General features: G+C 30.6%; 5 protein-coding genes across 6 annotated transcripts; 2 read left to right on the top strand and 3 right to left on the bottom strand.

Moving 5' to 3' along the window:
- Nucleotides 1-5,682: 5,682 nt before the first annotated feature.
- LOC105773450 (jacalin-related lectin 3) lies at nucleotides 5,683-11,185 on the bottom strand. Of its 2 annotated transcripts, none has more exons than XM_012595374.2 (7): nucleotides 10,986-11,185; nucleotides 10,688-10,897; nucleotides 9,717-10,181; nucleotides 8,442-8,666; nucleotides 7,144-7,512; nucleotides 6,828-7,046; nucleotides 5,683-6,161 (listed from the first exon to the last, which is right to left on the bottom strand). In XM_012595374.2, the coding sequence occupies exons 1-7, from the start codon at nucleotides 10,986-10,988 to the stop codon at nucleotides 5,865-5,867; spliced, it is 1,788 nt and encodes a 595-aa protein (XP_012450828.1). In that variant the 5' UTR covers nucleotides 10,989-11,185; the 3' UTR covers nucleotides 5,683-5,864. The 2 variants fall into 2 exon arrangements, with proteins under 2 accessions (XP_012450828.1, XP_012450827.1); XM_012595373.2 differs by having other exon boundaries at nucleotides 8,442-8,678; nucleotides 10,986-11,184.
- A 4,231-nt stretch (nucleotides 11,186-15,416) lies between these two features.
- LOC105773449 (beta-galactosidase 5) lies at nucleotides 15,417-19,782 on the top strand. Its single transcript, XM_012595372.2, has 18 exons — nucleotides 15,417-15,764; nucleotides 15,861-15,956; nucleotides 16,042-16,154; nucleotides 16,245-16,311; nucleotides 16,416-16,508; nucleotides 17,019-17,162; nucleotides 17,233-17,321; nucleotides 17,399-17,504; nucleotides 17,586-17,673; nucleotides 17,745-17,863; nucleotides 17,954-18,115; nucleotides 18,200-18,378; nucleotides 18,476-18,585; nucleotides 18,658-18,767; nucleotides 18,842-18,949; nucleotides 19,035-19,148; nucleotides 19,231-19,433; nucleotides 19,518-19,782. The coding sequence occupies exons 1-18, from the start codon at nucleotides 15,594-15,596 to the stop codon at nucleotides 19,648-19,650; spliced, it is 2,205 nt and encodes a 734-aa protein (XP_012450826.1). The 5' UTR covers nucleotides 15,417-15,593; the 3' UTR covers nucleotides 19,651-19,782.
- A 1,736-nt stretch (nucleotides 19,783-21,518) lies between these two features.
- LOC105774064 (uncharacterized) lies at nucleotides 21,519-22,636 on the top strand. The gene has a single exon (XM_012596393.2). It carries the CDS (start codon nucleotides 21,594-21,596, stop codon nucleotides 22,455-22,457), a length of 864 nt encoding a protein of 287 aa, XP_012451847.1. The 5' UTR covers nucleotides 21,519-21,593; the 3' UTR covers nucleotides 22,458-22,636.
- Nucleotides 22,637-24,949: 2,313 nt separating this feature from the next.
- LOC105774225 (purple acid phosphatase) lies at nucleotides 24,950-27,774 on the bottom strand. The gene is made up of 8 exons (XM_012596627.2): nucleotides 27,503-27,774; nucleotides 27,223-27,423; nucleotides 26,716-26,827; nucleotides 26,406-26,635; nucleotides 26,195-26,333; nucleotides 25,635-25,855; nucleotides 25,443-25,564; nucleotides 24,950-25,354 (listed from the first exon to the last, which is right to left on the bottom strand). The coding sequence occupies exons 1-8, from the start codon at nucleotides 27,680-27,682 to the stop codon at nucleotides 25,156-25,158; spliced, it is 1,404 nt and encodes a 467-aa protein (XP_012452081.1). The 5' UTR covers nucleotides 27,683-27,774; the 3' UTR covers nucleotides 24,950-25,155.
- A 15,812-nt stretch (nucleotides 27,775-43,586) lies between these two features.
- LOC105773856 (protein WALLS ARE THIN 1) lies at nucleotides 43,587-47,492 on the bottom strand. Its single transcript, XM_012596014.2, has 5 exons — nucleotides 47,185-47,492; nucleotides 46,680-46,742; nucleotides 46,073-46,598; nucleotides 44,902-45,053; nucleotides 43,587-44,140 (listed from the first exon to the last, which is right to left on the bottom strand). The coding sequence occupies exons 1-5, from the start codon at nucleotides 47,406-47,408 to the stop codon at nucleotides 43,945-43,947; spliced, it is 1,161 nt and encodes a 386-aa protein (XP_012451468.1). The 5' UTR covers nucleotides 47,409-47,492; the 3' UTR covers nucleotides 43,587-43,944.
- Nucleotides 47,493-66,334: the final 18,842 nt, after the last annotated feature.

The following is a 66,334-nucleotide window of genomic DNA, read 5'->3' as shown; positions in this document are numbered from 1 at the left end:
CAAACATTAAAGGAAGATGATGCTAACATTCTACGATTTTTTGCCTTTGTCTATATACCAAACTCATTTATAGTTGGCATTAATTGTTTCTTTCTAAAGCCTCCAGATTCATGCATATCTTCTTCTTTCTTTCTTTTTTTTCAATTTTCTCCTTTTAGTTTTTATTGAAAAAATAAATGTTGTGAAGCAGGTTATATGGCTACAAATTGCTCGTATTGGTTGACATTTGTTCCCTACTAAGACATGTCCTTAACATATCTATGGAGAAAGACGAAAGAAACCCAAAACCATACTCAAAATTTGAAGTGTTTGAATGTGGTGTGCTAGATCCTGCATGGAAAGAAAAAGAGTTAAATTTGATTTTAGTACTTCTACTATGCTCAAGTTTGTGATTTAGTTATTGTGCTCTAAATTGACAGAATTTTGTCTAGTTAGTGCGGGGTGAAGTCAAAAAAACTATTTTGAGGGAACGGAAATGAATAAAATATTTAAAAGATTAAAATATAATTTTACCATTATAAATTATATAATGAATTTTGCATTTTTAAGGGTGCCAAGACCATTGCTTGCCCCTTCTCTTCGCCTTTGAATTATAATGTCAATGTACGGTGTTGTCACTTGAATTGACTAAAGACGTCGTAATAATAAATTAATAATTTTAAATTAAAATATAAACATTAAATCTTAAATTTAAAAATAATAAGTTTAAAACCAAAAATTGACCTAAAAATGGGTATTTCAAAGGAATAAAATCTAACACAAAATCTTGGTCCATTATTAAGGGGACGATATGGTTGCCACATCATTATCTAGAGAAAGATGGGGACCCTCCTATTTTCATCGTTTTCATGGTTTTTTAATTTGACCCCCTTAGCTACTATTCCTTAGAAACACCATGGAATAAGGCGCCCACCTCTAATTATTTCACTTATATATAGGTCTACCGAATCTCAATTATGGTTTCAAGTGAGTTTTCTATTATCCATTTCGTTATTGTTAATTATGCTTTTGGCAAATTGCAATCCCCAACACCAACATCATTGTCACTTCATTAATTTCTTTACTTAATTATTAGCTAGATTTTGTGGCAAATTTTGTGTCCATTTTCCGGCTTTCTCATGGTCTACATTCAAACATGGTTGTGATTAAATCTAAAATTTCGCTCCAATATATGAAGGTTTAGATAAAAGTGTAAGGTCCGAAAAATAGAGTCAAATTTAGGTTTAACATTTAAGATTCAGTTAGTTCATTTTTGTATTTTTATAATATATTATTTTGTTTTATTTTTATATTATATATTTTATATCACATAAAATTAAATATATAAAATGTAAATATTAAAAACATGTTGAGCTGTTTATGTTTAAAATTTTAATAAAAGAAGAATGTATAAAATTATTAAATATTAATTTAAAAATAATATAAGCAGTATTAAAATGGGTTTGGATTAGCCATTTATAAATATGGGTGGACTTGGATAAATTTGAGGATCATAATTCAAACTAAATTTGAACAAATATAAAATATGTTAATATCATATATTGACTCGACTCGACTCATAAACATATGCTTTCCAACTCCACATTGAAGTTTCTTATTCTCATCTTTCCCACTTCAATTGTCATGTCATCATTTTTCTACTTTAGTTGACACGTCATTACTATATGACTATCAAGGGCTTCAACCAAAAATTTAATCTCAATGACTCGATTGCAATTCATAACTTAAAGTGTTTAATTGAGTGTGATTCATTTTCAATATTTTACGAGTTCCTTTTTAATATTTAATCCAAATTTCATCACATCACCAGATAGATTAAAATATGATGCATCATGTCAAGATTTATTTGGAGTAATAATTAAAATTCTTGTTTGACACCTAAATCACATACGAATTTAAATCTTATCATTTTCCCTAAAAGTAAGACCCATCATTTGGTTTATAAAATTATCAAAAAAAAAAAAACCTCAAAAGAATAAATTTTGGGTAAACTACAAAAATAATCACTTTTTTTTGCCTTAGATTATATTTTAGTTACTTATGTTTGAAATGTTACGTTTAGGTCACTTACATTATTGTTTTGTTACAAAGTGGTCACTCTATCGTTAAACTCCGTTATCTCTTTAATGGCAGTTCTACGTGGTAGTCCAAATGGGTTTAAAATGCAAACTTGGATGTCTAGTTGCTGGGATAAAAATAGGTTTTTAATTAAATAAGTTTAATTTAGACTGTTACGTAGGACATCCAAGTTGGCATTTAATACCCATTTAGACTGCCACCACCGATAGGGAGGTAACGGAACTTAATGGTAGAGTGACCACTTCGTAACAGAGCAATAACGTAAGTGACTAAAACGTAACATTTCAAACATAAGTGACTAAAATGTCATTTAAAGCAAACAAAAATGACTATTTTTATAGTTTACCCATAAATTTTTTATCCATTAAATCCCCAAGATTCCATAACTTGTCTTCTTTAATAGCTAAGGAAAAGATGAGCCCATTAACAACCAAGATCAAAGTCTTTCAATATTTTTCCTTATGTGAAGTCATTTGTTTGTGTACATATATTACTATCTAGACATGAATAAAAAATACTAATGTCTCTTGCTTTTGCCCAAAGCACACACACAAAAAGACAGCTAATCTTCCTCAATCTTTGCCTTCTTACATCACCTTATTAATTACATAATTAGTTTTTAATTACCTATTAATTGTTCTTTCGTCTCAGACTTCATGGTCTTGTTGTCATAAGTATCTTGTTTATTGTGTCAAACCTTAGGAGTACAAATTTTTTTAACGATATTTTTTCATTCACAAAATTCGAAATTGAAACCTTACATAAAGAATATATATTAAATTCCTTATTACTCGATTTGAGAGACATTAGTTTAGAATTTAGTCATGAATGTAGTCCTCTGCCTTTCAAATTTAAAATTTTAGATTCAATTGTTAATGCTATTAAATTTGTTGGTATAACATTTTAAAATTAAAAATAAAATACTCACTTGATAATTGATATAATAAACATGAATTTAACAAAATAACTTTAATAATCAGTTGGATTTGAATTTTAAAATCTAAAAATAGAGAAATTAAATTCTTAATTTACAAATAGTACATAGACTTATGATACATTTTAACCAATTAATTAATTATAGTTAATTTAAGAAGCCGTGCAAGGAAATGTAATATGCAATTTAAAGAACAAAATTTTAATATGTGATTTGTAAATAAAATATTAATATGTGTACTAAATAAAACCAAATTGGATTACAAAATGGGTTGAATCATATATCCTATCATACCACTACAAATTTTCTCACCGGTCCCAATAGAAATTGCATCATGCCTTTGCTTATGCCAATAATATGATTAGAAATAAATTCGAAAGGACTGATTAGATTATATGTGGTTTAAGAAGATTAATTATGTTTGTCAATGTTTATAAGAGTATATCATATGCAAATTATGTTATTTTGTCCATATAAATCCGAGACATTAGCCTTTCAAATCAATAATTAATTAATTGAGTACTTGAGGTTTTTGAATATGAATCCAAGAATGTTGTCAGCAAAAACACAAATCAATTGATGATAAAACCAGCTGGGTTGAAGGTGGATCACATGGAAGATGATAGAAGCTAGAAATTCGGTTTTGGGATCAAAATAAAATTTTAAAAGTTTTATGGTTGAAAGTAAATTTTTTATTTAAAATAGAGCTTAAATTCAATATTTTATAATTACGAGGGATCAAAGTTATTATTACTCCATTTAATTACGGGGCTAAGCCCCTCACTCCCTTTTAGCTAAGCTCCTGATTCATTAAATTAAAATATGGTTTTTAAGTTCATGCATTTTTTATTTTAAGAAATTTAGTTATTCTACTCTTCAGATTTAAAAATATAAGTTCTATTCTTAACACCTCTAAAATTCTTCTTTTAAATTCTATTCATTACAATGTTATTTTTTTGTTACACGGCTACCAAGTAAACATATTCATGAGCTGAGTTACTCGCCCAAGCTAAAGGGCCGCCTGAAATTTGTTAGAGTTTGGACAAAAGTATTTATCTTGAAAAAGAATTAAGTCCATTTAAAATATGGGTCGAGCTCGAAGTTTGAACCTTGAAAACTTGAGCCCGACCCGCCCTATTTTTAAGTTAATAATGCTTTTTTTTTATATATTATGTGATTTATAACACATAAAGAATATTAATATAACGGATTAACTATACATGTACGTTAATTTGATTCTATTCTTCTGTACCCAAGATTGATGCTATTTCATTTCGAGGGTAACTTCTAGATTTGTATTTGATTCATCATATCCTTCTATGCTGTCACAAAATCAGTGGACTTGAATTATTAGGCATATATATAGCAGTTAATGTATTTGATTGGTTCCGGGTTGGGTTAATTCAAGTATTAAAATTGTTGTTTCGAGGTTTTTTTTAGGGAGTTTTATGCTCAACATTCTAAGTTGCTTATTTGGGTCCTTATGAATTTGATTCCATGTTAGGTTGAATAATGATAATTTTCAGATCGAATCAAATTCCATCTAATCTAATTTTTGTTGAATTGATAATTCGAAGCTCACACCCCAATTTGATTCACTAGTTCATAGACTTATTTTAATGTTTATATTTTTATAATTTTGAAAGTTACCTTAAGAGTTCCCTTAAGTATTAATTGAGCTTCGGGGATGCTCGAGTTTGACGTGTAGCCCAACAGGCCTATACCCATAGTTGCAGTTTTTCAGAAGGTCTAATCATGGTTTTGATCCTTTTATTATGCTCAAATTTAGGATATAGTCTATATACTTTAATTTGATATAATTGGGTCTTTCTATTTTTATAATGTCATTAGTTAATCCAACTAATCAATATGATCAATTATTTCGGTTAAAATGTTGACGATTTTTTTTTCTTTTAAAACCTATTTGAAATTAGAGATAAAGTAATATTTAGTCCCCGAATTTGACAATTTTTTCAAACTTGATCCCTAAACTTTTTTTGCTCCATGTTAGTCTTGGAACTTGATAAAAAATTAATTTGGTCTTTGAACTTGGATTACTTTTAAGAGTGATAATGTGGTACTTTGAGATTATGTCACGTCATCACATGAAAATTAAAAAATTATATAAAATCTAAAAATAAAAAAACATTTAAAAAATTCTAAGTAAATTATAATATTTTTAATTAAAAAAGATGATGATTGGCACAATCTCAAAGTGCCACATCATCATACTTAAAAAATCCAAATTCATGGACCAAATTGGGAAAAGCTCCTAAGTTTAAGGGCTAAATGTAAATTTATCCCTTTAAAGTATGTTGACATGGATTATTTTTTGTGCTGAAAGAGTTTCTTAAAAAACTGATATAAATCAATATTTTAATCGAAGAACCTCAAGTTGCTGTCATTGGTCGAGTATTCACCTTCCTCAAGAATTGTTTGGGTTCGAATCGTAGGAACGTGGCCTATTGTGTTTGCAGTGATTTGCTATTACCGGTGGTGTGTGAGTTGTACCAAAATTTAGTAGTGTGAACTATTTGAGCTAACTAATAATATTAGAAAAATATAATGTTTAAATCATGTCAAATTAAATACAAAGACTAGCCGACTAAGGCTTAGCTTGGTTGGCATTGGTATTGTTGCCAGAATAGGAGGATCTGAGTTCAAGCACGTTGAAACACTTTTATCCTTTTATTTAAGGGTTGGAGATAGATTATAAGTAGTTGTAGGCATTATATAAAAATTATTACAAATATTAAATCCCACCTAAGCAAAAACAACAATAATCCATGGTCATTTGCCTACCAATATTATCTTAACCAGTGTACCAAAAAACACCCATATAGATTACAATTCAACTGAAAAATTTGAAGAGAGACCTCTTAGTTGTTCTTTGATTTCCTAGCCAATGCTGCATATGAACTCCAATGGCATCCAAATAAGAGCTGCTCCTCCCATGGAACCCCACTACCTTTCCCTCTGTTATGGTTGAAGTGAAATACGTCCCTTTCTCCTCACCAAATGGACCATACTTGCCTCTGCTGGTGTTAAACGTTAATGACTTTACAACTTTGAGCTGCTCGTCATTGTTAATGGTGCCATAATAGCCGGATATGCAATTCAGTACCTCGTGCGGATCATCCAATTTCACCTGCAAAAAATCAAGGTTTTGGTCTGTTAAAAAATACCAGCTTAGTAGACCTGCCAGCTGAGTTGTTTGGGTTATTTCGAGCTCAAATTGTTTCGGATCCAGGTCATTTTAAGTTAGGGCAATTTAAGTTTGGAGTCAATCTGGTTCGGGTCATTTGAATTATTTTCTTTTTATTATTTCAAGTTCAAGTCATTTGGGTTTGAAGCTCGAGTTTTTCTCCATAAGTCATTATGGATTTAGATTATTTTGGGTTCTGATCACTTTAAGTATAGGCCATTTTGAGTTATTTGTTCGTGTTTGTATAGTTTCAAATTTAGATTATTTCGCGTTCAGGTTAGGTTCAAGCTTAGGTTAATTTGAGTTTAAAATTCGAATTGTTTCTAGTTTAAACCATTTTGAGTTCGGGTTAATCTGGTTTGGATAATTTTGGGTCTGTTATTCAAGTTTATCAGTTGAAGTTTTTAGGTTGGGTTTTTTTCTGTTACTTGCACATGTCATTTCGGGTTCATGTCATTTTGGGTTTGTATCATTTCAAGCTCAAATCATTTCATGTTTGGATTATTCTAAAGTTCTGGTCATTTTTCATGTTTGGGTTAGACAAGTTCGGATTGTATATTTTTTATGACCAAATCAGACTAGGTTGAGAGTGAATTAAAGTTTAATTACCCGATTTGTGGTAGTTCCATCATGACCTCCATGTTTCACAGACCAAACTGATTGTCCATTCCGATCATACTCAACCTGAATTGAGCAAATAGCATCAGATTTCGTTATATAAATTTGTTTAATCCCAGAATATACTCCATCATCCCATGGTCGTCCTCCATCTCCTCCCCAAGGTCCAGGTCCACACGGTGCTGGTTCTTTCACCACACTACAAGCAACCTAAAAATATTCAATCCAAATCATATACATCAGTAAGTACATAATTTTACGCTCTATCAGTGAATCTGGTAACAACATATCAATGAAAACAAAATACCTCTTCAATCGGTCCTCGCTTGGCTAGCACTAGTTTGTTCGACCACGGAGAATTATCAATCTCGGCTATAGTCCTTTCACCTTGGATGATTGCTCGGGACAAAGGTGGCTTTGGTGGTGGTACTTTAGTTTCCATGACGTGCACGCCAAAAGCATCCAAGAATAAACCCTCTTTGCCATGGAATCCAACAATCTTGCCTTCATTGATTTTGTTGGAGAAAGAAGGTCCTTGTTCATCTCCATATGGTCCATGCTTTCCTTTGTTGGTGTAGAATGTAAGTGACTTGATCACATTAGGCCCTATGTACATTAATGGTCCGAACGTTCCCGTTACGTGCGTCAAAATTTCTGACGGATAATCAAACATTATCTGTGGATAATGGAACCGTTAAATATTTATCCAAATTTTGATGGATAATTAGTTTGTATTCTAGTATAACCGTATTGGTTGAAGATCAATTAGTGATTAAGCATAGGCTTTGAAAACATAGAATAGGTATTAACTTTTAGAGTTTGACTTAAATATAAAATTGGTCCTCAAATTATACTTTTTCCACTTCGGTACCTAAAGTTTTTTAAAATCAAAAGTAGTACCTAAACTATCAATTTTGTCTCATTTTATTTCAAAATACGATACCAACCAATAAGAACGTGATGATTACACATTCTTATTGAATATCAGATTTTTGAGTAAATTAAGACGGATTTAATACTTTATGTACCACTTTTGAAAAAAAAAAGCCTTTAAATGCCTAAATGAGAAAAGCAATATAATTTAGGTGCCAGTTTTTTAGTTAAGCATTAAAACCATGAGAAATGTGTAATCTATGGGAGAAGTGTTTTATAGAGAGGAACAAAAGAGTTTACTAAAACACTGGGTTGACAGGTATCTAGGTAATTAATGTTTTGAATATTGGATTGATGATTGAATTAGTCAAACCATCAATTCTCGGTTCAATTGGTTCAACAATCAGCCTAAAACAATTAAAAAAAATTATAAACCAAATCATGTGTTTAAATTGCCAATTTTTTGTCTTGACTACCGATTTTTTACCAATCCTGAGCCATACACTCAAAGGCTGATTCAATTTTGTTGTCTAGATTAATGATATATCGACTGGTCTAGTTCGATTCCAACAACACTATAAACAGTAGGAAACCAAAAAAAATAAATTTGAAAACGTCAAGGAGCACGGAAATTAAATTTATTTCGGGGCTCGAGTTTACCGGTATTTTGAATTCATTGTAATTTTCATTTCTGAATATTGATTTGAATTCTACAAGAGAAGCTAGACTCACCCTTTCAGTTTTGAAACCTCCGGTGCCTCCATGTTTGCTTCCCCAATGTGCTTGTCCATTGCGGTCATAGCAAACCTTTATTGATACAATTCCAACATTGCGTGATAAAGTAATTTGCCTTACACCGGTATAGGTTCCATCATCAAATTTGGTTCCACCATTGCCACCCCATGGTCCATAAGCTATCACTCCTTCCGGTACGTTCGATGGCAGCTTCTCAGGTGTCTGAAATGAAACCTTAAACATGCAAGAAAGAAGAAGAAATTGTATCTTGCCTATAATATAAACGGGATATCAAAAGTAGAGTTTAGACCCGTTAATTGAATAGGTCGGGTTGGTTTCTATTTGAGTCAATCTAGATCGATCAATTTGAGTTTTATAATTCTAGGTTTATTTCGAGTTTTCATCATTTTGAATTCGTGTCCGTTTTAAATTCAAATCATTAGGATTTACCAGTTTTCGAGTTTAGGTTTTACATTTTTATTGTTCATATAGCACAAAAGGAAAATCAAAAGTAGATTTTAATTGGTTTTAAATCGGGTCAATTTGAATAGTACAATCATTTAAAGTTTGGATTATTTCGAATTTGTGTCAATTTTGATTCCAAATCATTCAAGTTTGCCATTCGAATTTTTCAAATCTAGTCTTTTTAGGTTTTATACTTGGGTTAAAATCATTTCAGGTCACCTGTTCAAGTGAGTTTGGGTTCAAGTCAATTGAGTTTGGGTTATTTTGAATTCAAACCATATTGAGTCTGTTTGAATTAGGTAGGTTTAGATTGAATCATATTTGTCAATCATGTTACTAGGTTCGATCCTTGTGTTTGTAAATTCTTTCCCCTTCCCTCAATGTAATGTAATTGTTCATTTGTATAATAATAAAAAAAATTGAATCGTATTTGGATTCAAATTTAGCAAGTCAAGTTTTAGGGTTTAGACCAATCTTCTTTCTTTTTTTATCTTATCATTTTGGGTTTGACACTTGAAATCGGTAATTTCAAATGTTCAAGTCAATTTGACTTTAGGTTAACTTGCGTTAGAATCATTCTAGATTCTAGTTATTCAAGTTTTTCAAGTCTAGTCATTCAAGTTTGGCACTAGGGTTTGAGTCATTTTAGATCACTTGATCAAATCATTTTGAACTCAAACTAAATCGAATTTGAATTATTTCTAATTTAGGTCATTTTGAGTTCAAATTATTTCTAATTTGAATTAAACAAGTTCAAATTGAATCATATTCAAATCTAAATTAACCAAGTCGAGTTTTAATTCTTACCTTGCCTTTGGTTTCTCCATCACTAGATTCTTCAGTACAACTCCTAGAGCCTCGCCTAGATAGCTCCCTTGGCAATGAATTCCCTATCAAATCCCTTTGTCTAACAGCTAAAACAATATCATAGCTTTCTCCAACACTTCCTTGTATCACTGAAAACCCATCTCTCTCACCTCCATTACCAGCAAAACTTTGTGCATGAACAATAGTCTTCGAATGATTCATTTTCAACATAGGCATTGAATAAACCCCAATTGCATCCAAATACCAACCAGACTTGCCATGGAACCCAACAATCTTCCCCCTATTCATTGAAAAACATGTCCCTTGTTCAACACCATAGGGTCCATAAGCTTTCCTATTGCTTTGCAAAGTGAGTGACCTAACCATAATAGGTCCCCTTTCATTAAGGTTACCGTAGTATCCATGGATTGATGTAAGAAACTCATTTGGGTAATCAAGTTTTACCTAAAACAAATTCAAAAATCACAAAAATAAGTATAGGGTTTATAAGGTCAAATTTTGCTATTAGACCTTGTAATTTTTGAATTTTGAAAGTTTTGGTCCTGATGACCAAACGGTTGCAGTTAAATTCTTATATTGGTCTTGTATCATGTATAGTTGTAGATTTAGTCCATATTCTACAACTAGATCATTATTAGTCACTATATTTTTCAAATTTTTAATCTTAATGCAAACAACCGTCAATAAATCTATTAACTGTTTTTTTTTAGTAACATATGGGAATAGCAAGTTGACAAAGCATTACATATGCGAAAATACGTTTGATGCATCAAATTTTGAAAAAAAAAAACTTAACTTATAAATTTAATAGTTACTATTTGGTCAGGACTAAAATTTTAAAATTCTAAAAATTCAGTGACCAAAAATGACCAAATTAAAATTAAGGGACTAAATCCATAACTTGCACATACTACAGGCGCTAATAATAGAATTTAATTCAAAAGGCTAACCTTATCCATCTTAGACCCTCCATCACCTCCATGCTTTCTTGACCAAATAGAGTTCCCTTCATTATCGTATTCGATTTGGATCGAGTCAATTCCAAGTCCATGAACTATCACCAATTGTTTTATGGTGAAGTTCACTCCATCGTCCCAGTATAATCCACCTTGGCCTCCCCATGGACCGTAGGATACCGGTTTTTGATAGCCGTCAAGATTCTAGCAACATGATCATGTAGGAGAATTAAATTAAAGCTGAAAATCAATAGAATTGTAAAACAAATTGTAAAAGGAAATTCATGGTTACCATTAATTCTTCGAGCAAGGAGCAAAAACAGGTGTATTTGAGCGACAAAAATGGGTGTTTTTTGAGTTGAAATATTAATGAAACAGAAATGTAGTTTTCAAATTGTGATGAAGAAGAAGCTTATTCTGTGTTCCACTTTGTAGGGAATCAATGCAAAGAGAAGTGAAGGGAATCCAATTTGATTTGAATTGTATATGGCTTTCATATGGAACAAAATGTAGTTTCCAAACGATCTAGCTGTAGATGACAAATACCCTTTCATATATTCCACTTGCTGAGGCCCAATTTTGTTAAATTCAATCTAAAATATTTTTGCAATCCAATTACATTTCCCCTGTTGGGCTCATACTATGGCACTTCAAGGTTCAAGCATTAAATTAAAGGCAACTAAACAATATTGGAAACATAGTTAACATGTGAGACAAATCGATTGGCCAAAACTCCATGCTTTGTTCGAATATCAATTAGGACATCAGTTTAGGGTAGTTAAAGTGTGTTTCAGTTTGCTAGTATTTATGACTTAACAATAAATGATTATATGAAAAATGTTATTTTTATTATTTGGTCGAATTTGAAGAGAGAAAAAGTACTTCTAAATGGCTTGTAACCTTATCTTTATCGGATTTTTTTTTGTTGGTGTTGGAAGGCATGAATTCGAAATTTAAAAGAGGAAATTTTTATGAATAAAGTCAACTTGAATTTATAGCTAATTTATCTGGTTTTTTTATTTGGGGTTGCAATTATTTAATGTTGTAACTTGTAAAGGTAGATTAGGTTTTAGTCAATAAGTGATCTAGACCAATTATTGAATAAAATCATTCAATAAGTAAAGTTTCAGATAGTAATATTATTATTCGAACTATATTAACAAATATTGTATGTCAATTTATCTCTTTAATATCTTACTCTCTTTTCGAATTTATTAGTTTTACTCCCATATTCTAACCTATGTTGCATCATCAATTAGGACAACAAATTAGAACATTCAGCAAATCGAAAGTTTTTTCAAAATATTTTAATATTCAACTCGAGAAGCTCGTAAATCTAATCAAACTTTAAATATTTTAATATTAGATGATTACTTTATTTTAATACCCACTTAAAACTTAAAATTGTCATTTAATTTTTTAAGAAATTAGGCCAATTGAAACTAATTCAGTTGACACTAATATTATTGTAGGAGATAGCAAATTCAAGTGGACTTAATCGTGCAATATAATTATTATGTGAGTGCAAATTTTAAAATAATTTTAAACCTAAACTCGTATATATAAATTGAATAAATAAGTTTAATTTAATCAAATTGAAATAGCTCAAATTTCTTAAAGTAAAGCTTGAATTTTTACAATATCATTTGATAAAATTCTAGCCGAATTTAAAGCAATCATTTTTTATAATTTAAACTTAATTCGACTCGATAAAATTTTTAACTAACCTAAGGCCCTAAAAGAGGAAAATCCCTAATAATGGAGTAAGGGGGGGGGGGGGGCTAAGTCTATAAGACTACACCTTTACTTCACGTGATCCAAAAATCGTGTTAAGCTGTTAGTTTCAAAAGTGAACAAATTTTGTCGAATATGTTGCTTTCACCGACGTAAACGGGACGGAGATGTAGCAGCACACTATTACTTGCCTTAAAATTGACAAACAAACGGGGCATCAACGGTGCCCCTTTTCCCAATCATTACATTCACTAAATAGGAAAACCGCGGATCCCATGTAGGGATAATAATTTAGATTGATTTAATTTTTGTAGTTAAATTTATGGTTCATTATAAATTCAGAACAAATGTAAATTTTTATTTGAATATCAAATTTGGGTGTTATAAATTTGTATCAGCATTACAGATTTAGATTATGATATTCGATAAATTTATAAATTAATTTTTTTAATATTCGAATATATATATCTGACTCGCTATCATTCCTACTACCGACACCACTCTTCCTCTCTCAACTCCCTTTTTCTTTCGTCATTATTATCGCATTGCATGATTGACTGAAATTTTCAAATAAACAAACTTGGGTTAACGTCGTCAACTTCAATATATTTTCCACGTATCGTTTCTAGACAACTTTTCATAGTGATAATAATCATTATGAGAATAATGGAGATTGTGGTTAAGCCTCATCCATCACAATCATGATTTATATATTAGTTCCTAATAAATTTGTCTGAAATTTTAATTTTAAAATTATCACATTATTTTGTTTAGATCAACTTTAAATTTATGTTGTTTTACTATTTGATTGTTTCCAGCTTCAATAAAATTTTTATTTAAATGATTATCCGAATATTTCAGACCGTTAACCGAAATTGAATTCAAACAGATTAATTGACTCAAATGTTGATTATGTCAAGGTGAGATGAATGTGGTGATCTGGGTTCATAAATATAATTAGATTAAAAGCAAAAGCAAAAGAAAATAAGAGGACCCTTGCATGCAAAATAATGGGGAAAAAGTCAATCATGCAATTCTTTTAACAAAAATAATCATGCAAAAGAAAATTCCACTATATAACTTTAAATTTTATTTAATTTTTTAACCTAATAAAATCCTTATACAAATCACTAAAATCAACATAAAGAAGTCCCAATAATACAAGGGAGTTTACTTTAAAAGTGCTCCACACATTTTAACAATCATCCATTGTCATAGGATTATGTTTACTTCCCAACTTTATTTAAGGCTGGCCTTAATGCATATGCTTACTTATGTTTTATGTAATTTATTAAAAGTTCGGATTATTAGTTTAAGTCTAAATTTTCTTCGATATTCAAGAGAGTTTGAATAATATTAGATTCAGAAAATAAATTTTGGTAGAATTTTTAGATCCATTTAAAATATTAATCGAGTTTGAGTTTAACTCAATATTTAATTATATAATGTTTTGTTTTGTTTTTATATTATATAATTTATATCATTTAAAAATTAAATCTATAATTTAGTTCAATTGGCATCGGTATTATTGTCAATGTAGGAAGATGTGGATTCGAGTGTGCAAACATATTATTTTTTATTTAAAGGTTAAGGAGTGACTATTTATTACAAATATTTTATGTGAAATTTAAGTTGAAGGTATACAATGTGCAAAATAATAAAGAAAATGCTAGTTTCAAGGTATACTATTGAACCTTGAAGTGCAAAGTTATAGTAATAATATATACAAAATTTGTCTTATTTATTAGTCCTATTAGTATACATCACAACGATGAATTCTCGTGATTCTTCGCTTCAAATTCTAAAAATTCAGTCTTTAGGATAATATTAAAATATAACATATAAACTTTAGAGTAACATGCAATTAAATTTGGTAAAATTTTTCTATATACATAAATTATGAATTTATTTTATGTAATTTAATTGGTTCAATTTTAGTGATTATTCTTTTAATTTGGTTACAAAATTAAAATTTTGGTCTTTGACTCAGACGGTAGCATTTAAATTTGTTTAGTTAAAGTTGTAATTTAATACCATGCGTAAAATTGTAGATTTAGTTCATACTTTTCAATTTGATTATTTTTAATCCATATATTTTTGGATCTTAAAATTTTAATCTTGACGTAATCGATAGTCATTAAATTTATGAACTAGCTTTTTAGTAATCGACATTGCATTACACGTGTAATATTATATTTATCACTTGATTTTGAAAATAGTATAACTAGATTTAATGAATCTAACAATCGCTCTTTTGGCTATGATTGAAAATTTAAAGTTCAAAAAGTGTTGTAGACTAAAAATACCTAATAAAAGTATAGGAACTAAATACACAACTTATACATAGCACATAAATTAATAGTAAAACTTAACCATCAAATTTTTCTTCACTTATTTGTATAGAGTGCAATACTACTAAGGTTTCAAGTTTGATTTCAGATGAAAAATAATATTGAAAGAAATTTTAAGTAAAAGTGTTATGGAATTCTTTATATTAGGCATCAAGTTGTATTTCGTCTCTAATTTACTAAAATAAGTAAATTAATCTTTGTACGCAAAGAATAAATCGATCTTTTTATTAAAATTTCATCTAATTCTATTGTTAAAACTAGTGTAGCTAATGAAATAATCAAATAGTTACATATGACGTGTCACTTATACCTCATGTTGACCGTACATGAACAAACTTTTAACAATAGAAATAGATGAAATTTTAAAAGACCATTTTGCTATTTAATCTAATATATAGAGACTATTTTACTATTTTTTAACAAAAGAACAAAATACAATCTAACTCTTAATATACTTACGATACTTTTATTGAATTTTTATCATTTAAGAATTTGATCTAACTTGATTTCAGATATAATGGGATTCAATGTAGCTACCGGATACCGAAATTTCAGAAAAAAAAAGGGTTATAATCATGTATTGATTAAAATTTTTTTTTAGATAATTTACTTCCATTAAAGCTACCTGTGTCACTTATCAGTGTATAGTACCATTTTCTTCTCTGGCTGAAAAAGCATAAGACACACACTGTCATAACATTTCACAAAACATGATCCAACTACACAATGCTAGATTGTTAATCACAGAGTAGCATCATTTTTTCACCAAAAATTCAAGCTTTCTTTTTTTCTTTTTCTTCAAAATTGAAGTGAAAATGGAAACTATCTCAGTTCCCAAATTCATATTTTTCTTCATCACAGCCATGTTTATGAGCTTCAATCTGATCCACTGCACCATTACCTATGACAAGAAATCTATTGTCATCAATGGACAAAGAAGAATCCTCATCTCTGGTTCCATTCATTATCCAAGAAGCACCCCTGATGTGATTCTCTTTTCAATTTCATCCCTATTCTTTCTTTTTTCCATTTCCCCCCTCAAAAACAATACTGATTTCTGGGTTTTTTTTTCGTGAATGTAGATGTGGGAAAGTCTTATCAAAAAGGCTAAAAATGGTGGCTTGGATGTTATAGACACATATGTTTTTTGGAATGGCCATGAACCTTCACCAGGCAATGTAAAAAACTTGTCTTTAGATCTCAAAAAACTATGCCTTTTATTTTTTTGATTTTTACTCCACTTCCCCCCCCCCCATTGTACAGTATAATTTCGAGGGCAGATATGATTTAGTACGGTTCATCAAGACAGTGCAAAAAATGGGTTTATATGTTCATCTTCGAATTGGTCCCTATGTTTGTGCAGAGTGGAATTTCGGGTACTTACTATTTTTAACCTTTTTTTAAGCATTTTTTAAGGTACATGCATGTTTGATTATGATTAAAGATTGTTTTTTTTTTTAATACAGAGGATTTCCAGTTTGGTTAAAGTATGTTCCGGGTATTAGCTTTAGAACTGACAATGAGCCCTTCAAGGTAAAGATTAAACTTTTTTTTAGATTTGAAGAAGAAAGGGATCAAATTGGAAAAATAAGTTAATAGCTTTTTTAATAAAATTCTATTTTTTTTCTTCCTTGCAGAGAGCAATGCAAGGATTTACAGAGAAAATTGTCCAAATGATGAAGAATGAAAAGCTTTTTGCTTCACACGGTGGCCCCATTATCCTTTCTCAGGTTTGAAACTAAGATGCCTTACTGTGTTGACTCATGTATATTATACGTAGATTGAGAATGAGTCCTAGGTTAGATTGCATTTTGCCCCTTTTACTAAAACAAATGGACAAATTAGTCCCTTTAGGTTAGATTAAAGAGCAAACTAGTCCTTCAGCTAAAAATTCCATTAATTTCTACTGTTAGAACTAGTCTTTCTGTTAAAAAATTTATTAATTTCTACGATTAAAAACTGGTCCTGTACGTCAGCATGAAGTATATGTGACACAACACGTATCACTGTTTGGTTATTTCATCAATCAAGACAGTTTTTAAGAATATAGATGGATGAAACTTTTAACAAAAAGGCCAGTTTGGCCTTTGATCTAATATACAAGGACTAATTTGCACAGTTTTTAGGAGAGGGAACAAAGTGCAATCTGACTCTTACTACAGTGGCCTCTGTGCTACTTTTATCAATGCCTTACTATGTTGACTCATATATGTATATGTATATGTATTTATGTATTGTAGATTGAGAATGAATATGGTCCTGAGAGTAAGGCACTAGGAGCAGCTGGTCATGGATATGTTAATTGGGCTGCAAAAATGGCAGTCGGATTAGATACCGGAGTTCCATGGGTAATGTGCAAGGAAGATGATGCACCAGACCCTGTGGTAAGCTGTCTTGTGCTCTCTCATTCCTGGATTTTCCATTTTTTGGCTGATGAATTTATCTTGAATGCAGATAAATACGTGTAATGGCTTTTACTGCGATGCGTTCTCTCCGAACAAACCTTACAAGCCTATGTTGTGGACCGAGGCTTGGAGCGGTTGGTGAGTACTTTCTTTTCGATGGATGTAATGTTAAGCCTGTTTGTTTAACCGATGTTTCTACTCTTGATAATGAGAAGGTTTACTGAATTTGGCGGCCCAATTCACCGTCGCCCAGTTCAAGACTTAGCATTTGCAGTTGCTCGTTTCATACAAAAGGGCGGCGCGTTTATTAACTATTATATGGTTAGTTAACATATTCATTTCGGTTTACGATTGAAAATGAGTCATACTCCTTACGGGTTATGCTCTATTTGCTTTGGATAGTACCATGGAGGAACCAACTTTGGACGGACAGCTGGTGGACCGTTTATTACGACCAGTTATGACTATGATGCTCCGATTGATGAATACGGTGAGAAACTGAGTTCATTTGGTTGCTGTGTTCTCATAGATCCTTTTTACTTACAAGTTCGAGTTGTTTAGGATTAATCCGGCAGCCTAAATACGGTCATCTAAAGGAGCTTCATAAGGCTATTAAGCTATGCGAACATGCTTTAGTTTCCTCGGATCCTACAGTTACTTCATTGGGAACCTTTCAACAAGTATGCCATCTCTTGTCATCCATAGGTGATACAGAATTCGGTGTTAATTAAAACTTTACACTCGTAATGTTAATTATGTTTGTCTTTCAGGCTCATGTATTTTCTTCAAAAGGAAGTTGTGCAGCTTTTCTCTCGAATTATGATATGAAATCCGCTGCTAGTGTGATTTTCAATAATCGGCATTACAAGTTGCCTTCTTGGTCTATTAGTATCCTTCCTGATTGTAGAAACGCGGTGTTTAATACTGCAAAAGTAAGTGAATCCTAAGGCCTTTTGTCATTATATCTGATGATTTTCGTATTGAAGTACTTATATAATTATCGTATGCACGTCAAGGTCAGGGTTAAAACTTCGCATACCAAAATGTCGCCGACAAATTCGAAGATGTTCTCGTGGGAGACCTACGATGAAGACATTTCTTCTCTAGGGGAAAGTTCAAGAATTACGGCTCGGGGACTCTTGGAGCAGATGAATGTTACCAGAGATACAAGCGACTACCTTTGGTACACCACGAGGTGCGGAACTGCATTTTATATGCTCGAATTCTTTTTTTGTTTTTCATAATTTTAGAAATAACAACTCAATTAAATCTCGTATACACTTTCATTCCAGCATTGACATTAGTCCATCGGAATCGTTTCTACAAGGAGGAAAAAAGCCAACACTCAATGTAGATTCAGCTGGCCATGCCCTTCATGTCTTCATCAACGGACAGTTCTCGGGTATATTTGTTGATTTACTCAGTGACTGAAATTTCCATATATGTTTTCTAAGTCATATGATTAAAATCACAGGGTCAGCATTCGGGACTAGGAAAGACCGAGGATTCACATTTACGGGGCCGGTGAACCTACATGCTGGAGCAAATCATATCGCACTTGTCAGCGTAGCTGTTGGATTACCGGTTAGTTGCTATTTTACCGTATTTAACTCGATGCATATTCAACCATCTGATACAAATTTATGGTCGTGTTGTAGAATGTTGGACTGCATTTCGAGACATGGAAAACGGGAATCGTAGGTGTTTACTTGAATGGCCTTGACAAAGGAAAGAAAGATTTGTCGTCACATAAATGGTCGTACCAGGTTTGATTACTACTTGCTGTAACATGCAACGTCTACAAATTTTCAGGTTCCGATAATGCTTTATAAAAACCATACTCTCAAACAGGTTGGTTTAAAAGGAGAAGCAATGCATTTGGCCTCACCGGAAGAAGTCTCATCCGTTGAATGGATCCAAGGTTCACTGGCCACTCAGAGTCGCCAGTCAATGACCTGGTACAAGGTAGAAAAATTGAAGGGACCCGAGATTGGGATTATTTAGATGGTGTGTCCCGACTTAACTATTAGCTTCGATATTGTTGCAGGCATATTTCGATGCACCAACAGGTAACGAACCGTTGGCTTTGGATATGCGGAGTATGGGAAAAGGCCAAGTATGGATCAACGGGCAAAGCGTAGGAAGATATTGGATGGCGTATGGGAATGGTGAGTGCGGTAAGTGTAGTTACTCGGGGACGTACCGGCCTACAAAGTGCCAGAGTGGTTGCGGCCATCCAACACAAAGATGGTAAACTCTCGAGAAATTACTTGGCTCCCTAGGAACTTGAATTTCTGCAACTCTAATCTCGGTATGTGATTCGAACATTTTTAGGTACCATGTTCCGAGATCGTGGCTAAAACCGAAACAGAATTTGTTGGTGGTGTTTGAAGAACTCGGCGGAGATGCATCGAAGATTTCGCTTGTGAGGAGATCGGTTTTAAATAGACACCATCATAATAAGTGATAAAAAGGTATGAAAGTAGAAAATGTTGCAGTTTCATTGTCTAAATGCGCCATTTGTTTTTAGAAGAGATGTTATTAAACAATGTTTTTAGAGTGCATGTTTTGAAGAAATGAATCATTCTTGCTTTATCAATTCTGATTCGAATTTGAAAATCCCAACCCGAAATTTGTATTAAACAAAATTAAAAATGACCAATTGGGGTTTGAATCAATTCAAAATCATCCCAACTATTCCATATGGCACGTCACGTATTATTGTTCGATTATTTCATCATCAGCGTTAATTTTTAACATGAAAATTTTAACAGAAAAGATTATTTTTCTTTTCGATCTAATGCAATATGATTCCTAATTAAGGGCCTTCATGATTTTTACCTCGAATTATACATTTATGATGTAAAATATATTTATAAAAAGTTATATTAAAATTAAATGAGGGGTTGATTAAAGTAATAAAATTCGGTTTTAAAATTTGATATCTTAAGTTTAAATCTTTACGAGTTTAATCATTTAAATTGACTTTTATACATTTTATAAAAATGATAAAAGAAATTGTAATCGCCAATAATAATATTTGTTATTTTATAAAATATAATTTTATTATTATTTCTATACTAAGGTGATGTCTAATTAAATCATGACCCCAATTCAGTTAAATACTTAAATATGATATTAAATTATGGCACGATAATGTGAATAAACAAAATTTATGTAAAATTATATTTATAAAAATAATGTTTAATTGAAAACAAAAATAAGAAGCAAATTTGATTAAAAATTAAAAATACTATTATAATAATATTTATTATTTAATAGAGTTGTCTAATGGCTAACCTAATTTTATTTTAAGCTATTCCAATCTGAATCAAATTCAATTTAAATAATTAAAAATATTTTTAAATTTAAATTAATTATATTTAAAACTATAAACAATAAAATGGACGAATGAAATAGATCGAATCAACCCAAAAACAGGTGTAAACTTAATTTTTTTGACCCATGGGGGAATCCTTTCTATTTATTACTTTATTGCCTACACTTGTTGACAATCAAAATATTTGGGATGGCTAGGAAGAATTTAGATTGTTAGGAAGAATTATAAAAACAAGACATGACATTAAAGCATTTTTCATGTAGTTTGGCATGACAAATTCTTTTCATTTTACTTTGATTACTTATAGAAATGTTCTCTTAATTTTGACATTATAGTTTGGTATCTTAATTTTACATTCAATAGGCCAGTTTGGCAGTTTTGCATTTTGGCATGATAATCAAAGTCTATATAAGACCTATATCAAGCAATGTAAAACAATCATTAACAAATCAAATCAAATATATACATAATGGGGGAGAAATCATGGGTGTTGATGTTCTGGTTGCTGTTGTTGATCATTGTTAGTCCCTCACGTCAAGCTGTTACAGCACTCGCCTCGGTTGGATTTGGGATGTTACCATATTGCCTATACTTGTTGACAATCAAAATATTTGGGATGGTTAGGAAGAATTTAGATTGTTAGAAAGAATTCTAAAAATAGGACAAGACATTAAAGCATTTTCCATGTAGTTTAGCATGATAAATCCTTTTCATTTTACTTTGATTACTTATAGAAATTTTCTCTTAATTTTGCATTTAATCAAATTTTGGCATGATAGTTTGGCATCTTAATTTTACATTCAATAGGACAATTTGACAGTTTTACATTTTGGCATGACAATCAAAGTCTATATAAAAATTTACAATTTACAATACTCTGTAAAAGTTGTGGTACTTAAATTTTGTTGACCCAACTCGACTCGACTTGATTCGTCTCACATAAATACACGTGACAAAGATATATCTGGATCAGGGAAGTGAGTTCCACGTAGGAATCCTTTCTATTTATTACTTTATTATTTTGTTTTCACTTAGGCAATACATCAAACTGTTTCTGGTCATTTTCTTCAATGGCTTCCCCTCAATTAATCCCTTCACATTCATCGTTCAATCATCGAGCTTCGATAAACCCTAATTCCTCCAATCCCTCTCTTTCAAGCCCCAATTTAAAACCCATTTCAAAGCCATCTTCGCTCCTTCAACGGCGCAAATTCCAAAGGGTCACCTCTCTCCGTTGCTCGGCTTCTTCTTTCCCGGAGAAACACCGCATGAACTCGGCCAAATCAGACGACGTCGTTGAGCTTCCTCTATTTCCTCTCCCTTTAGTTCTCTTCCCCGGTGCTGTTCTCCCTCTCCAGATCTTTGAGTTCCGTTACCGCATCATGATGCACACCCTGCTCCACACCGATCTCCGGTTTGGCGTTATCTATTCCGACGCCGAAACCGGAATCTCCGGCGTCGGTTGCGTCGGAGAGATTGTCAGACACGAGCGTCTCGCCGACGATCGGTTCTTTCTTATATGTAAAGGACAGGAACGGTTCCGTATAACCGACCTCGTCCGTACGAAACCGTACATAGTCGCAGAAGTCGACTGGCTTGAAGACCGGCCCTCCGTTGACGATGAAGATTTGGAAGGGTTGGCGAATGAAGTGGAGAGTTGTATGAAAGACGTGATACGGTTATCGAATCGGCTTAATGGTAAACTGGAAAAGGAAGTAAAGGATTTGAGGAAGAACCATTTTCCGACGCCGTTTTCGTTTTTCGTAGGGAGTACATTTGAAGGGGCACCGAGAGAACAACAAGCTTTGCTTGAGCTGGAATGTACGGCCGCCAGGCTAAAAAGGGAGAAGGAAACTTTAAGGAACACTCTTAATTACTTGTCCGCAGCATCGGCTTTGAAAGATGTGTTTCCCTCTTCAAGACGATGGGTTTAAGTAAATTTAACCAAAATTTGTTGAAATTTTGGTGAATATATATAGATGTTTTGATGAGCAATTTGATATGCATGAAGGTGGAAAATTTTGATATTTATGTTTGTATGTATGCTTGTTCTTTTACAACTAGTCATTAGAATCTTGAATGATATGGTTAATTTGCACTTAAGCTTATTGGAGATGTTTTGTTCTTGATGTTACTGCAAATTTGATTGTGTTCTTAAGCTTGGAGTGAATTAATGGCATGCTTGAGGACGTGCTTTAGTTTTTTTGTAGTGGGTAGTAGCTAGTTTTTCGAGCAGAATCTTGGAATGGGTTTTCCTATTTAATCATTTCTCCTTCATGTGCTCGTTATTTTACTACTAGTCATTACAATCTTGAATGAATTATTGATGTTGATATGGCCAGTTTGCGCATAAGCTAGCTGTTTGGAGTTGTTTTATTCTTATTGTTACTGCGAATTTGATTGTGTTCTTAAGCTTGGAGTGAATTGATGGGATGCTGGATGTCCTTTAGTTTCCTTGAAGTGGGTACTAGCTAGTTTTTTTAGTAGAATTTTGGATAGGGCTTTCCTATTTAATCATTTGTCCTTCATGTGCTTATTATTGTACTACTAGTCATTAGAATCTAGAATGAATTACTGATGTTAACATGGTTAGTTTGCACGTAAGCTAGCTTTTTGGAGATGTTTTATTATTATCCTATGTTTGATGGGAGTATTATTTTTACACATGTTTTAATATATGGGTTAGCAATAAACTAACTCAATTGATAATATTTAACCACTTCTGTAACTTATTTTAGCAAAGAGAAGGAATATTTTCCGCTTACTTTGAAGAGGTCTTAGTTTTACTTATCTTTCTAGTTTCAAACTTAAATTTGTACTAACTATTCTTTATTTTCATGTCTAACTATTGTAGTACATAGGTAATAAATAAGCTTTTCCCTCATGTTATTACACTAGTTTAACTAGGCATTAATGTTACTACAAATTTGATTCTATTCTTAAGCTTGGAGTGAATTGATTGCATGCTTGATGTGCTTTAATTTCCTTGAAGTGGGTACTAGATAGTTTTTCGAGTAAAATTTTGGAAAGGGCTTTTCCTATTTAATCATTTTTCCTTCATGTGCTTGTTATTTTACTATAGTCATGAGAATCTTGATGCTTATTGATGTTAACATCGTTAGGTTGCACATAAGCTAGCTTGGAGAGGATTTCCTTGAAGCGGGTACTAGCCAGTGAACTGTTATTATAGGGGGCAAATGGAGACTTTGTTAGTGTGTTCTAAGCTGATACATTGCAGCATTACCGGTAAAAGTACCACAGAGGCTCTTGTATCAGGATTCAGATTGTATTTCTCCCCTTCTACTCAAAAAAATGGGCAAAATAGTCTTTGTAGTTAGATCAAAGAGTATACTGGTCCTTCTGCTAAAAATCTCATCCATTTCTACCGTTCAAAATTGGTCCTTATACATCAAAATGAGGTACACGTGACACGTCACATGTGACTATTTGGTTTTCTGTCAGTCAAGCTAGTTTTTAACAATAAAAATGGATGAAATTTAAAAAAGAAAAACAGATTACTTTTTGATTTAACGGACGAGGATTAATTTGCCCATGTTTTTAATAAATGGAGCAAAATGCAAACTGACTCTTAGTACAGGGATCTACATGGTACTTTTACCCAGCATAAGCCGTGGTAAGAAAGCTACAAATTTTTTTACTTAACTCAGCTTGTTATTTTAGCATTAGTCATTAGAGTCTTGAATGAAATATTGATGTTAACATGGTTAGTTTGCACATAAGCTGGCTTTTTAGAGATGTTTTATTGTTAATGTTACTGCAAATTTGATTGTGTTCTTAAGCTTGGAGTGGATTGTCGTTTGATGTGCTTGTGTACTAGCTAGTTTTTAGTGTAGAACTTTGGCAAGAGCTTTACTATTTAATCATTTTTTTACGTCAATTCCTCCAAGTTGACTGCTATTACATATGGAAAATGGAGACTTGTTAGTGTGCTATTAGCTGATTAATTGCAGCATTACACGTTGTAAGAAAGCTGTTTTCATCAATGGACAAAGGTGACTTTAGAGTTCTTATCTTTGGCTCCATTTATTGTCCCATAAGCATTCCTAAGATGGAATTTCAGGTTTGGAGTATATTTTATCTAAAAAAACAAATTAGATTTAATAAATTTATCACTCAGATCATTTTGAATAAAAAATTCGGATACTTTTAATTTGAACCTAAATTCATTTGAACCATCATCAAAACAACTTTAAATAACTTAAATATGAAGTTATAAAAATTGAAAACTTAAATATGAAGTTATAAAAATTGAAAAGGACAATATAATTTTTAGCTCTTAAACGGATTAGGATCATTTTAGTATTTGAAAATTTTTAATCTATTTAGATACATGAATTTGATAATTAAATGATTTTGAAAATCGACAATGCTTAAACTAGGAACATGTAAAGGTAACAATCATGAATACTCAATCGAATACTTTGGTCATCGTGTGCCCCAACGGAACATCAAACTTGGTTTTGTAGGACGGGTTGATGCCATTTTCATTGAAAAGAGGAAAAACCGAAAGAAATTCTGGGTAATTACGGTTCTTAAAACTCGAAGTTTGCAATCGGAGCAATGGAGATAACTAAACACTAGGTTAAAGCTATCTGGTTTTAATCACATTGATCAATATGATGCTACAAATGATTTCCCATAAGGATTCCAATATCTATTATGAAACCATAAAGAATCAGCTTCAACAGCGTATCCGTCTTGATTACGATGCCAACCGAAATAAGCATGTGTCCGGTTCTTGATATCGAATATACCATGACCGAAACTCGTCTCCCTATAAGCTGAGAAGTTTGGCTGTGGTTCCACCATGCTGTTTTAAACCAAGGAATGCTCATTAGTTATGTTCCAAGACGATCTCAGATGATATATCAACAAAATCCAAATATAATAATCATTACCCTAAAGCCGGTCCGTCATGATTTCCACCGTCTCCGATTGTTATGTAAACCGGTGCAAACAGGTCATGAACAGGAGTACACTTTCCATTCAATATATTGTATGCAATGTTGGATATCCGCTTCTGCAATGTGAGTTTACAAGTTAATATCCATCATAACTTTTGCTTTTGCAAATTTGGGTCTTGTACTTACAGATCGTTCATAGGCATGAACGTGACCGGAAAACACAACGTCAACTTTGTACTTTACAAACCATGACTCGTATACGACTCTCATGGTTTCACCTTCCATGTAATGATGCGAATTACTGTTATAAATCGGGCAATGCACAAGAACAATCAACCATGGTGTCTCACTTCTATTCACCTTTGGTAACTCTTTCTTTAGCCATTTGTATTGAGGAGTCGATTTTCCTATTAAAATCAAAGTTATATATATATCAGTAGGGTAAAACACGATAAAAGTATTATACAGGTCCCTAAGAATCATATTGCATTTTTGTCTCTACTAAAAAAATGGGTAAATTAGTCCCTATATGTCAGCATGAAGTACACTTGGCGTGTTCGGTTATTCCGTCAGCCAAGTTAGTTTTTAATAATAAAAATAGATGAAATTTTTAATAGAAAAGACTAATTTGCTCTTTGATTAACACACGACGACTAATTTACACATTTTTTGAGTAGAGGGAATAAAATGCAATCTTACTTCTAATACAATAACACATACATTCATAGGTCAAGTTTTAGCCTTACCATATGCCGAATAAGAAGACAAGACAATGATATAAGCTGAAGCTCTCTTGATTGAATACCATAACGGGGACGTACTACGTGATGATTCATACGGTACGTAGTATCGATGTGTATACGGTTTAAACGGCGTAGTTTCTTCCTGCAATACAACGATGGCTGTTAGACCATTAGGAAAATTGTATGTAAACAAGTTAGTGTTTGAATGGCTTACAATTTCCGGAGCGAAATCGAGTTCGTGATTCCCGGCAGTCCAAATCCAAGGTTGATACGCAGCGTTCCTCTCGACGAATCGTCCCCATGTATCCCACCGGGAATTATCGTGGAACGGATAATCGTTTGAGTATGATAGATCCCCTACATACAACACTGTTTGCCCTTTTTTCGGATTCGATTCGTAATGCGTGAGTGTAACATTTGAATCATGTGTTTGACCAAGATCCCCTGTTTTCAAAAACCAAACCAAACATAAAATGAAGCATAATGAAACAAGACAAGAACCAGCATTGTAATAATCAAAATACCTATTAGACCAAATGTATAAGGAACATCAGGACCAGTTCTTGGTGGTGTTACAAACCAGAATTGTCTAATGGAATCCCCTCTTCCAATCTCATACATGTATTTGGTATTATACTGCAATTGTTTAAAAAAAAAAAACCAGATAAAAATATAGGGTTGTACTAAGATTTAGATTGTATTTTGTCCCTTCTACTTAAAAAAAATGGATAGTTTAGCTTATATATTTAAATCAAAGAACAAATTGATTCTTTTGTTAAAATTTTATTCATTTTCACCGTAAAAATTGGCGTGGTTAACAACATAACCGGATGCCACATGTATTTCTTGTTGATATACATGGACCAATTTTTATAATAGAAATGTATAGAATTTTTAATAAAATGACTAATTTATTGTTTGATCTATTTTTGAGTAAAAGGAAAATACAATCCAACTCTTAATTCAATGCCTGTATAGTATTTTTACCCAATTTTGGCCTATAATGAAACAAAAATCAAAGAAAATTATACCTCTAAGTTGTTGATGGTGCAGTGATGAATATAACCAGAGGTGTAATTGAAGAACTTGTATCTCACAAAAATCCCTTCAGCTTTGTACTTATGGTTACTATTTTCAGACCAATAGTAAACCATGTTGGAACCAGGTTCATCAGGGGTTATCCATGAGATGATCACTCCACTACCATCCATATCCCCTTGTGTAATATGCACCTATAGAAAAAAAAAACAGACATGTAACATCTGAAAAAAGAACAAAGATTTGGGATTTTGAAGAAGAAACCAAACATACCTGTTGGGGTGCATTGTAACCAGAAGGAACCTGGAAAACATCACTGTCTAGGGGCATATCAGGTGAATACTTTTTTCTTACAAAGTTACCAGTTATTCCACCATTACAGATACCAAATGAACACAACATGAAACATAGGAAATAAAGAACAAAAGTGTCTGAAGCTGTAAGAAGGGCCATTTCCTCTTCAACCTACTACCGAATGGAACAGATACGCTATGTAAGAAGAAAGAAGTGTTTGGTAAAGTGATTGGTTTCCTTTTAGTATGTGTCTTTTTTCTTTTTTTTATAGATAGTGGATTCAATTGAAAGGATATGAAAAGTGTGTGGAGAAACTGTAGGAAAGCCAACCACGTGTCTATGACTGAACTCCAAAACTCGAGAAAGCGTGGCTTTTGTCCTAATTTGTGTTTGTTTCTGATATGGCAGTTTTTCGCTATGATGACCTACCAAACGCACAAAACATGACTTTTTTTTTCGATTTAAAATACTATCGATGTTGGTTTTACTATTTATAAAAGTTTTTAACAATCACCGATTTTAATTTTGGATAAATTATATCATTAGTTATTAAATTATGAATAAATTTTAATTTTGGTTATTTAATTAAAAAGTTATAAAATTATCAAACTTTTTATTTAACTCATTGGCTATTTAAAAGTTTTTATTTAAGTCACTAGATTGTTAAGTTTTTTATTTTATTTTATAGAAGTTCTGGCAACGAGCTCTAAGCAATGATTCGATGATCAGTACGGTAGATCAGTACCCATTGACGAGTAGAAGAACATACCTTATATCCAAGTTGATCTGATGGTTAATGTCTGAGATCGGAGAAAAAAACTGTTTGAATTTTGATTTATAAATTCGTGACATCCAAAGTTGTTCCATAAAAAAAATAATTGTAGAAAAGAAAGGGAAAAAAAACTTTAGATTGGTGCAGGCAGTGCGAACAGAGAAAGCCATATGTCATCAATTTTAATAGCCCAGTGACTTAAATAAAACCTGTTAAATAGTTTAGTGACCAAATTATAACTTTTTGTAATTAAGTGACTATAATAAAAACTTACCCATACTTTAATAGGTAATGATGTAATTACCCTTTAACTTTAACGTTTATATATATATTAATTGTAATGATGGGAATTTAAAATAATATGCATTGTAATGATGGGAATGTTGACGTCTTTTAGTGGGGGAGGTAAGTTTTGAATTTGGTGAAATTTTTAAATAAAATTATTTTGTAGATACTAACGATTTTGTTAATATTTTTTTCATAGTTGAATCCTCGATTTAATTAAATAAATTATTAAAATAGAAAATATTTTTAAAACCAAAGAAGCAATTTCAACATTAGTTTATCCTTACAGTGTTGCACCCAAAGAAGCAACTTCAATATATTTCTATGATTACATCTCGTCCTTTAAGCTCATTCAAATGTTTGAAGAGATTCAATCAATTCGTTTATCTTTATAGTGTTGATGTTGTTAAACTTTTTAATGAAAATCACTTTGACGGAGAATCTTTTTGAGAAATCTCGAGACTTTACAAACTAGCTTTGCATTAGAATGCCTATTGTCTAAGGGGAAAAATTGGTTAGAAATGACCCACAACTTAGCATAAAAATTTAAAATTGTTTCTTTTTTTTATTAGTCTCAAATTTTCAAACATGTTCTTAACGTCTAGAGCTTGGACTACTTAACCATAGTGGTGCCTTCGTGTGTTGTTTTGAGAATTTTCCGAGCTTTATAAGAAGAAACACACTTGGAGATGCTCATGAATGAGGATCTATTCCATTAAAGATAGCATTCAAAACTTTTGATTTGTAATTGACTACTTTATCTTCATTCACTCTCCATGTCAAGTTGAAGGGAGCCGGTAGGCCCCTAAAATTGGAAATTCTGTTTTAGATCCCCAAAATCTATGAATTTATAAGTTGATATTGGTAGAATTATAGTTTCACCTCAAAAATAATAAAATTTGTTTTAGTCCTAAAAATTATAAAATTATAAGCTAATACAACAGTGAAATTATGTTTTTCTTTGTATTCTCCATGTCTGGTTTTACAGTCCATGTTTGGGATTCATGACTACACCTCTTAACAATGTTGACTTCAACGTTTGAACCTATATATCCCTTTGAGAATGCAAGTACCTTACCACTGCACCCAACATAATCCCCCTGGAAAAGAATTGTTGGCATCACCCTGTCTCCAAGTGGTTTAAGGTTTGATGGTTTGAACTCTATTAGTTTCTTTAGTAGGTGGTTCCTAACCTGATAAAATGACTTCCAATCCTTGTCATTTATCGACTGTATAAAAGTTGTCATAGGTGCCTTCTAATAAGCATAATTTGAACTATCAAGCATAAGTGGCTAAGAAATCAAGCTTCTTTTCATGTCTCAGTAAATTAACAAGATCTTCACTAAATTGTTTTAATGTCTAACTTTGATACGAGTTAAAAGTGTTGAGTTGTTGGTTCGATTGTTTTGAGCTCAACCTCACACTCATTGCAGCCTCACTCCTCTATAATTATAAAGTTAAACTCTCTTGTTAGGCCCTTCCCCAATGAAAGTTTAGTTACAAATTGATAAAATAGTTTATTTACAACCTCAATTTATTAGAAATTTTAGAAAAGTTGTTAGGGTTGGGCAATAAATTTTAAAAAAGCTGTAACATGGATTTGATTGTTATTTCTAAAGTAATAAATCTGATCAAATAATTACTTGTGTATCGAGTCTCAAGAAGATAATTTAAGTCCTAAGTCCCAAAATGCCTCGAGGGGATAGTCTAAGTTGTAAAAGGCCTAAAAAAGAGTCGAAATATGACGTCTTTAAGCTTTCAACCAATTGATTTTTTCTATTATTCTCAAACTTTCGATTGCCTAGAAAGTGGGCTCCAACTTAAATAACCAAACACAGGACAAGAATAAGACTCCCTTGAAAGAACCTTGCACAAACCTATAGTGAACCCAAACCATAATTTTTAACTTCTAAATGATTGCAATTATAATTGCTTCTAATCTAAAATTCCAACTCAACAAAAAAATATAATTTATTTGAATAAAAAATTACTCAAATATTAAAACAACTAAATTTCTACCATGAAAACACTTAATGGTTGATACTAGATAATTTCAGCTAACACTTCGTATTTATTTAGGAAAATATATATGAGTTTAAGTCTCATATGAAATTTTTAATCAATTAAATCGAAAGAGTTTTAGTTCAAGTAGGAGTCTTAAAGGAAGACCAAGGAAGGTGGTCCTTAAGCCACAACATCCATGGGCCGTTTAGGCCAATCGAGTTCACAAAAATAAGATTGATATTTTAATAATAGAAATATATAAAATTTTTAATAGAATGATCAATTAATTCTTTGATCTAATATATAAAAACTAATTAATCTATTTTTCGAATAAAAAACAACAACATATGCTTCAATCTTTAATACAATAATCTGTATAATACTTTTACCATACATCCTAACCAAATATTAAAGTAATGACCATCAATGATCATAATTCTTACTTGCTTTTTATAGCCTGTTTCGATTTTTTCCTCACATATCTCTTCATAGCATTCTAACACTTCCTCATTTAAACAAAAGATTTTAAAATATAAAATAATAAAAAGTTGCAATTAAAAAAAGTTAAACTATGAAACAAATTGTGTTGTTTTTACAGCTGTTGATCATGATGTGATTTGATTCCATGACAGATTCTTAATTTAGATCTTTTATGAGGATGAATTGACTCTCGTCAAGTGTTCATACCGAAAGTTATTAGAAAATTAAAAATAAAAACCAAAGGGATGTTCGGTGCTGACAAAAGCTACAGCATTTCAATCAGATTGCCTTATCTTGTCTACTTCACTTTTCCTTTTTATCTCTTCAGAATTTGTAATTAATGACAATGAAAGAGAAAACAAAATAGAAGGATAATGTAAGGGATTTCCATCCATATCTTGGCAAATCATGATACCCACAAACAAAATATCATGAAAAAGAAGAACCCAATGTCACATTTAATAAACTCTACAACCCAATACCCCAAAGATGTGGTCTCAATGTTGTCCCAAGTGAACCTTGATTTTCAATAAATTTGCTGGCAAAGGTAGAGCCAGGGTGTTAATATTGACATTCTTTCCTCATCCTCCACGACTATTTCAAGTAAAATTTTGGGTTTTTTAGAAATAAAAAATGGTTTATAGAGATTAAACTTTTTTAATTTATACTTATTTTTTAATTTAAAATTTAAATGTGGTTTTTAAAAAAAAAATACAATATGTTTTATTACTCCAAACCACAATTGTTGGTCCCTTTATCAGTTGATTATTATTATTATTATTTAATTCAATATAATTCAATTACTCTATAATTTATTGATCTAAATATTTGACATTAAAAATATCTTTTTTTAGCATGAAATAAATCATGTCAACCTAATAGGTTGAAACTGTTTTTATTAAATTCCCAATAGTTCTTGTGGAAGTGTTGTCCAAACATCTGGAATCAGCTTCCATACCGTCTTTGTATGTACATGACAACTAAAAGCAATTTGAGTTATTCACTTGTATTGCATATTCTAAGTTTGAGTTGATTAAAAAATTAAATAATTTAAACGGTAATTATTTATTTTGAAATTTAGTTGATCTTAACGCAGTTAGTATCGATATTATTATTAGTGTAGAAATATATAGATTGAGCGAACTGAAATCTATTTCTCCTCATTTTAAGAGTTAAAGAAAGATTATAGATAATTCTAAACTTTATATAAAAAATTGAAATTTAAAAAATTTAATCAATTTTTACGATTCAAATTAGATATTTTTTCATCGTTTGAAGTTATAATAGTTTCAACATAATAAATCATCAAACACAAATATTTATATAAAATGAAACTCGGGTCATACATACCATTAAACCATGTGGTCATTTGCTTCTAATTATATAGTTAAACCACAAAGAAAATAATGTGAAAGGTGTTTGATACTCGTTGGGTTAGACTTCAGAGAAGTCTTGCACATAGGGTTTGATGGTTGAGATACCCAAGAAAGAATGCCAAGAGACCCAAATTAGCACCATTTGGTCCCTCTTTGTATCTGCTCGTATTGTGGAACATTAAGGTCATTTTTGTCATTTTTATTTAAAGAATAGGCAAACTAGTCCCTATATGTTAGGTCAAAGAGTAAATTGGCCATTTCTCTTAAAAATTTCATCCCTCCATATGGTTAAAATTTGGCATGGTTGACAAACTAACCAAACAGTGACACGTGGCATGCCACGTATACCTCTTGTTGGTGTACATGAGCCAATTTTTAATAGTAAAAATAGATTTATATTGTGTCATGCAATGATTAAATATGAATTTAGTGCATTAATAAGATCAAAGAAAAATAAATAGAATAAAATTAAAGAAATTAAATTGATATTTTGGGCGTGATTTAAGGAGTTGAAAATTAAGATAAGCAATATATTTAAAGGTAAATTACATCAATTGCCTCTAAACTTTGATTAAAATTATAATTCAGTTACCTAACTTTCAAAATTACATAATTATCATTAAAATTATGGAATATTTCATTTTGGTCACTCATTCTTAACTTCCTCTAAAAGGATGACGTGGCACGTAAATTTAAAGAGTTAATAACCAATTTAGTTAATAATTTTAAAAATATCAAGTCGATATTTTAGTTATAGTTCAGGGATAAATTAGTTATTAACCCTTTAAATTAATGTGCTATGTCATCCTCTTAATGGGAGGTAGCAGATGAGTGGCCAAAATGTAACATTTCGATAATTTTAGTGACAATTATGTAACTTTAGAAAATTGTGTGACTTAAATGTAATTTTAATCAAAGTTTAGAGACAATTGATATAGTTTACCCTATATTTAAATATAATATTAAGGGAAATAATAAATTTAGATATGATATTTTTCTCCAAACGTGAAATTTAAATATTTTGGATTAAATTGAACGTGATTCTTGATATTAATTAATAGGTATATATATACTGATCTATAAGGAAATTGTATGTGTTTGTCTAATTTTTCTCTTTGTATTGAAATTTAAACATTAATTTCTCCATTAAAAAACATTAATTGCAATAAAATTAATTAATTTCCATTTTATAAGGAAATTAATTAATTAATTTATACTTTCATGGCCAAGGTATTCAACTTAGTGATAATATAATAAGACGTTTTAAGAAGGGTTTGTAATATGTCTAATTATAATATCTGCTCAATTGTTCAAATATGACTAAAAATTCCAAAATCCATAATAATTATATGCTTAATAATTGCTTCAAAATAATTAGGGAAGATGGTTTAGGTTTTTAAAGAATACTTGTTTAAGGCTAATTAAATCTTAGTTCGATTTTCAATGTAGGATGACGTGGGTTCGAGTCGCTGAAGTGCATTATTCTCCTTTTCAAGGATTGAGGAAGGGCTATGAGTAATTTTAAGTATTGTATCAAAAAAAACAGATTTATGATAAGAAGATAAAGACAATTGAAATAAAGAGAGTCTTTTAGAAATGAGCTCTCTCTATATAAAATAGAGATTTATTGCAATAATATAAATATATAAAATATTTAGATTAAAGGAGGAGGAGCTAAAGGATCATGCTTAGTGTTGGCACCAGTTTCTTCATAATCTATGGTTTCGATTAGCATCCTTTCTTCATTGAATCCATGTCCAAACATTTCTTCAGCTTCATTTGATTTGTTCACATCCTGCAAAATATAATCATATATACAACCTTAATCTAATTATTAAATATATATATATATATATGTATATTAAGAAGCAAATTTATAAAGATAATTAATCAATCTTTCTCTTTTTCTTTTCTAAAAAGTTGGCAATTGTTTTAGAAGACAACAATATTCAACATTGTCAGCTGAGGTGAAGCCACCAATTCATTATAGGAGGGTTAAAATAAAATTTTAAAAGTTTGAGAGATCAAAACAAAAAATTTTGTTAAAAAAAAGAGAGGCTTAAACCGAATACCACACAACTAAGGTGGCCAAAGCCACTACTTGCCCTTCTAACTACGCCCTTAATTGTTAGTATTGACGCTCATTCAAAAGTATCTCTTTTATTTTAAAATTAAGAATCTATCAAAGGAGTTTATTTTTCTCCCCTAAAAATATATCGTTATGTTATTCTACTTTTGGAGTTTAAAAATTTCATCGATAAAATACCAGGTAATATTATATGTACGCAAAAAAAAATTTAAAAGATAGAGAAACAACCTGAGGAAGTAAATTTTGGAGGGAAGAGGGGAGTAATTCCTCATTTAACTTGAGGTTTCCTATATAAAATATATAAATATATATCAAAGAAATTTGGTATAAATTAATCAACCAAATTCTTAAAAAAATAAACTTAAAACAGTAGAATATTTCCCTTACTTGTTGTAGGAACAGCAACACAAAATATCAAAAAACAACATAAACCCAAAAAAAGTAGCATGAATCTAATATTAGAACTTTTGTTCTCCATGCTAATCATTAACAGCAACCTTAGAACAACGAGAAAGGAAAAAAGAAAATGGGGAATGGCAAAGGATAGCATTTAGTACTTTATATAGAGAGTATTGCTTTTACATTAATATCAAATTAAATCAATTATATCCTCTTTAAGGTTTATTTGAATGATACTTGTTTGATATGTAATTTGTATTTAATGTAGATTCTTAATTTTATTAACATTAACATCTATACAAAAATCTATTTAATTCTTCTACTATATTTACTTAAAAATAAATAACTCCATTACCATTCATATTACAACTATTTCAATATTGGTAACTTTATGAAGACAAAGTGTATAAAAGGATTATTAGTTTTTTCATACAAAATATTACACATTTTATTGTTATGTTAAACTGAAAAAATAAACTAATTACACATAAAAACTTTGAACGAGGCTATTTCTTGCTTTAATGACCGGAGTGATTGCTAGAACCTACTTTGGGATCTCTTCAAGCTTGGCGGTGAGCTATTGCTTTGATGTAAATGTAAGTCTATTAGTGATTGAATGTGTTTTCTTTTGGAATGATGTAATGTTAAACTTTTGAACGTTATTCAGTTTATTTTTTACAACATAACAGATCGAATGAAGCCAAAAAAAAGAAGAAGCCATTTTGACTAAACAATCAGCAATATTATTAGACTCCTTGGGCATGTACTTGCATGCCCCAAACTCCAATATTGGATAAACGATGATAAATTCTTCTAATAAGAGTGGAGTTCGAATCATTGAAGGAAGTAGCTTGAATGGTCTTAATCGCCTCCAAACAATCTGTTTGAATCATCACCTTAGCAAATTGATTATCTCGGATAAGAGTCAAACCATCAAAGATGCCCCACAATTCAATATCGAACACAGAACATTCACCCAATAAACTGTTATATCCCATGATCCGCTCGCCTTTTCGATTTAGTAATACTCCTCCAGCTGTAGCAATTCCATAGCCTACATGTATTGCACCATCTGTACATAAACTAAACCAATTATCTAGGACTCTAACCTCAATAGACCAAAGCAAATTTTCTTGGAGAAGAGGCCAAACCTTAGAAAAGGCCCTCCAAAGGAAAGAACAATGTCCCCGAGAAATATTCCATACTAAAATCTAAGAACACAAACCCAGAGAGCATCCGTTTCAGAAAGTAAATTATACCCCAACTTCTTTAAAGTAAACAGCATTTTCAAGATATTATAAATGTTAATTATTAGTTTTATTTTTTAAAGTCAGACTCCTAACAATATTTTAAAACAACTATTTAGAGTAGATAATGAATGTATGAAACATTGACTTCATAAATTCATTTTAAAAATTCTAAATTTTCAATTATTTTAATGAATATCAACAATTAATTTAAATTTATTTTGAACATTCATTAATTTATATTTATTATAATACAAATTATCTTAATTCTACAAACCTACTATAATTATATTCATTATCTTACTATATTCTAATATTTATTTCATTAAATCTCATATATATCATTACAAATATAAATAACAAATGCTATGAATTATATAATGTTTAAATAAAACTTGCCAAACATATGCATGTTACCAATTTATCTACCTTCTTTTATTTCAATGGAAAGTTTAATTAGAAATAAAAATCTTATTCCATTATTTACTTCGTAAAACATATAATATTTAATCAGTAATAATATCTTAACTAATCAGAATGTTGGGTTAATAACCCATAATTGTGTTTGAAATGACATTTTATTAATTATTTAATATTAATTAACTTGTAAACGTTTATATTAAAAATTAGATTACATTTTGTTCTCTCAATTTCGTTAAATAAAAAAGAATTTTTATTTTAAAATTTACATTAATATTTTAATTGAAATTATCAAATTATTTGAACTAGTGAAATAATATGAATATTAATTTTAAAATTTGAGTATAATAAAAGGACTAAAATTAAATTTTAACTCATATGACATGTCAGATTGCTTTGTAGGTATATTCCAACTAAAAGCAAGCACGGGTGTTACTTCTTTGTACCTAATATTGGATCAATGATACATGGTTTTAAAATTGGATACGTGATCAGTTGAATTTAATCGATTTAATTTTGATTCAATTTTAAATAAAAATATTATAAAATTATATTCGATCAGGTTTTTACTTCAATTCCATCAATTATTTTTCATTATTTCAGGTTGGTGTTAATTCTCAATTCAACACGTCTGTTTGGTCTGATTTCAACAATTATGGTGTTGGATACAATAGCAAATCAATATACATTCCTCAAATCAGTTTATCATATTAAATTGTCTTTTTTTTATAGAGTTTTTAAATATATATGACTCAAATTTTACCTGCTCTAACTTGGAACTTAGTCAAATTGCCAACAAGATTTCATCTTGACTTGTTTACTTTTTAAAATTTAATTCGAACTGATTTATTCGACTTAAATTTCATTTCACTCGATTTGATTTGAACAAAATTTGAGTTAAGATGATAAAATAAGACTTATCAACTCGAATAACTTAAAATTTTTCACTTGATTCAATCAAACGCTCACCCTTAATTTTCAATTTCAAGACCTCAACATTATCATTAAACAAATGTTTCATTTGGTCCTAATCATATAATTAACCCCGAAGAAAATAATGTGAAAGGTGTTTGATACCCAAGAAGGAAGGCCTAGAGACCCAAATTAATATCTGCTCGAATTGGACCATGCAATCTAATGGCCCATGCTTTTTTTTTCTAAGGAGTGGTTCTGCCCAAGCTGTTCTGCTTCCATGTGTCATTGGCCGAGACTTTTATGGGCGGATCGTGAAACGTGCACGGTCTCCGTCGAAACTTTACTTTTTGTGAATAATTTCACTATATATGTAAATTAAATATATGATTATTTACAAACTATTGGTTGAGATGGTAATAAATTTTGAGAGTACAAATTTGAATATTGAAAAATATATTTGTAGGATGAATTTATCTTTTAGTTCTTTGACTTGATATGGAACAAACTCAAGTCTATTGTTTATAATTATTAAAAATTCAAAACTACGACAAGAATTTTCTTTTGTGGGGTTGGTGGGTTAAAACATGACTATTATTATAATTATTAGAATTAAAAAGCTAAACAAATAAAAGTATACGAAAAGAAAAAATGTATTTTGATGGTTAATAAAAATGATGTGGAATTCTGAAATTGTATGGTATTGGGAGTATGGTTAATTCATGGAAGATGAAGAACTATATTGGGTAGTAACTCGTTAAGGGTATGTCCTTATATCTTTTTAAATTGGTTTGGAATGTTTATGTGCAATCCATCTGGTGCAAAAGAGATGGTAGATTATTTGGCGGATTTGTAACTTCTGTGGATCATCTGTTAGCAAAAATTTGGGAAGTAGTCTGTTGTCGTCTTACTGGAAAGCTTACTAATTCTTTGGATTGTTATAATAGGCAACTTCGTTTGAACTGGAATTTGTTGAACTGATTTTTGTTGTTCTTTGATTCTTTGGTTTGTTGTACAAAATATTGTTGTTCTTCATTCTTTGTATCAGTTTTACTGCTTATTGGATAAAATACAAATACTTATCCAAAAAAGTGATGTATATATTAATAAATATTGGGTGTATTGCAAGTAAAAGTATTATATAAAGGATCATGTGTTACGAGTTAGATTGCATTTTACCTCATTTACTAAAAAAATTGACAAATTAGTCCCTATACATTAGACCAAAAAGCAAACTAGTCATTTTTGTTAAAAATCTCATCCATTTCTACTGTTAAAAACTGGTGTGATTAACAAAATAACAAGGCAGTCACACGTGATGTGCCTCATTTTGACGTACAAGGACTAATTTACCTATTTTTTTAGTAGAAGGGTAAACTGCTGTTGAAACCGCTTTTTTGAGTTTGAAAAATGGGGATCGACTTTGAAAATAAAATGGGAGTCACCACCGATCTTTTATTAAGGTGTGATCGGTTCACCATTAAAAATAAATTTTAGGTCTGCGAGATTTGAGAAAATAGGTCCGGGAGTCGGTTACGCACGAGGAAGGGTTAGCACCCTCGTAACGCCCAAAATTGGTACCGAATCGATTGTTTAATGTCTTAGTGTCGAAACTTTGAAAAGATTTTAAAATACGATCCTTTGAAAAGATTTTAAAATACGATCCTTTGAAAAGAAAATTTGAGTAAAATGAATTGGACGATGAGATTCACTTATTTCAAAGAAATAAATCGTCACACTCAATAAGTTAGAGTGCAACATTTTAAATCCTCAAAATTAAATTTATCTCTTGACTTTTAAAACCTATGCATTTTGAGAAGGATATCCGATTATTTGGGTCAAACGGCAAATTAAAACCCAATAAGTTAGGGTTTAATTTCCCGAAATTCTTAAACATCAAATATTGCCTTTATTTTAAAATCGAGATAACAAAATGTCATATCCAGTAAGTTAGGATCCGACATCTTGAAATCTCAAAAATTTTATTTTGAAATTGTGTGGTTTTAACAAAATAAGTACTTGGCCATCTAAATTCATGAAAAAGAATTGAAACCAGTAAGTTAGGGCACAATCCAATTGAAAACGATGAACACCAAGCCTTTCTTTCGAAGATTATGAAATAGCATGATTGTAGTGCTTTAATAAAATACAATTTTTACAAATGAAACCCGATTGAATAGCAATACATAATGTAAAAGATACAATTCATAATCTAGATACATATTAAGGAAAAATAAACAAAGAATAAATTCAAACAAAAATGGCTACAACAATTTTTATCATATTATGTAAATATCAATCCTAATTGTCAAATATCAAATGAATTAAATACAACAACATTTATTAATAACAACATTTTAAGTTGAAACATTTACACATGAACTCAAAATGGACTTGAAACAAAAGAATAACATTATGGAATAATAATATGTAAAATAAATTTGAAACAAGCAATACATTTATTAATTTACCTCGAATAACACATATAAAATAACCATGTAAAAGTTTTAATACATATATGATTTAAAAAAAGTAATCACCTAGATAGGTTTTGAAAGAAGTAAATTATATATAACTAAAATTGACTTAAAGTACATATCTAGATATAAAAATACTTGAAATTTATAATCATAATAATATCAAACATAAAAATAATAATATATATTTTTAAAATAATTTAATAGCACATAGTAGCATTCAAAACATTATATCAAAAGAAAATTAAGTTATAACACAAAATGAGTTACTAAAATATGTTCAAGTATGTCAAATTATTATAAAAAACATTTTTACATATAGATAATGAAACATATAATGATATAAAATAAAAGGATAAATTTTAAAACAATGTTAATAAACTCTAAACATGTTAATAATAATTTTAAATAACGATGTGTTGTACCTTAAAATTATAATAAAAATATTTGAAAATAATGTTAATCCTAATATTTAAAATTTATTAAAATAATCATATTAAAAAATACTAAGTTAATTTTACATTATGTTATATATAAAAACTAAATTTGAATGAAATTTACTTTAATATATTCACTATAAGAGCCAATAATATTTATGAAATTTAACAAAACATTATGACTAATGAGAAATAAAAATAAAATAAAAAATGATTAAATCGAAATTACAGCACTTAGAAGACTAAATTTGCAATCAATCGAAAGCATAAGGACTAATACAACAATTAAACGCAAAAATTCAAGAATTCAAATTCAAGTAATGAAAACGTCGCCGTTTAACAATGAACCAAATTGAAACCAGAGTAAACTATATAGTATGAATCGAAAAACTGCAGAAAATCAAATTAGAACAAAACAAAACAAAGGAGGACTGATTGCGCAAATAGACCATCGAGTAAAAATGTGTGGATCCTCCCCGGTTCGGGTCACACACGCGGGTCGGGCTCTTAGAACGCTGCTGTTTCAAAGCCATTACATTGGCTCTATCCGGCGACGTTTCAAAACCGAGCTTTAGAGGCCTAAACCTAAAGAGCTCATCACTTCCAAAACCTAAAGGGAGACCATTAGTCCCTGCGCCGCTTGATATTCAGCACCCTTGAACAGTCCCCGATCCTAGCCCGTACTCCGATGACGACGGAGAGAGCCAAGATCGCACTGCCAGGTACGAGTTCTAACTTCCCCCTCTTTTCTTTTATTTGCTCTATATATATGCTTATATGAGGTTAATAACAAACGAAAAAAAAAAAGAAAAACCATCGGAGAAGAAAACAGAATGGAAGGAAAAGAAAACCTTTTCTTTTTTGTATTGATTTTCTGCGTATTTGATACAATATGCGTGTGTGTCCCTTACAGATTCTGAAAAACGGCTTTATATAGCCGAAAATAAAAATGAAAAAGAAAATAAAAAAATCTAAAATTTTCTTTTTTACAACTGCTATTTTTGTTTTCTTTTGGTGCTGCGTTGTTCGCTTTTTTGTTTGTTGCAGCGTTTGGGAGCAAAGGGGCGGGCGGATCTGAAGGGTACGGAGGCGCACGTGAGAGCAGCGGCCTGGCACGCGCGGACGAGAGGAGCTGCTGCGGCGCTGGGGTTTGCCCTAGGGTTTCAGCTTCTGATTTTGCATCGTTAGGCCAGTAATTGGTTATTGGGCTAGATTTTGTAATTTGGGTTGCTAGGGTGTATTGGGTTAGTGATCTGGGCCAAATTTTGTAGTCTGGACTTTACTAATTGGACTTTGAATTTATATTTGGAATTTATTTTTATTTATACGGGCCCGGGCTAAAATTGGGCCTTACAACTGCAATCTGACTCTTAGTACAAGGGCCTCCATGATACTTTTACCATACATGGCACTTTTAGGGAGAGAACTCAATTTGATTCTTGGAGACAACATATTGTTAAGAGGGATAGCCATAAAACTCGAAAATATTAATGTTTATGAACCATAAAACGAACCGAAAAAATTAATACTTTAAATTTAAACAAATGGTGTGAATATTTTTTTGATTTATAAAATCAATTACATAGTTATTCTTGTAAATATATAAGAATATATGTACATATATAATATATTTATCTAGCTATATATATTTTTCTTATATGCAATTTTTTGATACAATGCATAGAACTACCTATAATCCCTCCCTAATCCTTAAATAGGAGAATAATACATTTCAGCACATTCAAATTCACGACCTCCTGCATTAATAATAATACCAATATCAATAAAACTAAAACTCAATTATGCGTGAAATGAAACTCCCAAAAAAGTTAAAAACTATCTAGGATTTGCAGTTAATTAGGGCAATGCATTGAGACAAAAACTTTGTGTAGACAAAAGAAAGAGTAATTAATTAATTGGAAGACAAGAAAGATAAGTAAAAGTTTTAAGAGAAACAAAATGATGCATATGCCATTCACATCATTAAAGCATATTTTGATTGCTGAAGAAAAAGAAAAGGGGATTATTGCTTTTGAAAAAGATTTTACTAATTAATGTGATAATTAAAAAATTCCCTAATGATGTCAATCTCTTTAATATTAATTAAAGCATTAATCTTGGGATCCCTTCACCTAGCTTTTGCTTTTAACTCTATTTTCAGTACATAATTTAATAGGTGGGGGATGAAGGATTTGAACCAAGACACTTCTAATTAAGTCAATCTTCTTAAAAGGTTCTTTGGTTCCTTAATTTTGGCAATTTTTTGCTTATCTCCACAAAATAAATAATATATATCTTTTATATTTCTCTGACATCTTTTTGGTTTAAAATTTTATAGTTGAAACCCAATGCACCTATTTTGCTTTTCCCCTTGGTTGTTTCTAAAAGCTTTATGGGTCATATCACTTACCTATACTATATAATATAATTTAATATGAAATGATACCGTATTATATAATATATGTTTGTCACTTCTCATTGCATGTCATTTCTTTGGCTCCCTTCCAACATAATATATAAATTTAGTTACCTTCCAAAATGTAGGGTTTGGTGGTATGCTGTCGGTCTCTAATTTATCTTTATTATGAGCTTTCATATATTTGCAAACAGCTTGTTTGGTGTGATGGGAATTTGTTTAACTTTGGGTGAAGTAATGTCTGCTAATTGAATTTGATAATTTTTTAAATTTAATTTTATTGATATATTGGATTAACGAATGTGGAGATGAAGGGAGAGGATGAAGAACTAGAGAAGAAAAGGATTCAAAAAGAGGTCTGGATTGTCCTTCTCTAAGAGGGTCTTTAAAATTGTATTTTAGGGAGTTTTCAAGTTTTAGGAAATTTGCTAAGTTTTAGGATTAATGTGGATTAAAAAAAAGTTTAGAGACTAAGGGCATAGACGGGACAGGCTCCCACAATGGTAAAATTGTCTTGTAACTTTTTTAAAATTTTAAAAATTATAAGTTAATATAAGGATAAATTGCACCCAAAAAGTTATGATTCATTTTTTATTTTTTAAAACAATATTTTGACTTTGTCCCTCTTAGAAACTAAGTTGAGAAAACCTATCAAATTGAAGGACTAAATGTTGATTTATCATTTTAATTAAAAAAAGATTTCATATTATAAAGTTCGTGGGTCCATTTGCATACATGCATGATGATGATTTTGAGCAATTTAACTTGATAGTTTGCATTATCTTTTTATCTTTAAAACAAACCATAAGACTAACATATAAAAAAGCATATGGAGAATTTCAGGCCCCCCATAAGCCATCATACACAGCTGTGACAGTGATCATCATCATCTTTCAAAAACCCTCTCTGCTACTCAGAGAACAGCCATTGACGACTAAATTAAAAAGAAAGAAGAAAAAGAAAAGAAATTAAAAAAAAAATCATACACACACAAACTTTCTGATATAGGGTAGTGCTTGGTTTTTTTTCCCATTTGTTTCTTTTTTTTTTCTTTCATTTTTTGCAGCAAAGCAGAATGGTTGAAAGTTTAGGAATTTTCTTTAGGGGTCAAACATTTTCCGTTGAAGGTGGCAAAAGTGGCTGAGTAAGGGATGTTTTGATATGGCTCGATGCTCTGCTGTTGCCGTGCTCCGCCGTTGACGACTGAATTGCGGCTTTTTCTTGAGCTGCGAATTTTCTTTCTTCGCTTTTACCCCATAGCACTAAATATAATCCCGTTATGATCAGCACTGCCCCTATGATACTGTAATATATAGTGTTTTACCACAAGGAAAATAGTGTTAAATGGATGAAAGATAATCAAAACAAGCAATCAAATTGTAAATACGAGTCTATATATTATATGGTTGGTTTTAAATATGTTAAATTTAAGTTAGCGATGTGATCGGTATAGATGTTTTAAATTAACGACTAGGTTGTAAGGACGTAGTCAAGGGCCTCAACTTTTCTTGATTAAATAGTATAATTATAATTTTAGTATCTCCTAAATGTATATTGTTCAATTTAATCTCTTTTAGTTTTTATTTAAATGGAATAATTGTAATTTTCGTTTTTTTCAAAACTTAAAAAAAAATCAATTTAAGCCATTTTAATACAATTTTTTTAAATTTTAGACACCCGAATTTTTTTAGTTTTATCTCAGTCTCCCATCACTTGATTCCTAACTTCGCCCTTGCTAGGTTGATGGGAGGACTTAATTTTAAATGTGTGATCAAATTTTAAATAGTACCTATTGTAAAGATAATTTGGATCCAACGCATTAAAAAGATAAATACCAATACTTTTTAATACATTAGATCTAAGTTGCCTATTTATCCACATGCTTCACATTATATTCAAGTTAGCAGTTAACTATTAAGTTGATAAATAGGTTGACCGAAAGATCTAACTGATGTGATATTGATACTTTGAAGACTTAAAAAGCACTGTCATAATTGGGGGATGTATAGTGCAATTAACCCATTATTAATTGTTGAAGAAGGAGAAACAAAAGGACCCACTTACCCTCCCAAATAGAACTCTTCACCTAAAGCAACGGAAGACATAATAGCAACAACAAGAGTCTGAACAGGTTGATAAACAGCAACGAAGACAGGGCCACCTCTGTCAATGCACCATATTTGTACAGCAAATGCAATCCCCGATGCCACCACTCCCTGCACATTTCATTTCCACACCAAAAAAATTTTGGGTCTTAAAATACTATGCACATAAAAGATAGCTTTAGGCATTCCTTTTGGTATGCATGTACATTAAAGTAATTAATATGCACAAAGATTCACACTCTACAAAAGAAAAGCAAAAGCCAATGTGTGCCAAGAATTTCAACAAAGATTATTTATCTCTTCCCCATGTGCCTAAAATGTTTATTTTAGTACCATTTGGCCAATTTCCCAAGTAGCTGATGGTATTTGATAACTATCTTTGATGTTAAAAAATATATTTAGGTGTTAGAAACATTTATTGGTCGGGTGTTTATTTATTTAAGAATTATTTGGTTATAATCTGTATGTAGTATGTGCAGTGTAGAACTTGAAGATTTTGTTAAAAGAGTGTGAATTGTATACATAAAAGATAGGGTAAGAGTATAATGGAGGCCCAGTGAGTTGGATTGCATATTTTGCCTTCTCTACTTAAAAAATGGGTAAATTAGTTCATATATGTTAGATCAAAAAATAAATTGATCATTTTGTTAAAAATTCCATCCATTCCTGTTGTTAAAAAATGGTTCATGTACGTCAATATGAGGTATATGTGGCATGCCATTTGTCATTGCCAGGTTATTCCATTAGCCACACTAGTTTTTAACAATACAAATGAATAAAATTTTTAATAGAAAAGACTTATATGCTCTTTGATCTAACGTATAAAAACTAATTTATCCCTATTTTAAATAGAATGGGTAAAATGTAATCTGACTCTTAATATAAGGACTTTATGATAGTTTTACCTAGAAATATATATTTAGGTGCTCAAAAGAATCTAAGTCGTGACATAGTAAGTAACTGTTAGGACCCGAAAACATTGTTGGAAAAGAGGTTGCAGGACCAATAAACTGGACACTTGGCATAGGCCTCCGAAATAACTTAAACGTTAGATTAATAATCTAAACGTGTCCCGAAACACAAATTCCCATTAAGAAAAGAAGAAAATTGCATAAATGGTTTCTACTAACCGCATAGAGAATAGTGAAGAGTTCACCACCAGAGTGAAAAACCCAAGCTTGAGCATCCCTTTCAAAAACCGCAGCAATAACAAGGAACTGAATGAGACCAAAGAAACATGTATAGGACGTAACCGAGAGTCTAGCCGGGTACTTCTTCAGCACCGGTGCTTGTAACACTAGCCAACCAGACCAAGACAAGCAATGACCGATCAAAAACAAACAACCAAGTGTCCAATTCTTTCCATTTGCGTCACCCAAAGAAACAAACATAGGTGGTGTGGGTCTATTTAATGATGGTCTTGGACTGTATATGGTTGGACCTTGGTATAATGTTATCACTGATGCACCAGCCACGCATAAGGCTGTTCCTATTACCTTTGATATCCCATCTTTTCGATCAAGCCTCACTTTTTCTATCCTAAGCAAAGCAGCCATTAGAAAAGTAATGGCGGGGACTGAGTTTTGTATTGCAGATGCAAAGGTTGGTGATGTGTTATCCAAACCAAGCAAATAGAAACCTTGATTTGCTGTTATCCTGAAAAATAAAAATAGGGTTAGCTTTTTATGTTTTTTTTTTCCCATTGTTCTTTACATTTTAAGTGTGTTTAAAGCATACCCGACAAGAGCTAAGAGGAAGAACTGTAAAAGAAAATTTAGTGTAATGGCTGGTCGGTCCTTCCTGTGGAACAAAGAAGAATCAAGTTAGGGTTTTAATTTAAAAAGCATATCATGCTTGTAGGTAAAAGTATTTGCTCTATATTAAGTGAAATTCCATTTTTCCCCTTTATTTAAAATTAGATAAATTAATCTAGATATGTTAGATCAAAGAGCAAATTAATCGTTTTTATTAAAAATTTCATCTATTTCTACTATTAAAAGATAGCATGATTAATAAAATAATACCAAATGTACCTTATTTTGGCAAACATGAACTAATTTTTAACCATAAAAATGGGTAAAATTTTTAACAGAAAGATCAGTTTGCTCTTTAGCCTAACGTATAAAAAATAATTTATCTAATTTTTAAATAAAAAGGACAAAATACAATCAAACTCTTAATATAAGAGTTTCATGATACTTTTACCTATGCTTGTAATATATATATGTATATTTGTATTTACTTTTCGAGGAAATATGCAAATGGGAGGAGGAGAAGGAAAGCAATGATGTTTCTATAGACTGGGAAGACGAGTTTGCTAACGCCCATGTTAAGGGCAGCTCGAGAAACCACATGGAACCCTGCATAGCCGAACTGCAAGGCCAACATGGCCATATGCAGCTGGAGTCTTTCTGGAACCGAGCACCACATCCTCTTAGAGACGGCTGAACCACCTGCATCAGCCATTGAAGCAAAGGTCTTGAACTAAAAGGAAAAAAAAAACTTGGGATTTTTACGAGAGAGATTAAAGGGAAGTTGAGGATGGGGAGCTAGGGAACGAGGTGCTGGTATATATATAAATACATTTGAAGAGTGGGAGAGAGAAAAGAGATTTGGTCTAATTTTGTTTTTGGTCACTCTACTTATAATTTGAATCCTTTAAGTTTTATAATAGTGTTGGTAGGTTTAAATTAATAACATTGTTACTTGCTACTATTTACATAATGATGAAGATTTCCTTCTAAAATAGTATTAAGTAATTTGCTGACATGCATACATATTATTTGTTGAAACACAGTTACTTAGATTTTCAGGTGATCCTATTTGTATAATTTTGTCAGTAACAACTAATAGTATTATCAATTTAGACTACCATAATATGTAAGAATGATAGCAAGTCAAATATCTACATTTTTTGCTTTATCTGAATCTGAATTTGTAAATTTACCTAAAATCTGAATCCGTTTATTATTAATAAATTATCTTAGTATTAATATTAAAATTCGAATTTGAATTAAATACTATTATCAGTCAAATACCCGAATCTACAAAAAAAAAAAAACAATTTCAAAATTTCCAGAACAAGTCTTTGAATATTGAGGTATGCAAAAATCCAAATTCAAATCCTTTAAAATCCTTTATATTTGCAATATCAAAAATCAAAAGGTGGATTCCTACATGCCATTTTACAATCCATGACGATTAATCATTTCGAGATTTATGGTTGTTCTCTCTACAACATCATCTCCAGGGTTCAAACCTAAGTTTTTCTCTGATAATGCAATGTGTCTTACTATTATGTCAACACTTGTTATTTGATCCTCTACTTTAGCTTGACATAATTTATCATTTACTTTTACAATGTTATTAGTAATTCCAAATTGATAAGAATATTATTTGCAACTGATTAAATGGTGATACAAAATTTTCTTTTAAAACAATATTAAGCATTCGATTCACATGTAAATTTATTATTTGTTGAAAATGATTAATTGAATTTTCACATAACTCTAAGTGTATGATCAAATAATAGTTAAAAATATCTACTTCATAACATTATTGTATTAGATAACATTGTTATCGATCTGAATCTAGGAAAAATATTATAAAAATAGAGAGCTTAAATTATGCCAAATTAAAGTAAAGGGATTAAACCTCTAATTTCAAAATATTAGAAGGACTAAAACTAGAATTAGACCAAGAGATTTTAAAGGTGGAGGGTGCGACCCACAATGGACCTAAAAAGACGTTATGTCAACTGGTGATTGCCCTTCAAATGTTTTTGGGTTGTCTCCCACATTCTTTTCCCTATTCCACCCTCTCTTCATTAGCTGACATGACATTAATTGAAAAAAAAATAAAGAAAAAGAATGATTATTTACTATACACTATTATCTTAAGAGGTTTCTGTTTTGGCTCCATGCCATTAATGATGATAATTGAAGGTGAGTGAGCCGCCATTGATAAATAACACGCACGAGGGGTGAATGATGGGTACACACCCCATGCGTCTTCATGCTCCATGAACCCCCCTCACCATTCTTTGTAATAAAATATTAATCAACCCATGTGTAGAAGAATTCGGCAATTGGCCGTAAACTTCTTTTTCAACTATTTGGATCTTGAACTTTAAATATAGTTAAACTCAGACTATAAAACGAGTTGAATCACTTGTAATTATACTTCAAAAGAAAATATTCCAACATTTATCACCTGTATATAATCTCCAAGAGATCACAATTTCTTACTACCAATCCCTACCATTTAATAATCAAGGTTAAATTATGGTTTTGGCCCTCTTATTATGTTAAAATTTGATATTTAGTTTCTATAGTTTTTGGGGTTCAGCCTAGTTTCTGTAGTTTAACTTGATATAATTTGATTTTTTTACTTTTATAATGTTATTTGTTAATCATTTAAAACCCATATTTTTTTTGAAAATATCTTTTCTAGCTCATTATGCTAACATGAATCATTTCTTATTAGAAAAGATGTTTTAAGAAAAAATTATATCAATATTTAAACCGAAATAGTTAATGTTGTTAATTATTTAGATTAATTAATGACATTATACAAGTAGATACCAAATAATGTCAAATTAAGGTATAGAAATTAAATCCCAATTTTGAGCTTAGTAGAGGGCAAAATCATAATTTGATAAATAATTAACATAACACAATGTTGTGGAAAAGATCTATTGATCTATATTCTTATTTTTGTGTTTGACTAAGTTATTTCATCCATCCATCCATCAGGTTTCTCATTCCTTTTACAAAGTGAGTGTATTTATGTATTTTTTATATTTTTGGGTAAACTACACTCAAGGTCATTGAACTATTAGTAAGTTTGTGTTTTAGTCATTCAAGTTTAATAAGTTACAAAATGGTCTGAACTATTTAAAATTTTCATTTAAGTCACTAGGCTGTTAAAATAACTATTGAATGGCCTTCTTTATTCGCATTGCCTGCACTAATTAAAAGCTCTTCTTCCCCTTCTTTTCTACAGTTCAGTTTTTTTCACAGCTTTGAACATCATGAATATGAGAACCAAAATCCAAAAAAATTGCTTCTCCAACCTCCAACATTGATCATCAAATCGGCTTGGATCCAAGGTATGTTCTTCTACTTGTTGATGGATACTAATTCGTCATTCCATACCGTTCGTCGAATCGTTGCTTGGAGCTTGCTAGCAAATCTTCTTTTTTTTAAATAGTAGTCTAGTGACTTAAATAAAAAATTTCAAATAGTTCAGTGACCATTTTACAACTTTTTGAAGTTCAATGACCAAAATGTAAACTTACTAATCTTAGTGACCTTTGATATAATTTATTATATATTTTTATATAAAATCTAAAAAACATACACATACTATAGATTTTGAACTTCCCACAACATAATTTTCTATAATCTCAACTTTACCATTTTAACTAAAGTATTATTTTTTTTATCAATTTTTAATAAATATATTTATTATATATTTTTTCACCCGTATTATAGATATACTTATTTAATACAATCTAATTGTGTGTTTCTTTAATTTGTTCATAGAATAATCAAAGCAATCTGATTTTCATTTGAAAGCCAAATAATTAACCCAACAACAAAGTTGTCAAACAATTCAAGATAATTAGCTCTAAGGCTTTTTTCCAAATGAGATTAGGGTCCACTAGGTGCTTGCAAAAGAGAAGTTAAAAAAGAGAAAACATTTTTTTTAATCTAGAGCAAGTAGAGGACCGTGGTGTATATATTTATATATATATATATATATATATATATATATATAAGTAGGTGCCATTGCCAACATGAGGAATCCAACTTTTCAACAATTTGTAACTTTTCTTTTCTCTTTCTGTTTTGTAAATAATTTTAAAAAAACCATATGTACTAAAGAAATGATCAAAAGTTGTTTTAGTGTAGAGCAGGTTAATTACCATAATTAATTGAATTAAAGGGTCTTTAAACATAGAAGATGTTGAACCTAATGAAGTGTTTCCACTAAAAAGTTCCCACTCCCAAAGTATGCTCAATGCTGGGCTTTGTTTATGATCTCACCTACTTTGCTTTAAGGGACATGTTGACCCCTGCCAATTGAGACCACCATCATTCTAAATTTCAAAAAAGGAGGCTTGCCTTGCCCCTGCAAATATAGAATTTAAGTTAATTAGATTAGGTATCCCTAAATTATTCGTTAAATTTTGAATTGATCATAAATTTCAAAATGTTTTAATTGAATGTTTTTTTTCAGTCAGGTGCTTCTATCAGTCTAATCTTTAGTTTTGGTATTAAATATTAGCTTAGATCTAGTGTTGTTCCTTTTTTTAAACAGGTATGAATTTGATTGCTAAGGTAATTTCATAAATGGTCCATAAACTTAATGTCAAAGCCGACGATTAAACTAACAGAAGGATGGAATAGTACTTTAGATTTCAGTAGTCAATTGGAACTTTTTTTTTTGTCTAAATTTAACCTCGAAGCTGATTACTAAACTAATGTAAAGGTTTGATTGGTATCATATTTTAGTTTTGAGGATTCAATTGGAATATTTGTGAAGTTTAAGAATCAATTTAGAATTTAGCTCATAGTTTGAGGGACTAGTGTTGCAATTTATCCTTGATTTTTCTAACGTCTTATCTTGAGATTTGAGTCTTGTGAATAGAGAAAATAATGTTAGGAAAGTTTTGTCCCTCTATTTAGGGGTTTAACATAGCTCAATTCCGAATCTGGTCGAGTCCAATTTAATCAGCAAATACCAAAAGTGTTTATGACCTCAAAACAAACGATTTGAGTCTGACTTGACATGCATGAACCGATCAGATACTAATCTAACCATTTAGGGGTTTGACATAGCTTAATTCCAAAATTAGTTGAGTCTAATTTGACTACCAAATACTAAAGATTCTCTTAAAAAGAAACGATTTAAATCTAATTCAACCTACAAAAACCGATTAGATACCAATTAAATCATTTAAAAGCATAACATAATTCAATTCTAAATTTAATCAAACCTAATTTAACTATCAAATACCGAAAAATCTCAAACTCTAATCTAACCAATAGAGTTGTGATTTTTTTTTATAAGAGATAGGGATAAAGATTATTTAAGTAGATGATTGACAGCTAGCTAAAATAGATTTTATTTCCTCGGGAGAATCTTCAATGCCAGACTCTGGTTGAGGTCTGAGTCGATTCGTTTGACTTAATATCACCCTCTCTTTTTTTTTCTTTAATAAAGCATAGTACTAATTTCATTGATGACAAATACAATGGCCATATATAATTAGTTTATTTGATATTATAAAGTTTAATTTTTAAAAAGGAAAGTCCATAAAACATGGGATCTCTTTTCAGCCTACGGAGCACGAAGATGGAATATCCCAATATTTCAAGATTAATGGTAGGGCATATGAAAAATGAAAGTGTACATTTATATAGTGGACTTCTATTTAATCTATTATTATGCCTATAAATAGAATAAAAGAGAATATTATACATATCAAACAATGTTTAAGGAATTTTTTCCCTTGGGAGTATTAGTTGGTTTATTTTAAATAGAAATGTTTTAGTTAAATTTGATGAGCTTTGATAGTGACACAATCATAACATGTGCACTAAGGATAGTTTGATTCATTGGCTAATATGATGTATATATATATATTATTTTAGTGTAATTATATAAAACAAAACTTTAATTTTAATTTTAATTATATATTTTTAAATAAATAACTACATTCATTTATTTTCCTATTGGATAACATATTTATTTGGATTACAAAATGTTGCTACGTTGACATTTAGTGGTTTGTGAAAATTAAATCAAATCGAAATTTTATGTATGCTATTACACTAAATTAAAGTTCATATAGTACATTGTACATCATCACTTTAATAACAACAAATAATAGGACTATCAATTTAGACCTACTAATAATATTATAAAAATAGAGGGTCAAATTATATTAAATTAAATTGAACCATTAAATCTTAAGTTTTAGTATAGGAGGACTAAAACCATAGTTATACATATTCTTTTATCTAACAAGTTTTACATGAAATAAATCGGATTGAAAGTAGTAAAAATTATCATCCAAATCAATTAGATAATCCACCAAATCAATGAGATTTGATTTTTGAGAAGAAAAATCTATATAAAATATAATTGATTTAAACCCCAAATCAAAAGCCAAAATCTTTGGATTAAGCATACTTAAGTAATAAATTTATAAAAAGAATAACATAAAAATCAAATATAATTTTGGTTTAAATAGCAAAGTTAAGTGAGTGAATGTCATAGTGTTTTGGTTTCTGTTGGGTCTTTGATTTGCTTGTTCCATGGTCTGTTTGAATGAGAACGAATTTTTTGTGGGATGTTAGGATCTCATGGACGGTTATTGTTTTCGATCTTCAAAGTAGTGACATGTTTAACAAAATAATAGTTGGTGTTCGGTTAAAACTCTTTAATTCTTTAATTGATCATATTGAAAAGTTTAAAGTGTAGAAAATGTTTATCCTTATTATTACCTATTGAGAGAGTTTTGGAGCTGTTGGAAGATTAGCATATGAAGGATTTTATGTGATAAATATTCAAGATTATTAATTGGATAATTTTAGCCTTCAAATAAGTATTTCAAGCTTATCAAAACACTGATTGCTAATCACGTTGGAGAGCCTATTTTGGCCGACATTCTTCTTTAGTTGTGTGGGGTGTGTTTAGACACTCCCTATTTAGGGATTTGTTATAGAGAGAAATTATATAAAATGAGGTATAGAGGGAGAGTGATTTATACAACTGGAGTTGATATTGGGGTTGTAATTATTCTTTGTGTAAAAGTAGACTAGGCTTGAGCCAATAGGTGATCCAGACAATTGGAGAATAAAATCATTCTTTGAGAAAAACTATGCAGATGTAAGATTGAGGAATCTGAACTGCGTGAACAAATATTGTATGTCAATTCTCTCTTTGACTCACTTGCACTTTGAATTTGTTTTGCAAACTCTCTTAATTTTGTCCAAATTTTATAGGACGAGACTGCTTTTTTTAAATGGCTATAAATCAAGTTTTGTTGTTTTACCCGTAGTACATACATCAATAGTGGAACAAAATACAAAACAAAGATCCTTTCAATTTTAAATCCTATCATATGTATGTAAATTTTATATAACAAATAAAAAGATAAAAATACCTTAAAATAATATTTATTGTTTTATAAAAATAATAGAATATTTTATTATAATTTCACAATTAAGTGAGATTTAGTTTTCATTAAAAGTTTGTAAAACTTTTGATTTATTTGTCCAAAAATATTTGCTGATAATGGATCAATGCAAGCATGCAACATCTCGTTAATTAATACAAATTATTAGTTATAATAATGTTTGCTATGACTTTGAAATTTGGTCATGACCTTTTCTTTTCTTTTTTTGAAATTTCAAAATTAGTGAACTTTATTGGGTGACATATACTTAATTGCAGTTAAATTTCATGATTAACAAAGAATATGATATATATTGGGGGGGTCTGAAATCATTCTTTTTCACACCATGTAACAATGATGTCCAGCACTTTGAAGACAACGTGAAATTACATTGTTTTTTGTTTCCCATGGTAATGTGTCTCATCACTAATCTGCATGGAATGTTAAGCCCGAAATTTCGTTTTTAAGGATTAAAATTAAATTAAATTTAATTTTTAAAAAGATTAAAGTGTTTTATATTATAATTTTATAAAATTTAGAGGAGTTTAAGTATAATTGTATTGTTTTTGAAGGCTAAAATCACCGCCTATCCCGGTGTCTATTATTTTGTGATCAACCCCCAAATTTTATTCAGCTTTTTCATTAAATAAATATTTTACTATATTTTGGCTTTTTTTTAAATATGATTAAACATTTCATTTTATGAAACATAAAGATTAATTTTTTCAAAGTTTCTGGTTATTCCCTACAACAATGTCATCTTCAGGGTTCGAATTAAAGTTTTCTCCCCAAGAATGTAATATATCTTACTACTGCACTTAACGGTTGTTGGTATTTTGACTTATTAAGTTACATTCGAAAGTATAAGATTCTTTTTCTCTAGATTGGTTAGATCTAATTAAGGTTTTCGGAAGTAATCTAAATTTGAATTTGATTCAACTTAACTTGATAATAAAAGGTCAAGAATCTAAAACTGTTTAACTCGAACCAAAAAATAACTTGAATTCAAAACAACCTGAACTCAAAATGACTCAAACCCAAAATAATCTAAACAAGTAATCCAAAATGACTCAAACTCGAGCGTTAGACCCAAATGAAAAAGAAATAAAATTACTCATACAAAAAATGATCGACCTATAAACTTGACTAATAATCATCCAAACCCAAAATGACTCTAACTTAAAATCACTCTAAAATTTAAAATTTTAAAAGACTTAAACCTACCACTCGATTGAAAGGTGCCTGTTTTTAGCTCATTAAGTGACCCAGGGCCACTAAATTGACAACAGTGAAATGCAACATTAACGTAGGATATCAATCAGCAATCATCAATAGACCTATTGACGAAAAAACCAATCTAGCAAGGAGCTGAAAAGTATGGGAAAGCTAATCTCCCTGTAAAAACAAAGATCAATTGCAGTAAAAGCTACTATAGAGTTGAATCAAGCCATATCTCATTTGGCTTGGAGCTAGTCATTGTGATGCTATGAAACAGACGCCTAGCTAGGTCAAGTGGTGATCCTTTATGCACGGCACTTGGTTTGTGGCTTAGCCTTCATCATATGAATCATTTAATCATATTCAAGTTTGGGAATATTTGTTGAACTGAATTTCACAAACAAACTTCCAAAGACATAATAAGTTAAAGAGGATTTTCAATAGGTGTATCTCTAGGGGATCATCAAAGCTTGGAAGTTTGTAGTAAACCTTACTTACAAAAGTAGCAAACATTTTTTTCCCTTCACTTTTTCTTTTTGGACCCTCTTTGTTTTTGGATATCGAAAACAACAATAATGCCAATGTATCCCCCAAAGATGTCATAGCTTTGATGAAATTGAGAGATTTTATTTTATTTTATTGGGTAAATTGCACTTAACGTCACTCAAATTATTAGTAAGTTTATATTTTCGTCATTCAATTTTAAAAATTACAAAATGATCACTAAACTATTTGAAAATTTTCATTTAAGTCATTGAACTATTCGAAAGTTTTTATTTAAATCACTAGGTTGTAAAGTTGTTTTTTTTTTAAATCTCGGCTAGCAAGTTCCAAGCGATGATTCGACGATCGATACGGTGGATCAATACCCATCAACAAGTAGAAGAACATATCTTAAATCTAAGTTGATCTGACGGTCAGTGTCGGAGATCAGAGAAGAAAGTTGTTTGGATTTTGACCTACATATTTGCGATGTTCAAAGCTATTTCATGAAAAATTTGATCTATAAAAGAAAATGATGAGAACTTTTGATTGGTACAGATGGTGCAAATAGAAAAAGTCATATATCAACAATTTTAACAACCTAATAACTTAAATAACTTTCAAATAATTCAATGATCATTTTGTAAATTTTTAAAATCAAATGACCAAAACATAAATTTACTAATAATTTAGTGATTTTTTTAAGTGCATGTCACCTTTTTTTTTTTTTAGATTTAATTAGAACTAAAAACTTAACTCTATCCCTTTGGAAAAATCTCCTTAGCTATATATGGGTTGGCTCCTTTTGGGTTTTGCACTCGTTATAGGATAAACCACTACTACTAGTGATGCTTTTTATTGCTTTTGCTTGGCGCTTTTAGTACATAAAGTGATTCCACCCACCCGCACTCACACTCAGATTAAAAATGTTCATGACTCAAATTTGGTCATGGCTTGATTTTATTTGACTCGACTTCCCACGTAGACATTTTAATCTAATATCTATAAATCAGTCTAATCCTAAAATAGTTTAATGAATCTGTTTTAAAGTAAAAATTATCTTGTCCTAACACGATTTAGGGTAAATTTAGATCATGCAAATCATCCGACTCAATTCATGAACATATTTATCATCGATGAGTTATGATATATAAATTTGTGTCAAAGTAAAACTTATCTTGTCTTAATATGATTTAAATCATATTTATTGGAACATGCAAGTATGGAGTATATTTGGTAAAACTATAAACTATCTTGTTGTTTTACATGGTTTTGTTGAAGGCAATCAACATGATTAGATGGGTTCATGTAATTTTACAAATTACGTAATACTATGTAGTGTAATTATTAAAGGGAGATCAATCCCTATTCCCATTCATTACCATTTAGGCATCGATCCATGATTGAAAGGGATGTTCCCTTGACCAGTTCAAATACAATCATATATCGAATAGTCATTAATTGAGGTGCCAATTTCTTTTACCATTAATCAAACACAAAATCTAGTACTAATAGATCGAATTTAATGAATTAATTGAATTTTAATTGTTCCATCATCATGTGATAAGATAAAATTTCAGTTTAAAACCTTAATTTATTCTTTCATCTTCTCCATTAGTAGCTTATCTTGATTTATTCTTGACATAATTTTGATATGTTCCACTATTAATAAGATGGCATTTTAAGCAAGAAAGATTTTCCATCTTACACATGATCTCCCCAATAATGAATTAATTCAACCTTTATCTCTGTTTAGAAGCTTACATTCTGTAACATGTTGTTCTTGAATAATTGAAGTTGTATAAGGATAAAGGTTCGTGCTTGCAATTTGAAATCCACCTTCAAAGATTTACAAATAAACGATCTTTCTCCAATTAAGTATTGCGCCATAGCTGCTCTTCTATAAGAATTCCATCAAAACTTTTAGCAATACACAAGTAAATATACTAGACCAATCTTTTATTAACCACTTCCAATTATTCCAAGATTGTCTCAATGTCCTTCGCAATGGGCTTATTATTCTTCTCGATGCTTCTTGATTATCAAATGCTTCCACGAAATAGTCATAAAGCTCATTCAATTGATGAATGACACCCATTGAGTTGGGCTCCACTTCCTTGAAGATAACTTCATTTCTAGACTTCCAAATCACCCACAGAACGCAAGAAAGTAACGTGTAGAAACTTTTTACCTCTTCAGCATTGATATCCTTCATTTGAAGCCATTGGAAAATCCAATCCAAGAGTGAATGCATGATCAATAATCGAAATTGTCAACAACACGAGAGTAGTGGTTAATTTTGTTAACACTTCAATGATCAAGGTTCAAACTGTTGATGTAATTTTCCCTCCCAAATCATAACTGGGTAAAAAAAATTTTAAAAATTAATTTTATTAATTAATCAATTAAGTCAAATAACTTAATTAAATTTTAATTAGATCAAACACACCCTAACGATATGCTATTCCCTTCTTTTTTACTGAAAAATCTTCCTTGATGATTACACATTAAGTCATCAAATTGGACTAACTTGCTATTGGAAGTAATATTCTTTTAATAAAGGAGATGATAAAATCTATATGTCAATATCACTTTAGTTACAATTAACTTCTAAAGATATACTATTCTCAAAAATAAATATATACTAATATTATAAAAAAATTATAATTACATCAATTTCAATAAAATTAATCATTATATGTATTAAATTGAAAAATTAATTCAATTCTAATTAATTAACAGTACTTAAACATAATAAAATTGATGAAAAACTCACACATTAACGCATTATGAGACTCGAACTTTAGATTTTAAAGCTCACACGATTTCAACATAATCATTAAATCATTTTAACAATATAATCACTATATTTAGGTTTCTTTAATTCTCTACCACTCGTTAACAAATTGTCTAGAGATTTAGTGAACAAATATCAATCGGTCACTCTCAAATGTCCAAAATTGTTTGCCATTATTGCAACCATTTTATTAGCAATCACTCTCATCCAACAAACATATCTCTCTTCATATTTAGAATCAATTTTGACACGCACCATGCCAGCTTCTACCTTCCCCTGATATATATACATAACAATGCAACTTTCAAGGCTGTTATCGATGGCTTTGAAGGGTCTTATCTACAATTCTTCTTGTTCCCCTGTTTTAGGCAATAATGGAAGCTGATTTCATGATTATGGGGCATGAGAAAATTGAAAAACAAAACTTGATTCCTTTCGGAAGTTGGACCCCCAATGCCGAAGGAATCAAATATGTTCGAGATAGACTTGCCAAGTTGTGAGCAGAGGCGTTTGTGAGCTGAGTTCATGATTTGTCAAGTCAAGTTTGGGTTACGCCGGATTTAATTTTTATCGAGCTTATGTATGAGATTAGTACATTTTATATATGCCCAAACTCAGCTTGTCCAAAATACAAGTTCAAAATTTTGCTTTAATCTGTCTATATTTATAAATGACTAATTCAAGTCCATTTTAGACTGATCCATGTTTTTTAAAAATATATATTAATTTTAATTTAATATTTAATATTTAATCTTTAGATTGTTTTTCTTTTATTAAAATTATAAATTTAGACAAGTTTAACATTTTTTAATATTTATATGGTATCTACCGTTTGAGTCTTAACTTGACTGGCATGGGTATTGTTGCCAATGCAGGAGGACGTGGGTTCGAGTGTGCTAAAACGCATTATCCTCCTATTTATAGGTTGGGGAGGGGCTATGGGTAGTTCTAGGCATTGTGTCAAAAAGAGTAGATACTATCGTAACCTATAATAAAATTGTTCATATATATATATATATATATATATATATATATATATATATATATATGTATCTTGAGCCTTGAATGTTGAAGTCTAAACTTGGCGGTGCACTTGCATGAGAATTTACATCTTACATAATGCAACATCACAAAACACTAATTCACTAAACGTAAATCATGATAATATTATTGGTCTTATAAACAAGTTTATAAGTTAAAGCAAACAATTGACACAAATACGCTATTGTCTGAATGGGCATGGATGAATACCTCATTATATAAAGGTATTTTTCGATCCAAGAAGATATATATATATATATATATATATATATATATAGATATATATATTGTAATAGCTCAAATTTGCCCGGCCCAAATCAGAAATAAATAAACAATAAATATAAAACCAAAATTAAACGTCCAAAATAGTCCTTTTACACTGGGCTCAATAAGGCCCAAACTAAACACAACCCACTACCCAAAATCAAACCCGAATTACCCAATACATCCCAGCCCAATAACCAAAGCCCTAAACCTAAACCCAGCAAACCGATTCAGCCCAAAAAGCCCAATATCATAATGCACTGTGGCAACCCTAGCAGCCTCCGCGCACACCAGTTAGCCTCTATATGTGCCACGCCGCAACCACCCAGGGCCTTCGTCCCCATGTGCCGAGCCTCTGCCAGCGTGCGCACCTTCGCACATGCGCCACCACTGCTCGTTTTGCCTCCGTACACGCCACGTTGGCCTCTGCCCTCGTACCTGCAAAATACACACGAAAACACGCAGAGAAGGATAGCAGAATAGGGACAACAGAATGGATTTTGGGGGGAGCGTTTTCTTTTATTTTTTCTTTTTATTTCATTTTGTAAGGCGGGCCATAAAAGGCCATGCGAATGCTGTAAACGGGGATTTGTTTTGACAATACAAAAAGCAAAAAAAAACACAGTGTATACAAAAAGTATTCAGGGAGAAATCGAAAAGAAAGTTTTTGGAAAGGTGATCCCTTTTTTCTTAGTGATATTCTCGGTTACTTTTGATATTCGTTTTTTTTTTATTATTGTAAGAAGAGGGTAAGAGAGAAAAGGAGAGGAGATACTTACCTCGGAGGTGGGAGCGCCGCATCTCGACTCACTCCGCCGCAATTGGAGTCTGGGTTGGATGAACAGGGTGCTGGAGCGGCGCGACTCAAGAACGAGAGGAGATTTTTTTAGTTTTTTTTTATCTTGGTTTAAGTGGGGAGATGAGAAACGACGCTGTATTGCCTGATTCAGTGGCTCTTAAACTGCGCCGTTTTGGGCTGCAACCCGATGACCCGACCTAGACGCGGTTAGATCCGCGCGTTCTGGCATAGGGAGGGGTATTTGCGCGACCAGCCCTTCCCCTTTTCTGGTGTTTCTGAATCAAGTCCCTTCTTCTTTTCTGATTTGGCCCCAATATTCTGCTTTCGTTCCATTTTGGCCTGGCTTGCAACACTGCGTTTTGGGGAAGCGGGATATTTCCCAATCGGCCCCCCATGTAATACGCGTGTTGCAGCGTAGTCCCCCACTTTTCTTTAATTCCAGTCGCTCCCTGTCAATTTGGTTTGGTTTGAGATTTAATCCCTCTTGTTGCTTAGTTTTTTATTTAGGAAATTTATTGTTTTTTTATACCGTACTTGTTCTTATTATTGTATGATTATTTTTTCTCTATATGTTCGTATTTTATATAGGATTAACCTTATATTTTTTATAGAAAGTTGATTTATAATAATAATATTTTACATCCTTATATATTATGTATATGTAATATGTTTTTTTTACTATATGCATATATATGTATAATAATCTCAAATAATAGTGTTACGTAGGGAAGCATTCTTCCTTTTAAATTTGTTGTTTTATTTCAACTATTATAGATTATTAGTAAGTACATACTATTATTTTACTAAGTTTTATTTACATAGAATAGATTAGAATGTAGATATTAATTCCAAGCTATTCACTTTTATCTTACTTTTTATTTCTGTGTGTTTTAAGATCTTTCATTAAAATTTGTTCAAACCCTTTTTACTCCTTTACTAATTGTAGTACATATTTGCATTGTTTATTGTTATCACTGTTTTTTTTCTTTACTTTTTATTGTATTGTTTTTGCTTGTTTTTATTGATTATGAGTTTATGGGTTGCTTAAATTTTTTATGGATGTTTATATAATATGATTTAAATCAATCTTTGTATTGGCCTACTATTCGTTTAAATTTAAGTTTGAATTATTAGAAGTATCATTATTTAATCATGTTCCGTTTGTAAAAGTTGTATTTTATTAAGGTCATGATCGTTTTATTTTATAAACTTTAAAAAGGCTTGGCGTTCGTAGATTCACGGGAGAATTAGGCCCTAACTTACTGGGCTTCAATTCTTCTCAATGAATTTAGACGATCAAGCGTCCATTTTTTTAAAATCACAATTAAAATTCTTAAGGTTTCAAAATGTTTGATCCTAACTTACTGGATACAACATTTTGTTCTCTCGTTTTAAATAAAAGCAATGTCGGTTGTTTAAGAATTTCGAGAGATCAAACCCTAACTTACTGGGTTCGAATTTCTCGATTGGCTTAAATAATCAAATCTCCTTTTTAAATCACATGATTTTCTAAAAAGGAACAAATTTAATTTCAAAGATCGAATTGTTGCACCCTAACTCACTGAGTGTAGCAATTTATTTCTTCAAAATGAGTCGGTCTTATTATTCAATTTGGTTTACTCAAATTTAAACTTCAAAGATCGTATTTTAAAATCTTTTCAAATTCTCGACACTGAGACATTAAATAATCAATTCGGTACCAATTTTGGGCGTTACGAGGGTGCTAACCCTTCCTCGTGCGTAACCGACTCCCGGACCTATTTTCTCAAATCTCGCAAACCTAAAATTTATTTTTAATGGTGAACCGATCACACCTTAATAAAAGATGGGTGGCGACTCCCATTTTATTTTAAAATCGATCTCCATTTTATTTTAATTTTATTTTATATATATATATATATATATATATATATATATATATATATATATATATAGGACAGTGCCACAGCTTCTTCCAATATTCCTAATGAAGCCATCTTTGACACTTTGGGTTAATATATCAATCTCTTTCAATGGGGTTATAGGTTTCCCACTTCAACCACTTTTAGCAATCCACGTTCATAGGAGTGACAGTCTCCATTACCATTTTCTCTTTAAGTTGCACTAAGTGTGAAAGTAAAGGGGACAATGGGGGCACCCCCCCAAAATGACCACATCAAATGCCAAATATTGTCCAATTTAAAGGATCAAGTTGATCAAGCATAGCCAAAGCTCAATGGTTCAATATATTTATTTGAGAAGATGGTAATGGAATCTTTTCAAAGGTGACAAAGAAGATACCTAGTTGGTCATTGTCAAGATACTCATCATATTTGGGGTTGGCGTGGGTCTAACAAAGAAGAATTCAGTGGGCGACATAGCTGTGGCCATTGGCTCTCTAGAAAGGGCTCAATTTCTAGGCATGATGTTGTATTCAAAACCCACTCGATGTTTTCTTGGCATTTTCGGTTACCATATAGATTAGGACTTCGAGAGGGCATGATTAGTCTTATCACATGCAGTGAACGAACTTAGCTATTACGATTGTTAAAAACACGACATGGTACATTTAACGATGTTAATGTAATATGATGGACAACAAAAGATTATGTCAAGTGGCATTAATGCTATTGAAGACATTTGGAAATTGTATAAGTTCAAGCACCCGCGAAGCAAGGAAATTGAAGACAAAAGACAAAAGAATAATTTTTTTAAGGGTATTAACTTGTGATTTCTTAAAAATTAAAAGAGAATATATAAAGAATTTTTGGTTTGGTGGGGGAAGACTATTGCCAACCCCTCCCTCCGCCCCTAGGCTTAAGAGATGATTGTTACGATGGAGATAGTTAAAAATGTGGTTCTAATATTCCTACAAAAAAATAATTATTTCCATCGTTAAAGGAGACAGATAAGCCTTGGCGGCCCCCTTAGCAAAAGGGTATAATAATCCTTTTAGTCTCTTTGAAATTTAATTATTCAATTTAATTCCTTTTAACTCTTTATTTACATGAAAAAAAAAATTGTATTTTTGGCCTCTCCTAAACATCAATAATTCAATTAAAACAAGAGTAGTTCATGGGCTAGGTCGGGTTGGGTTTATATGAACAACAGTAACACCATACGTAGTCACCTAAGTTCGGTCAAGTTCAAAATATGAAATTCAAATTTTGCTCAAACCCACTCATATTTGAAATGGCTAACCCAAGTTCGTTTATTCCCACCCATGTTATTTTTTACTTTTCAAAAATATAATTGTTTTATTTAAGGTTAAATTCTAAGAACAGTTCTTGTACTTATCGGGTTGTACAAATTGAGTCCCTCTACTTTTATTTGCTCAAAATTGGTTCATCTACTTTCGAATTACTCCTTTTCAGTCTTTCTGTTAACTTTTTCTGGCAACTCTGTTAAAAATTAGGTATAGTCACAAATTTAACCCCTCAACCTTTACCCTTTTTGTCAATTTGCCCGCTACTTTCTTTTTTTGCATTAATTGTAAAAAAAATTATAAAATTTTCCCAAACATTTGAACAAATTAAAGATAGAAAAAGAACCAAAACTTACTATTTATCACTACTACTAAAGATTTGAACTCGTAATTTTATTCAACAATAAGTACAATGTATATTTGTAAAAATCATGATGAATCTAAGCTTAGTGAATGATGTTGTGACTAATTATCTAAATGACTTTGATGTATCCAAGAGAAATAGTAAATATATTTGCAAATAGCAAACTAGCTAAAGACTTGCCTCATTCAGTATTGAGGACTTCATCTCTCCTCTATAAGATTCTAAATACTAAAATCTACTCTCTTGATTACCAATAAATTTTATTCGCTAAAACCTTATACCAATTATGAATATTTACTTCATTAATTCCTTTTAAAATTTGTAAAATTACATGTTAATATGATGGTAAATTTACCGTTAAGCTTTAGGGACCAATTTGCAAAATTTAGGGACTTCTCTGTAAAAATAAGTTTAACTAACAATCTATTTATATAATAACTAGAAAAATAAGCCTATAAGGCCTAAATCTATTGCCCATTATGATATTGAGTTTTGTTAATCCTTTTAATGACCCAAACTATATGGGCCCTATAAGGCTAGCAAATGATTATTCATTATTTTCTTAGTAGTCCATTTTTCTATAATATTGTTTTGTTGATAAAATATTGAATTTCCTTAGGAGAGAATTTTTTATAATGTTTCATAGGAAGAAATTTTATTTTGCTAAACATGTTTTAGAGATTTTAAATTACATTATGTTCATAAAATGAATTCTTGTTTAATGTAAAAAAAAACATATTTTAATTTCATTGGTGATATTATAGTGAACAAATAAATACTGAATTTCGTTATCTATTCGAGTTCAAGCAACTAGAGCTATTGAGTTAGTTGATCGAATATTTAATATTTGGGTTTGAGCAACTTATTAGTTTAATCGAACATTTTATGTATAAATATATTAATATTTTGATATTAAATTACTTCATTGTATCTGAAATGAGTTCAAATTTGAGTTTATGTATATAAATCATGTAAACCAGCTCGAAAACTAAATTAGAAAAAAAACAAGGCATATTTGCTTATTTTTAGGCTATTGCTTGGTGGTAAAGATGAATCTAAGAATAAAATTTTGAGTATGGCGACAATTTGAACTATGGATTCAAATATTCAATTTGTTTTTCTCTATACAAATTTAGAAAAGATTTGTATTTGGATTTTAAAATTACTAGTCATTGCAAATTCAAATAGATGTGGATAAATACATCATATATCTATTATATGAATCCACATTACTTATTTGAATAACAAAGGTGGATTCAAAATTTGAATCTGCCTTATAACTCATTATTTTATGTATATATAAAATGTAGTTTAGCCAATTTGAATTTAGATTTTGTGAATTTGGATATCCAAAAAATGATTGGAAATTCTAAAATGGGATAAATTTGATTTTGTACAATGTCATATATGAAATTTTGATTTTATTCCGTTTTACAAATCACTAAAAACAATATTGAATTAGCGTCATTTTATGTTGATATATCGAATACACAAATAATTATATTAATCCAATATAAAAATAAATGTATGTGTTCATTTCTTTAAATGTGAACAATTGAATAAAATCAAAGTTTCATATGTACATATAAACCACAATTCAAGTTTTATGCGTATAATAATTGCAATGATCAAAGTTCAAATATCAAATTACACATTGGATCAAAGTTTGTGTATAAATTTGAAATTTATCTCTTTTAAAAAATTTACATATTCAAATATTTTATGGATAATAGTATTTGATTCAAACTCAAATATGCATAGTAATGCTAGAATCATTTGTGGGTAATAAATAAGTTAAGATTTTTATATAGATTTATCGATTCAAATTCAAATAATTTCAATTTAGGTCTTGAACTTGGTAGTTTTTTTCACATTAGAACCTGAACTTTTTTTTGTCCAAATTAGGCTTTGAAATAATTGTTCTCACGTTAAGGTTTGAATTTCTTTTAGGCCAATTTAGGCCTTGAACTTGACAATTATTCCTACATTAGGGTTTGAAATTTTTTTATCTAAGTAAAGCCCTAAACTTGACAATTATTTTCAAATCGAGAC

This window comes from Gossypium raimondii, chromosome 6 (assembly GCF_025698545.1).
Source record: "Gossypium raimondii isolate GPD5lz chromosome 6, ASM2569854v1, whole genome shotgun sequence".
Classification (NCBI taxonomy): Eukaryota; Viridiplantae; Streptophyta; class Magnoliopsida; order Malvales; family Malvaceae; genus Gossypium; species Gossypium raimondii.
Note: the sequence above shows the minus strand (reverse complement) of the source record. Positions and strands in the feature narration are given on the sequence as shown.

Coding starts and splice junctions, on each gene's coding strand:
- LOC105773856 (XM_012596014.2), bottom strand. CDS start 47,408: ATGGCTGATGCAGGTGGTTCAGCCGTCTCTAAGAGGATGTGGTGCTCG. Junction 46,743..47,184: donor TTTGCATATTTCCTCGAAAA/GTAAATACAAAT, acceptor TTTGTTCCACAG/GAAGGACCGACCAGCCATTA. Junction 46,599..46,679: donor TTCCTCTTAGCTCTTGTCGG/GTATGCTTTAAA, acceptor TTTATTTTTCAG/GATAACAGCAAATCAAGGTT.
- LOC105773450 (XM_012595373.2), bottom strand. Junction 10,182..10,687: donor GAGGGTCTAAGATGGATAAG/GTTAGCCTTTTG, acceptor AATTTGTTTTAG/GTAAAACTTGATTACCCAAA. Junction 7,513..8,441: donor GAGGTTTCAAAACTGAAAGG/GTGAGTCTAGCT, acceptor CATTATCCACAG/ATAATGTTTGATTATCCGTC.
- LOC105774225 (XM_012596627.2), bottom strand. CDS start 27,682: ATGGCCCTTCTTACAGCTTCAGACACTTTTGTTCTTTATTTCCTATGT. Junction 27,424..27,502: donor GTTACAATGCACCCCAACAG/GTATGTTTGGTT, acceptor TTTTTTCTATAG/GTGCATATTACACAAGGGGA. Junction 26,828..27,222: donor GCACCATCAACAACTTAGAG/GTATAATTTTCT, acceptor AAACAATTGCAG/TATAATACCAAATACATGTA.
- LOC105773449 (XM_012595372.2), top strand. CDS start 15,594: ATGGAAACTATCTCAGTTCCCAAATTCATATTTTTCTTCATCACAGCC. Junction 17,322..17,398: donor ACCGAGGCTTGGAGCGGTTG/GTGAGTACTTTC, acceptor GATAATGAGAAG/GTTTACTGAATTTGGCGGCC. Junction 18,768..18,841: donor GCGTAGCTGTTGGATTACCG/GTTAGTTGCTAT, acceptor GTCGTGTTGTAG/AATGTTGGACTGCATTTCGA.
- LOC105774064 (XM_012596393.2), top strand. CDS start 21,594: ATGGCTTCCCCTCAATTAATCCCTTCACATTCATCGTTCAATCATCGA.